This window comes from Schistocerca serialis, chromosome 2 (genome assembly GCF_023864345.2).
Source record: "Schistocerca serialis cubense isolate TAMUIC-IGC-003099 chromosome 2, iqSchSeri2.2, whole genome shotgun sequence".
Lineage (NCBI taxonomy): Eukaryota > Metazoa > Arthropoda > Insecta > Orthoptera > Acrididae > Schistocerca > Schistocerca serialis.
The window spans coordinates 153,628,806-153,700,894 of NC_064639.1; the positions used below are offsets into that span (position 1 = coordinate 153,628,806).

The 72,089-nt window shown below is 42.3% G+C and overlaps 2 protein-coding genes across 2 annotated transcripts in view; both read left to right on the forward strand.

The window, feature by feature from the left end:
* Positions 1–11,486: 11,486 nt before the first annotated feature.
* Positions 11,487–28,041, forward strand: LOC126455476 (keratin, type II cytoskeletal 3-like). The gene is made up of 2 exons (XM_050091230.1): positions 11,487–11,562; positions 27,222–28,041. Exons 1-2 carry the CDS (start codon positions 11,551–11,553, stop codon positions 27,855–27,857), a joined length of 648 nt encoding a protein of 215 aa, XP_049947187.1. The 5' UTR covers positions 11,487–11,550; the 3' UTR covers positions 27,858–28,041.
* Positions 28,042–66,951: 38,910 nt separating this feature from the next.
* LOC126455815 (uncharacterized) overlaps positions 66,952–72,089 on the forward strand; it is a 9,543-nt gene continuing 4,405 nt past the window's right edge. The window contains exon 1 of the mRNA XM_050091576.1: positions 66,952–66,967. Coding sequence (XP_049947533.1) covers positions 66,956–66,967 — 12 coding nt within the window. The 5' untranslated portion in view covers positions 66,952–66,955. The remainder of the gene's footprint in view (positions 66,968–72,089) is intronic.

Below are 72,089 nucleotides of genomic sequence, written 5' to 3' on the forward strand. Positions count from 1 at the left end.
GATTAGGGAAACAAAATAAAATGGCTCTGAGCACTATGGGACTTAACATCTATGGTCATCAGTCCCCTAGAACTTAGAACTACTTAAACCAAACTAACCTAAGGACATCACACAACACCCAGTCATCACGAGGCAGAGAAAGTTAGGGAAACATCTGCCAATCATCCCCAGGCCGAGGAAAAGTTCCTATCCCACAGACACTGGAAAACGACTCTATCATCTACAATATCGGAGAAGATCAACACAAAAGCTCGGTCGGGATATGATATATCACGCTATATTGGTGCTTCAGGGAGTAAAACTGCTGAGACTACGAGCACCCAAATCAAAAGAGTTTCTTGAAGTTAGTTGCCACATAGGAGACCAAACGACATTTGCTAGAGGGTAGAACTAAGAAAAGTAACGACATTGAGCCTGGAACGCTAGTTGAATAGCTCAACTATATTGGAAATATTAAATGAAATTTTACCACAACCCTCCCATTTTAATGGGCGGTTCCTTAATAGTTGCTAGGACAACCCGTGACCCCAGAAGGAAATAAAATTACCTTCGACATATTAGTACGACGAGTGAAGAGTAAAATTCGTTCTGTTTAAACATCGGACAATTCAGATCACGAAAACGCATTAAAGCGCAAGGTGTTAAAAAGTGACTACGCGTTCGAAAGTGGCACACAGCCAATGGTTTGTACGCCCTAGCATTACCAAGATAATTTTTGTTACATGTTATACCAAATGGGGCGCTTCAGCGGCTCAGAAAGAGAGTGGAAATTCAATTTGTCTTAATGCAAGTTTATTTACTTCTGATACCGCTGAAAACACTTAGAACTGCTTAGACAGTATTCTTGTACACTGGGTAATAATAAATTAAATTATAATAGAAACAAAATCAACAAATTCATTTTGTATAACTTTTGTCCCAGTAACGTTAATAACTGTGTTCTCTTATACAAAAAACATCTATTTAATTTCAGTCCACTACATGAAACAAACAGAAGCTACTGTCTCATTCTGAAACACATTCTTCACACAACAGTCTTCTTGCTGTGTTTTCCATAGACGTGTTTGCGACACTGACACTGAGAGCAGGTGACGGTTGATTTTTTCCTACTTTTTGCTGTTGATAGTGAAAGTTCCATAGTGCAGCTAAGCTTCCATAGTGTGATGCTTTCCATTGCCATTATTACTGGCTTCTGGAGCCTGCACAAGACCTTATTAACTGAAGACCTAAGGTAGTGAGAAAAACTCTTCTGCGATTTAACAAATTTTTTTTCCGATTTGGAATGTTGAGAAAGAAGAATGAGTATTCATTTATTGCTGCTATGCCAAAGAGTGTGTAGACGTAGGACATAAGCCATCTTCTTCTTTCTCTCTTTGTGCTGTAGTTTCTTGCCATCCTATCTCTGATGTCCACGCCTCCCTTTGTAGAATTACAAAAAAGATTTATGTTAGTCTTTTTCTAAACTTCACTAACAACACCTGTGTGATAAGCCGAAAGCATCAACAGCAGTCGCTTTGTTTCTCATGGACTAGAGTTGATGCGAGAGTAACTGCTGGCCTCTGTGTCTGAGGACCGGTATATGCAAAGATGGATGAGTGTAAGTTGCAGCCAGTTACAGTCTTCAGCTCTTTAGGTATGTGTCGTCCGTTCCAACAGGTGTGTAGTCAAAATCATTCCATAGGGCCTTAGTCAAGTGTAGTATCGATCTGTGCTAACACTGTGGCCTGATTCCTCAGTTGGTTTTATTAGTCTCTTTACAACACGCATTGGTCGGTTTAGGTGTTGTGTATTTCCCGACTTTCCTATATGGACGTCCATGGTGATTGCGTATCTAGTCTCAGAATCAAAGAGCATTCTAATTAGAAAGCCGTAATTTCCACGTTTTTCTTTCAGAAATATCTTGATTGCGCAGTGACGGAACAAAGACAACATTTTCCGTTACTGTCTTATGTACTTGTACAGAAAGCCGATAGTTTCGTGGTGGCTTCGTAACATATATGCGTCCACTTTTGGCAACAAATTTATCAGAGTTGGTGGGTTAGGCCGAACATCATCTTCATTCTCAGAGGTGAATCAGTTCCACTTTCTTCTACATAAGCATTCACTTCATTTTCCTCTTAAACTGATTCGTTGAGACTTCTTCCCACACTCTTTCAATAGAACTATCACGCAAATATTTTCCCTTCATGTTACTTCTCCAACAGTAGTAGAAAGAATGAAAATAAAAATTATAGACTTCATAAAACTGTGTTCGAAGATAACAATGCAAGAGTTTCTTTCGTTTCAAATATTTAGATCCAAAGTCTCAACCGCCTGAAAACTTTCTTGGTATTGCCGACTGGGGAGGGGCGTTTGGAGGGGGAGGGGGGAGCTTCTATGGCCCACGGAGAATAAAATCAAACAAATGTCTTGTAATTAATTTTAATGCAGTAATCAACAATTAGCTTTGATTTCAAGATATAAATATTGAGTCAATGGGCTTACAAACCCCCCCGCCCCCGGCACCAGTTTTGGTAATGCCAGGTGGTGGGATTGTTGCTTAACGTTAAGGGGCTGCTATGTCTGGAAAGACACAATGTTCCTACGTATAGTAATGGCTATATAGTCCGAGGGAACAGAATACATAAAACATCTGGACTGTAGAGACGAAAACTTGGAAGCAGCATCAGCAGCCTCATCATATAACCTGCTGACATGTATAGGAACCCATTCGAGCAATACATGTGTGACAGCATCAACGCGTGTTTGAAAGTATTTCTGAGTCTTTTGTACTGAAGAGTGATACCTGTACTTCCATAGAGGCTCTGGGGAGCACTGAGACTGAGCAGAGATTTAGAGATACTGTGTCAGACGGATTAAAAGATGATCTGACAAAGGGCAAACACCTCTGTAATAAAATCCGAACACTGGTCTACAAGGATGTATCAATAAGATTTTAGCCTAACTCTGTTTACAAGAACGTGCCTTACGTGTCTACGTTTACGCACTACTTAGTCACCGTGATCATCAATATAGAGTACTCTGCATTTCTGTTACTGCTAAAACGTTTCCTGGGAATGTTCTTTTCGAAGTGTGTGAAGCACCTTCAGCGTTTCGCAATGGATCTCCGCAATGGTGGCAAAACGGCGACCTTTGAGTTGGATTTTCAGCTTCGGGAAGATGACGAAGAATTCGTGGTGTATAATGCGCGAATGTCAAAAAAGAGATGGGCTAGCGCTTGGTTGCGCTGCAGGTCCACCTCGTCGTTTACGGTCGTGCAGATGATGGGCTCTTCACCAGTGAAGACTGTCGCTTTGTCTCAGATTCGTACCCGTGGACCCACGTTTCGTCACCTGTAGTGATACTTCGCAGGAAAGACGGACCATTCACGGCATGCTGACGGAACTCTTGACAGATTTCGACGTGGGGTCCCTTCTCGTTGTAAGTAGCCCGTGGACAGACTTTGCAGCCACACGCTGCATGTTGAAATCGTGCTTGAAGATTGCCTGAACAGTTTCGCACGACACGCCAACATGTTGTGGATTGTTCTCCGATTACCCTTAAGCACAAGTTGAATGTGTTGAAGTGTTACAGAGTTAGTCGCTAAGCATTCTGATGCCCACTCGTAAAAGGTAACATCAAAAATCCTCTTCACGGGCAACGAAGGTACATCCTACCCACAGTCTTCCTTAGAGCGATCTGACTAAATGAATGTGCTCTGTCCAAACAGCGTAGTAAGCTTTAGAAAAATAGAAACAGTGCTCGAAGCTGGGCTACTGCTCTTCGGAAAGGAAGTAAGTACACATCAACAGTTACATTCAAACATTTACTTGGCAAACCACATAACGTGCATGGCAGAGGGTTTCTCCTACCACCGCCCATCGTTCCCTCTCCTGTTACACTGATAAAAAAGACCATGGGAAGACCGAGCGAATCCCGTTTTCTCCTAACTTGTCTTCGTAACGAGAGGCATGTTTGTGGCAGTGACATCGTTCTGAATTCTCTGTTAAATTCCGCTTATCTAAGCTTTCTCAGTAGTGATCGCGTAGATCTCAATAGTGTTTTGCAAAAAGGTCTTCTATCCTCCGATGATTCCAGTTCGAGTTTACACAAGAATTCTGTAATAACCGCTTGCTGACAGAACCTATCGTTAACGAATCTAGCAGTAGGCGTCTGAAAAGCTTCGATATTTTTCTGTAATCCGACATGAAGTGGAGATCAAGCACTGGACCATTATTCGATAATAAGTCGCACAGGTGTTCGGTACGCCGTGTACTCTGTAAATGAAATACATATTGCTACAAATTCTCCCTATAAACTGAAGCCGAACATTCACCTTCCCGACAATCGAACTCAAGTGCCCGTTCAATTCATGTTACTATTGGACGTTACTCTAGATAGGTAATCGATGGGACTGTGTCAGGCAGTCCACCACTAGCACCGCACTCGATCATTACAGGATCGTGTCTCCTACACATATACATTATATTTTGCCATAGTTTCGTAACACGAAATAAAAACTTTATCCATGTCATCCCGTACCCTCCTGGATTCGTTGAAAAAGGGCCCTTTTTCATACACTACAGCGTCATCAACGAAGAATCGGACACTGCTGCTTACCTTATCCGTCAGATCGTTTCGGTGTATAGAGAACAAGAGGGCTGCTATAACGGTCCTATCACAATTCCCTGATGGTAGCTTTCTCTCTGATGGACACCCGTTATCCAGGAAAACGTGCTGGTTCCTCATAAGTAAAGAACCTTCGGGCCACTCGTATTTCTCAAAACCTACTGGGTATGCTCGGACTTTTGTAACAGTCTGTAGTTTGACACTTCGCCAAATGCTTTCCTGGAAACTATAGATGTGGAATCTGCCTCTTACCCTTCAGCCACGGCTCGTGGTATATTGTGTGAGAAAAAGAGCAAGCTGTGTTTCTCACGAGTGATACTTCCTCAAACTGTGTTGGTTTATGAATTGAAGCTTTTCTCTCTCAACGAAATATTTTATATTCGTCAATACACAGTGAATCCTAGATATGTCGTGACACACTTTAAGTGGTTGCAGAGGCTGTCTTGAGGAACGAGTCGAGAATTGGAACCTGTGTGCTGGTGACCTCAAAGATGCTATTGAGCGTCGAAGTTATTAACGATGGCTCCCGTTTCTAGGCTACCCCTCCGGCAGAAAAAGTTACTTTGTACGCTGATTGACCGTAGATGGAACAGCTCGCAGTTTGCTCAGTGGTCGCGATTGATTGCCACGACAAGTGGAGTACTGAGACTGGTTTGATGCTGCTCTCCATGCTACTCCATCCTGTGCAAGCTTCTTCATCTCCCAGTACCTACTGCAGCCTACATCCTTGTGGATCTGCTTAGTGTATTCATCTCTTGGTCTCCCTCTACGATTTTTACCCTCCACGCTGCCTTCCAGAAATAAATTGGTGATCCCCTGATTCCTCAGAACACGTCCTACCAACCGAACCCTACTTCTGGTCAAGTTGTGCCACAAGCTCCTCTTCTCCCCAATTCTATTCATTACCTCCTCATTAGTTATGTGATCTACCCATCTAATTTTCAGCATTCTTCTGTAGACCCACATTTCGAAAGCTTCTATTCTCTTGTTGCCAAATTATTTATCGTCCATGTTTCGCTTCCATACATGGCCACACTTCATACAAACACTTTCAGAAACGACTTCCTGACTCTTAAATCTATACTCGATGCTAACAAATTTCTCTTCCTCAGAAACGCTTTCCTTCCCATTGCCAGTCTGCATTTGATATCCTCTCTACTTCGACCATCATCAGTTATTTTGTTCCCAAAATAGCAAAACTCCTTTACTACTTTAAGTGTCTCATTTCCTAATCTAATTCCCTCAGCATCACCCGACTTAATTCGACTACATTCCATTATCCTCGTTTTGCTTTTGTTGATGTTCATCTTACACCCTCCTTTCAAGACACTGTCCATTCCATTCAGCTGCTCTTCCAAGTCCTTTGCTGTCTCTGATAGAATTACAATGTCACCGGCGAACCTCAAAGTCTTTATTTCTTCTCCATTGATTTCAATACCTACTCCGAACTTTTCTTTTATTTCCTTTACTGCTTGCTCAATATACAGATTGGACAGCATCGGGGAGAGGCTACAACCCTGTCTCACTCCCATCCCAACCACGGCTCCCCCTTTCACGTCCCTCGACTCTTATAACTGCCATGTGGTTTCTGTACAAATTGTAAATAGCCTTTCGCTCCCTGTATTTTACCCCTAACACCTTCAGAATTTGAAAGAGAGTATTCCAGTCAACATTGTCAAACGCTTTCTCTAAGTCTACAAATGCTAGAAACGTAGGTTTGCCTTTCCTTAATCTTTCTTCTAAGATAAGTCGTAGGGTCAGTATTGCCTCACGTGTTCCAACATTTCTACGGAACCCAAACTGATTTTCCCCGAGGTCGGCTTCTACCAGTTTTTCCATTCGTCTGTAAGGAATTCGCGTTATTATTTTTGCAGCTGTGACTTATTAAACTGATAGTCCGGTATCTTTCACATCTGTAGATAATTGCTTTCTTTGGGATTGGAATTATTATATTCTTCTTGAAATCTGAGGGAATTTCGCCTGTCTCATACATCTTGCTCTCCAGATGGTAGAGTTTTCCCAGGACTGGCTGTCTCAAGGCCTTCAGTAGTTCTAATGGAATGTTGTCTACTCCCAGGGCCTTGTTTTGACTTAGGTCTTTCAGTGCTCTGTCAAACTCTTCACGCAGTATCATATCCCCAATTTCATCTTCATCTACCTCCTCCTCCATTTCCATAAAATTGTCCCCAAGAACATCGCCCTTGGATGGACCGTCTATATACTCCTTCCACCTTTCTACTTTCCCTTCTTTGCGTAGAACTGGGTTTCCATCTGAGCTCTTGATACTCATGCAAGCCATTACCTTACATGACTGCGATGCTCTATTGCCTCGATGGGGTTTCGGGACTTACCCGTAGTCTAGGGGTAGATTCTTTGATTCATAATCAAAACGTCTTCGGTCCCGGGTTCGATCCCCGCCACTGCCTAAATTTGGATAAATAATCAGCATTGGCGGCCGAAGACTTCCGGCATAAGAAGTCAGCCTCATTCTACCAACGGCCTTGTCAAAGTGGGCGGAGGAGCCTATAGAGGTTCAGGGCACTCTCTTGTCCTAGGGGTGGGAAATTGCCCCTAAAGGCGGAAGAATCTGCAGTGATCAACAACATGAGGATTCAGAAGGCAATGGAAACCATTGCATTAAAGACACGTAACGTGTATCCACAGGACATGTGGCCTGTAATTGAACAATTGTCATGATGATCTCTCCTTTGGCAAAAGATTCCGGAATAGTCCCCCATACGGATCTCCGGGAGGGGACTGCCAAGGGTGAGGTTACCACGAGAAAAATATTGAATAATCAATGAAAGGATAACGTTCTACGAGTCGGGGCGTGGAATGTCAGAAGCTTGAATGTGGTAGTGAAATTAGAATATCTGAAAAGGGAAATGCAGCGGCTCAATCTAGATATAGTAGGGGTCAGTGAAGTGAAGTGCAAGGAAGACAAGGATTTCTGGTCAGATGAGATCGGGTAATATCAACAGCAGCAGAAAATGGTATAACAGGGGTAGGATTCGTTACGAATAGGAAGGTAGGGCAGAGGGTGTGTTACTGTGAACAGTTCAGTGACCGGGTCGTTCTAATCAGAATCGACACCGACAGGTATACATGCTGACGCCGCAAGCTGAAGATGAACAGATAGAGAAAGTGTATGAGGATATTGAAAGGGTAATGCAGTATGTAAAGGGGGACGAAAATGTAGTAGTCATGGGCGACTTGAATGCAGTTGTGGGGGAAGGAGTAGAAGAAAAGGTTTCAGGAGAATATGGGCTTGGGACAAGGAATGAAAGAGGAGAAAGACTAATTGAGTTCTGTAACAAGTTTCAACTAGTAATAGCGAATACCCTGTTCAAGAATCACAAGAGGAGGAGGTATACTTGGAAAAATGGCGGGAGATACGGTAACATTTCAATTAGATTACATCATGGTCAGACAGAGATTCCGAAATCAGACACTGGACTGTAAGGCGTACCCAGGAGCAGATATAGACTTGGATCACAATATAGTAGTGATGAAGAGGAGGCTGAAGTTCAAGACATTAGTCAGGAAGAATCAATACGCAAAGAAGTGGGATACGGAAGTACTAAGGAATGACGAGAAACGTTTGAAGTTCTCTAACGCTATAGATACAGCAGCAAGGAATAGCGCAGTAGGCAGTACAGTTGAAGAGGAATGGACATCTCTAAAAAGGGCCATCACAGAAGTTGGGAAGGAAAACACAGGTACAAAGAAGGTAGCTGCGAAGAAACCATGGGTAACAGAAGAAATACTTCAGTTGATTGATGAAAGGAGGAAGTACAAACATGTTCCGGGAAAATCAGGAATACAGAAATACAAGTCGCTGAGGAATGAAATAAATACGAAGTGCAGGGAAGCTAAGACGAAATGGCTGCAGGAAAAATGTGAAGACATCGAAAAAGGTATGATTGTCGGAAGGACAGACTCAGCATACAGGAAAGTCAAAACAACCTTTGGTGCCATTAAAAGCAACTGTGGTAACATTAAGAGTGCAACGGGAATTCCACTGTTAAATGCAGACGAGAGAGCAGATAGGTGGAAAGAATACATTGAAAGCCTCTATGAGGGTGAAGATTTGTCTGATGTGATAGAAGAAGAAACAGGAGTCGATTTAGAAGAGATAGGGGATCCAGTATTAGAATCGGAATTTAAAAGAGCTTTGGAGGACTTACGGTCAAATAAGGCAGAAGAGATAGATAACATTCCATCAGAATTTCTAAAATTATTGGGGGAAGTGGCAACGAAACGACTATTCACGTTGGTGTGTAGAATATATGAGTCTGGCGACATACCATCTGACTTTCGGAAAAGCATCATCCACACAATCCCGATGACGGCAAGAGCTGGCAAGTGCGAGAATTATCGCACAATCAGCTTACTAGCTCATGCATCGAAGCTGCTTACAAGAATAATACACAGAAAAATTGAAAAGAAAATTGAGGATGCGCTAGGTGACGATCAGTTTGGCTTTAGGAAAAGTAAAGGGACGAGAGAGGCAATTCTGACGTTACGGCTAATAATGGAAGCAACGCTAAGGAAAAATCAAGACACTTTCATAGGATTTGTCGACCTGGAAAAAGCGTTCGACAATATAAAACGGTGCAAGCTGTTCGAGATTCTGAAAAAAGTAAGGGTAAGCTATAGAAAGAGACGGGTCATATACAATATGTACAACAACCAAGAGGGAATAATAAGAGTGGACGATCAAGAACGAAGTGCTCGTATTAAGAAGGGTGTAAGACAAGGCGGTAGCCTTGCGCCCCTACTCTTCAATCTGTACGTCGAGGAAGCAATGATGGAAATAAAAGAAAGGTTCAGGAGTGGAATTAAAATACAAGGTGAAAGGATATCAATGATACGATTCGCTGATGACATTGCGATCCTGATTGAAAGTGAAGAAGAATTAAATGATTTGCTGAAGGGAATGAACAGTCTAATGCGTATACAGTATGGTTTGAGAGTAAATCGGCGAAAGACGAAGGTAATGAGAAGTAGTAGAAATGAGAACAGCGAGAAACTTAACATCAGGATTGAGGGTCACGAAGTCAATGAAGTTAAGGAATTCTGCTACATAGGCAGTAAAAAACCAATGACGGACGGAGCAAGGAGGACATCAAAAGCATACTCGCTATGGCAAAAAAGGCATTTCTGGCCAAGAGAAGTCTACTAATATCAAATACCGGCCTTAATTTGAGGAAGAAATTTGTGATGATGTACGTCTGGAGTACAGCATTGTATGGTAGTGAAACATGGACTATGGGAAAACCGGAACATAAGAGAATCGAAGCATTTGAGATGTGGTGCTATAGACGAATGTTGAAAATTAGGTGGACTGATAAGGTAAGGAATGAGGAGGTTCTATGCAGAATCGGAGAGGAAATGAATATGTGGAAAACACTGATAAGGAAAAGGGACAGGATGATAGGACATCTGCTAAGACATGAGGGAATGACTTCCATGGTACTAGAGATAGCTGTAGAGGGCAAAAACTGTAGAGGAAGACAGAGATTGGAATACGTCTAGCAAATAATTGAGGACGTAGGTTGCAAGTGCTACTCTGAGATGAAGAGGTTGGCGCGGGAAAGGATTTCGTTTCGGGCCGCATCAAACCAGTCAGTAGACTGATGACCAAAAAAAAAAAAAAAAGGGGAGGGGTTTCGGACAACGGCAGGTTATTTTTCATTTCAAACCCTCTAAAATCTGCAACGTTTTTCGGTATCCTGGAGGAAAAGACTGCAGATGTGTCCAGACTGTCATCCACCAAGGCGACAGTGCGTTGCAGTCATAGCAGATAAGGCCTGTTTACACACCACCTAACGCCATCTTTTCCAATGGTGATCTTGGCAGACAGTCGCGATCACTGAATAATGACTCTAAGGACTGCAGCTGGTCATGTACCGACAAGAAACTCCTCGAAACTTCCTGACAGATTAAAACTGTGTGCCGGACCGAGACTCGAACTCGGGACCTTGCCTTTCGCGGGCAAGTGCTCTACCAACTGAGCTACCCAAGCACGACTCACGCCCCGTCCTAAAAGCTTTACTTCTGCCAGTACCTCGTCTCCTACCCTCTAAACTTAACAGAAGCTCTCCTCCTAACCTAGCAGAATTAGCACTCCTGAATAATGCGGAGACATGGCTTAGCCACAGCCTGGGGGATGTTTCCAGAATGAGATTTTCACTCTGTAGCGGAGTTTGCGCTGATATGAAACTTCCAGGCAGATTAATACTGTGTGCCGGACCGAGACTCGAACTCGGGACCTTTGCCTTTCGCGGGCAAGTGCTGTGCCAACTGAGGTACCCAAGCACGACTCACGCCCCGTCCTTTACTGGTAGAAGTAAAGCTGTGAGGACGGGGCGTGAGTCGTGCTTGGGTAGGTCAATCGGTAGAGCACTTTCCCGCAAAAGGTAATGGTCCCGAGTTCGAGTCTCGGTCCGGCACACAGTTTTAATCCGCCAGGAAGTTTCATAACAGCGCACACTCCGCTGCAGAGTGAAAATCTCATTCTGAAGAAACTCCTCGATCGAAAACGCAAACGTAGGTCGTGTGTCTAAGGGGTTTGAGAATACGTGAGCTGCAGTACGGGACTCTGAGGTCCGTAAGCAATTGTAGCGAGCCGCAGCGGCCGCGGCAGAAAAGACGGAAGAGCTCGGTGGGCAGCTCCCGGCGCCGCGGCCGGCCGCCCGTGCGGGACTAATGACGGGAGGGCGGGCTGCTAATTGGGGCGGCTCGGCGGCTCGTCTCGCCCCCAGCTGAGCCGCGCGTGTGCGCGCGTGTGTGCGTGACTCGCGTGTCCCGACGGCTCCTCGGCGGCGGAAAGGAGAAAGCACGGGAAGCGCCTCCGCCAGCGCCCGCTATATAAGCCGGCGCCGCCCAGGGTCTGCTATCAGTCATTCGTTGCCCACCAGCAGCCCAGGCAGAGCAACAATGAGGATCACGGTGAGTTGCGGCTTCCACGATACCTACCTGCCGCCCCTGTTGTCTTTCCCAACGCAGGGCCGCGTTACATATTCCATCATCGCGACTATGGTTCTCTGCTTCCCCTCACTCTACTCATTTTAGTCGTAACATTTCCTCTCTCAGCTCTCTAGTGGGTACTTACGTTTCCCAGCGCAGATTTGAAATACGTAAGCCGCTTTGTCCGTGGTCTTAACCCTTTGACTACCAGGTTCATTTCAAAAACATTAATTTTTGTAAGTAATGCCTTAGTCAGAAGTAGCAATATGAAAAAAATATTTCCCGCCGTTTCGTTTCCCGAGGGGACTGGGTTGTGCTGTGGTAGCACATACACGGTAGCACACACAGGGCTATTTATAAATACCTCAAAAATGGCTCTGAGCACTATGGGACTTAGATGCTGAGGTCATCAGTCCCCTAGAACTTAGAACTACTTAAACCTCACTAACCTAAGGACATCACACACACATGCCCGAGGCAGGATTCGAAACTGTAGCGCCTAGAACTGCTCGGCCACTCCGGCCGGCTATAAATATCTCCTGGGTTTCAGAAGAAGACTGTGCGAGAACTACAAGACATACTAGAAACAGGCACAGTGGACAGAGCGTCTCTCCAGATTAATTGTAACTCACACTACAGGTGCTCAATATGGGCTTCGCTTTCGATGTGGCAAGGGTCAATTTGTGAATACAAGTCGTTGACACCATGTGTCGGGGAGGAGGCGGAGGAAGCCCGTTTGGCGAATCTGGTAATTGGGCTGCCTATCTGCAGGTGTGAAGTAACTGGATGTGACAATGCGGAGACGCGGGTTAACTTGAGAACAATGCTATCTACAGGATAAACCTGTAATTATGATAATTCTACTATTAGTAGCCTTCCCTTTACTAGTTGGACACATATAAAGCAATAACTTACAACAGTCTTCTGATAACCTGTCGGGGACAAATACGTCACGATCGTAGACAGAGTGTTAAACAGTAAAATGAAACTGTATTTAGAAGTATCGTCGCAAACCGAGTAAAGGACAAGCATCCGCTAGTTCCAGTCTAGCGTTTCTGCATCTACATTTACACTCCGCAAACTGCTGAACAGTGTGTGGCGGAGAGTATTTTGTGGACCACAGTCGCTAGCGCTTTTTCACAGCGCGCAGTATTGGTGGTAAGCCTGAGTGTGTGTTCGAATATCTCTGATTTTACCATTTGTGGTCATTCCGTGAGTTATGCGTAAGAGGCACCAACGTATTGGTTGACTCTTCTAGGGGTTCACTATCTCGCAACTCTAACAGTAAACCACAACGCGATGCAGAATGCCTCTCTTGAACACCTGCAGGTAGAATTATCTGAGCATCACCGTGACGCGTTCGAGCTAACTGAACTATGCTCTAACTAAAGACTCTGAGCTTCTTTGGCCTTTTCTATTTCCTGTATCACTCTTGTATGATGCGGACATTGGACTGACGAGGAATAATGAAGTTCTGGTCTAATGAGTTTTTTGTAAGCTTTGTCCTTCGTGAAGTAGAATCAAATGAGCCAGTTCTTAATTGCAAAAACTGGAAAAGTTTGGTGTAAGGAGAGTAAACATTCGATGATTTAACAGTGGAAAAACGTTGTTATAGTGACAAACCACGCTACACAATGTGCGATCCGTTGGTAGGATGTGAGTATGGAGAATGCCCGGTGAACGTCGTCTGCCTGCGTATGTAGTGCCAACAGTAAAATTCTGAGGCGGTGGTGTTAAGGGATGGTCGTGTTTTTCATGGAGGAGGCTTGCAGCCCTTGGTATTTTGTGTGGCACTATCACAGCACAGGCCTACATTGGTGTTTTAAGCACCTTCTTGCTTTCCACTGTTGAAGAGCAATTCGTGGATGGCGATTGTATCTTTCAACACGATCGAGCACCTGTTCATAATGCACGGTCTGTGGCGGAGTGGTTACACGACAATAAAATCCCTGTAGTGAACTGGCTTGGAAAGAGTCCTGGGCTGAATCCTACAGAACACCTTTGGGATTTTTTGGAACGCCGACTTTGTGCCAGGCTTCACCGACCGACATCAATACACCTCCTCAGTGCACTACTCCGTGAAGAATGGGCTGCCATTCCCCAAGAAATCTTCCAGAACCTGACTGAACGTTTGCCTGCGAGAGTGGAAGCTGTCATCAAGGCTAAGGATGTCCAACACCGTATTGAATTCCAGCGTTACCGATGGAGGGCGCCACGAACTTTGAAGTCATTCTCAGCCAAGTGTCCGGATACTTTTGATCACATGGTGTCGTTTGGTTTCATGTGACCTTTGCTTTCGGACTGGTTTCTACACATAAAATTTTCAGTCTCCAGAAATGTAATACGCGAGCATAAAATACGATCCAAAATTCTGCAACACATCGACGTCAGAAATATTGGCCTATAGTTTCCGTAGTTTGAACAATATCAGATTAGGCCTCGGAAGGCCCAACTGTAGCGACCGACCGCCGTGTGGTCCTCAGTCTACAGGTATCACTGGATGCGGATATGGAGGGACATTTTGTCAGCATACCGCTCTCTCTACTGTTTTCAGTTTTCATGATCGTAGATCCTCAAGAAACCTCACAAGGGCTGAGTGCAGCCCGCTTGCCAACATCCCTCGGCAGCCCAGGAGGTCACTCACCCAAGTGCTGGGCAAATCCGACAGCGCTTAACTTCGTTGATCTGGCGGGAACCGGTGTTACCACTTTGGCAATGCCGTTGACCACGGTCTCAGCTTAATAATATAAAAGTTTGTAAAAACCATCACAGCTGTATTTCAGGTTCGTTCGAAATGAACATGTTCAGGTGACCGAAAGTTCATAAACAATGTTTGTAATTAATTCTTAGAGAGTAACAGAAATGTGCAGGTGTCATCACTCAAAAATATCTACTCGCCATACATAACGTTAAAAGATGCGTTATGGAACACGACGAGCATAGTTATCACTTCGTCCACCATCTGGCGTAAGCACAGTCATCAGTACATGCAGAATAGGTGACAACATGCTGCGCCATGCCAACTTTGGCAATACATTAAGCGAACACCACATCCGTTAAAGAAGGCACGCAAATTCACCTCATACATGGGCTGCTCTGTACCGTTACGGCACAGCAAGCTGTCATGTTTCGTGGGTGTAGTAATAGCTGCGCTTGTTCCAGTGCGTTCGTCGTGTTGTATCGTTTAACGTTAGTATGACGATTAGACATCTTTTATTTATGACAGTGACGTATTTCCAGTAATTTTTGAGAATTACTTATGATGATGTTGATGAACTTTCGATCAGCTAAAGATGTACATTTCAAATGAAACGTCTTGTGACGTAATAAACGAACCTGAAATACAACTTTGGCCGTTACCTGTAAGCATTTAAAGAAAATTTTTTACATTGTATCTGTAACACTCACTTCGAAATTCTGAAGGTAGTAGGGATAAAATGCAGGGAGCGAAAAGTTATATACAACTTGTATGGAAACAGACTGGAATTATAAGTGTAGAATGACATGAAATGGAAATCGAAATTGAGAATGGAGTAAGACAGCCTCTGTAGCTTACATCCATTCAGTATACTGAGCCTGTGGTAGGGGAAGCCAAGGAGAAATTTCGAAAGATAATTGAAGTTCAGGGAGAAAAAAATAAAACCTTAAGGATTACTGATAATATCGCAATTTCTGGCAGACACTACGAAGGACTTGTCAGAACAGCTGAAAACTGTATGCAAGAATATCATTAAAAATAAAACAAGCCAGTGCTGAGGCATTAAGGGATGGGACATTAAAATTAGTAGAAGAATTTTGCCATCTGAGCAGCAAAATAACTGACAGTGTGGCAGATAGAGAGTTACAATAACGAGAAAGGTGTTTAAAATTGTTGGTGTCTAATATTAATTTAGGTATTAGGAAGAATTCTAGGAGATATTTTGAAGAAATGTTTCAGAAGAATTCAACACAATAAACAGGTGGTTGAACAACTAATGAAAAGGTGGGGAATCGAAATGGGGAGAAAATAAATTGATGGCACAACGTGATTAAAAAAGTCATCAACTTGCAGGACATAACCTGAGGCATCAACTAACAATTAATTTCTTAATGCAGCGAAATGTGACAGGCAAAAGTTGCAGATGGATACCGAGGCCCGACTACATAAGCACGTTAATACAGATGTAGATTATAATAGTTATGAAAAAATGGGGATGCTTACACAGAGTAGACTAGCCGGGAGAGCTGTATGTTGTAATCTTGGGACTGAGGACCTCAGCAACAACAATAAATCGTATCAAACGAATTCTGGGATACTTCCTCCAAAGCACGCCATCTGCGTCATACTTTGCCGCTGCTTTCATAATCCAGTTTCTTTACACTTTACATTTTCGATAATACAAAGAACCCTTCGGGCCTTCGAAAAAAAAAAATGGTTCAAATGGCTCTGAGCACTATGGGACTTAACTTCTGAGGCCACCAGTCCCATAGAACTTAGAACTACGTAAACCTAAATAACCTAAGGACATCACAAACATCCATGCCCGAGGTAGGATTCGAACCTGCCACCGTAGCGGTCACACGGTTCCAGACTGTAGCGCCTAGAACCGCTGGGCCATCCCGGCCGGCGGGCCTTCGAAGAAATCTTTCATGAGCGTTCTTTTAAGGCAGACTTATACCTTACGTTGGATACCCATTTGCTGTGCAACAGTATTTGGACAACAAGTTTTATCTTTTTATTAAAAATGAAACTCCTCCAGCTGGTGTCCCACCATCATCCAATTGAAATATGGATGTACGAAGAGTTTTATCTTTGTACACCGTGGGTCGCAATCTTTTTTATTCTCTCTCTGTACCCAAAATAATAACCGATTCGTCTCTAAAATTAGTGTCTATGGGGCGTCCAACAACCAGTCTTTGGTCCATCCATTAGCTAAAACATATTTCTTACTTTCAGCAACACATCTGTCGAACTGGTATAAGGAACGTTCATGTGGAAAGCAGATTAGGGACTTCCCGTAGGCGACGAGATCGTCAGAGATGGAGCATAAACTCGGGCAGGACAAGAACAGGGAAGTAAACACGCTGGATCACTTTCAGAGAAGTCGCTACATTTTGTCGTAGAAAACCAAAACCTTGTTTACGGACGGGGTACAGATCCCGCTCCTGCCAAATGGAAGTCCAGTGCCCATAGCTACTGCGTGACTTCTCTCGGCTATTCAAGCTATATCGTTTTAGAGAAACGGGTCGAGTAAAATAATGTCCAAGAAAGATTTTAAGTGTTATTATTATTATCGTTACTGTTGTTATTAATAACATTATTATTATTAAATCTGAACGTTAAAGAGCATGAAATTAGCTTTGGTTGCTCTTATTCACTTGCCCAAATTTCTTAATACAGTAAGTATGGAAGGGCTGCTTTCTAGTCTCCATACTTCTTTTAGTTTCAGACATTGTTCTGTTAGATGGATGGGACGTGTTATTATGAGCCTCGAGCTTCTGTCTGTATGGCGTTCGGATGTGGCGACCAGATCGCCAAGTGGGGAAAACCATACCTTTTTGGGTTAGGAGGAAATGCCTACCCGTGGCCATAAAACTCCTCGAGGCTCTTCACTTGCTATCAGTACAACAAACTGCCAGCTGTAGTTATGGACTAACAACCCATGCGATGAGTGGCCTCGACGGATACTGATTTCGTTCGCCACTGGTTCAAGTCCACCAACTAAAATCAACCATGAACGCCGCGTGACAAAAATAGAACCGAACCTTTCAAAACTGTAGCGAATTATGGATTCATAATTCGCTGCCCTGCAGAGCCAGATTTCGTTCCTCATTCCTAATTGGATGGAACCTATTTTAAATGTCTTGCGCCGAAAGGAAAAGTCCATTGATCATAGATTTCTAAGAACTTAGCTGAGACCAATCTCTGAAACAAAATTTGTAGTTCAGACATATTCCTTTAAATGACAAGAGATGCAAATAAAATTGTTTTCGTTGAAAATGAACCACTCCTATGGAAAAGTACACTTTAGTAAAAATTCCTGGAAAAGTTTTTGGAAGCTGTTGCCCAAACTAGGAATATATAATCATTTTTTCAAGAATCCATTTTCAGGGAAAACTAAAAGACTTACACGTGTAGTCGACTTCGAGGTCTTTAGATATGGAGCACTATTTTGGGAACGGAGAAGTTTTTATCTCTTAGAAGAACCATCCCAGAATTTGCTTGGTGTAATCTAATCGTAGAATAAGTATTATTTGGATGACAGGGAAGAATTAGAAAACCGTTCATGAAAGATAATAAACCTGATCTCTTAACCTCTGGACACCTCGCTTGATGGAGGAGTTGTACGACCAACGCTTTTATGTAATTGTCTGCTACATTTCATGACGAAAAAACAAATAGTCATAGTACAAAAAAAATGTAAATAGAAAATGGAATCGGTGGCCGGGAGGCACCAGACGCGGATTTTCCGTCGTCAAGTAGAAGTGTTATTTCAGGCGACGCCACATTGGGCGACTTGCAGGCCAGTGATAAGAATGATGATTAGGACGACACAACACTCAGTCTTCGAGCGGAGAAAATCTCCAACACGGCCGGGAAGCAAGCCCAGGCCAGCTTGCATGTGACACGAGCACTTTAATACCCAGAGAAGCAGGTGGACAGTTGTAGTACAGTATTACGGAAACACTGGAGATCCTCTTGACGAAAATATTCAAGAGGTAAAATGGTGCCCCATTCGCATGTTCCGGCAGGGAATATTGAGGAGGATGTCTTCAGGAAAAACAAAATTCGCATTCCACGGATCGAAGCTTGGTATGTTAAGATCTCTTAATGGGGAACCTAGGTTAGAGATTTTAGAAAGGGAAACTGATTGGATAAAGTTAAACATAAACGGAGGGAGTGAAGTGCGGTGGCAGGATGAAAAGGAGTTCTCATCGGGATGGTATAGGATTATCAACACAAAACCGAATAGAGCTAATGTAGGAGTATTCCTACTAAAGAATAAAGAGATAGGAATGTGGGGTATGCTACTATGAACAAAGCAGCGGACACATTATCATAGACAAAACAGACAGAAAGCCAACACTCACACTGTAATACAAGTTTATTTACAGACGATTAAGAGACTGTAATAATGTATGCTCACATAAAGGAAATTATTCTGGTAGTTAAGGGTGTCGAAAATTTAAGTATTGTGAACGATGGATTCGATGGTAGCGATAGGAAGAAAAGGAAGAACAGGAGCAAACGAACTAAGGGAAAGGAATGACGGAGGATGCAACCTAGTAGAATTTTTTATCGAACATAATTTAATGATCGTACTGAATACGAACTGCAGATTAAAACTGAAGAAATTGCGGAAAGATAGGAAATCAAGAAGATGGGACCTGGATAAATTATATTATTACTGAGGGTTACAGCCGGTCGGTGTGGCCCAGTGGTTCTAGGGGCTTTAGTCTGGAACCGCGCGACCGCTACCGTCGCAGGTTCGAATCCTGCCTCGGCCATGGATTTGTGTGATGTCCTTAGGTTAGTTCGGTTTAAGTAGTTCTAAGTTCTAGGGGACTGATGACCTCCGATGTTAAGTCCCATAGTGCTCAGAGCCATTTGAACCACTGGGAGATTCATAAGTAGCAGTAAGCAGCTTTGGGCAGAAACAAGGGAATGGAATAAAACCGAAGACGATTGAGTTGTTTTAAGAGATAGGACAGGCAGCAGAGAGTCACATACGTAAAGAGAAGAGGCCTGGTAGAAATCCTTTGACATCACACGAGATGCTGAATTTAACTGACCAGGGGAAGTAATGCAAGAAATGAAGCTGACGAAAAGAAATGCAGAAATTTAGAAAACGAGATTAGCAGAAAATGAAAGAAGAAAATGCTTAAGCAGGAATAGTTAGAGGACAAAAAAGAATTAAAGAGATTTTTGGAGAAAGAGATACAGCTGTTGAGTATGGAGGCTCAGCTGACAAGCCAGTACTATGCTGAAAGCTGAAATATGTACAGAACATACAGAGGGCCTATGTAAGGGAAACAAACTTTATAATAATAATAAAGAGACAGAAGAGGAATTAGCTGAAGATCATAAGGGAGATATAATTCTGCGAAAAACATTGACAGGGAGGCGATAGGCCTAAATTGAAACAAGGCCCTGGTATAATCTGTCCATCAGAAGAATAAACCCGATGTAAACATTGCACTATGTATTCTTCCGCGTTTGCTGGAACCTCATTGGATTTCAGTTTCTCGTGGTACTGCAGCCACACTGTCTCGAGTACTGTCGAGCACGATAATAAGGGTACGTTTTGTGCTGTGGGTTACGCGGACATCGATTTGGCGACAACAGGGGACATCAGCTTTACCGGCGCATTTTAACTTGAACAGCTGTACTTGGTACAGCTCGCCTGCAATGACGTGGCCAGCTGCTGTTCACACGTCAAAAGAGACGAGCAGAGGAGCAATACAGCTTCGAATGTCATACACTGCAAATCTCCCACAATACGCTTCTTAGACGTCTAGACGAAAACCGCAACACATTATCGTTTTTAGCTAACGTACTCTGGTAATTAAAAACAAAAATTATGAAACCTGACTAAACCACAGGGCAATTTTTCTGCATAAGCTATGAGTAACATAAGAGAGTATTGAAGGATTTCACCGTATGGTTAAATATTGAAGCCACTGAAGGTATTACTTGCAGTCAGTCGTCTGGTAATCTCTTAGCTCCTTCCGTACCTGAATACGAGAACTAAATTTCAGTTCTGGAAGTGTCACCTGCGACGTTGATAACGAACCTGCCAACAACAGAATCAACAAAACCCCCAGGAGTAGCATTTTCTCTTCTTCTTTTATGACAAGCCTTTCTATACCCCGCCAGCGTTCGGCAGTGACGTGTGAAAAACTGCGTGCGTTAGTTCCAGTACGTCTGGCAGCTTCATAGTATTCTTACTTCTCGGGCCGAATCCAGCTGCTTGGCTCTAGATCAATTCTGTAGGGTTCATATTGTAATGGTACAGTAGCAAATGTAAAAATGCGGCATTTACATGATGTGCTCGATGCTGTGAAAAAGATTGTTTTTCATGTTTCTACGATACTTGTCTACCTGTGTGGTATGAAATAATGGACATAGTCCGAATAAAGAGGATTTGATTTTTCATTTTTGCCTTAAATAATTAAATTTTCTTCTTTTCTTCATTTAAACAACTTTTATGAATAGTCTTTCATCAAACATCGATAATTAAGAAATCGTATTTGAAATTGAAACAGAAATTTCGCGTCCAGTATAAAAATTAGAAACAAGACGACGTGCGTTATTCTTAAAAAATGATGAGTTTTATAATTACGAGGTGTAGGTATTTCAAACTGAACAAGGAAAAAAAAAAATACCGCTGGGGAGATTTGAACCAGTGCACGAATATCGGCATGTGGTTCTTTCTCAATTACATTACCGACTATCAATTGCAGTGCATACAACGCTGGGAAAACTCAAAGCCGATTATCTCCGTAAATTTATGAAAAATATTAAGAACAGCATATTTCCCGGCACTTTTTAACCGTGCTCCACGCGCGTGTTTCACTACGGAACAGGAAGCAGCCTCAGCCATTTTCATACTGCTTACTGCAATCAGAGTACAACGCTGCAGAGGCTGTAACTATACAGGATTTTTGAAATGAAAACTACGTAGCTAGAGCGTGCTTAAGGAAAACGTTGATGTCTCTTAATAAATTTGGGTATGTAAGTTTTATTTAACGTAGCTTAGTAATAATATATCTAGTACATAAGTAGGACCTACTTCCAAGAGCGTAACAATACCAGTATACGTGTGCTACGGCTTCTGACCAATCATCGCGTTTGTGTTTGTTTACATCAGGTTTATTCTTACGATGAACCGATTATAGAAGACGACAATTCGTCACAACTACTGATAGCCTTAGGAAAGACAGCCATGACAAAAAATTCCACATGGTGTGCAATATACCTATATGAGACAGGGGATATACCGTAAGGTTTCAAAAAGGATGTAATAATTCCAGTTCCAAAGAAGCAAAGAGCCGACAGGAATGAATACTATAGATCCTTGCGAATAATACATCACGGCTGCAAAATACGGACACAAATTATTACCAGAAGAATGAAAATACTGTAGAATCCGATCTCGTGGAAATTTGACAACACGCGAGACAGTACTGACCATACGTTTCATGTTTGAAGACAGGTGGAAGAAAGACATACCCATATTTATAACTTTTATAGATATTAAAAGTTCTGCACCTGGAGAACTACACCTTCTTCGGAAACGACTATTCTGAATGAATGAAAAATAATGAAACAGGGAAGAAGTCTTCGTCTATTTGCTTTCTGTTTGTCGACATATTCAATTAACGACCGGCAAATCTATCATTAAATCGCAAAGTAAAATTATTTAGTGGTCCACGTTCCTGATCCTCTTACCACACATTATATACACTGATTTTTCGGGGCACTTGTGTTTTGCTACAGAGTATAGAGCCGCAAAATAGTTTAGTAAGATTAAAAGTCACTGTCACTTCCTAAGGGAAGCAAGACTAAACGACTAAAAGGAAAATACTAAAATTTTACAACATTAATTAATTTTGCTTGAAGCATAGGAAAGATCAGAACTGGTAAAAATGTTTTAAATCCGACCGAGCTATAGAGAATTAAACAGTTAAGTATCAAATGGTATAAATCTATGAAATTAAAATTAATTTTACGTTATAACTCAAAACCATAGGACCTCAGACGTATTTTGCCAACGGAAGTGAAATGAGAGTGTGCGAAATAATAGACATAAAAATAAAATTATCTAATAACGGGTGTTTGTTTCTACTTTCTAGTGCTATGTAAATTACGAAGAATGCCTAGAAAGTACTCATTAAAAAGAAGTAGGTACATGAATATTCCAGTAACTGAAGTTTTACGTGCAATTAGACGTTGTTTCGCATTATTTAGCGAAAGGAACTTCAGGGTGCCTGAAAGAAATGTGACAGACACGAATAGAAATCGATCGATAGTTTGGCGACCCTTGGTCGGGTAGGATGTCTATTTCAAACGATCTGCAACTTCCGTTACGCAACGTCGGGCTACTATACCTTTAAGACACTTTACAAAAATTAACGCGTAACAAGGATGTGGACATTACTCGCGGAAAGATCCATACGAAATTCCTGAACTTAGAAAAATATTGTATTGTGCAGTTATCCAGAATATTATTTCTTCTAGCCACTCAGGTTATTGAAAGACAGCAGTAATTAGGAGAGGTATGCTCGTTTGGCGACGAAACTCCTTTTTGGTCGATGCACATACAACACTGTTTTTCGCAGATTTTGGTGCAACCACTCTTTTATTAGCTGTTTCATTTCTTTAATGACGGGGTGAGTCATCCTGTCATTCGTAATTCCTAATACCAACTGTGAAGAGCTTCTAATAAATTTGTGTTTGCATTTGGTTTTATTCAACGCACCCATACTGAGCGAATATTTTTCTTAGTTAAGACTTCATATCAAAATACGCACAGTGATTTGAGCTAAACTGTCCTTTTTATAGGTATGGTGCCAAACAATTTCTAATTTTGGAAATGTCGAATGATAAATACCATAGTGAGTACTTTCCTCCATGTTTTGTAGCAGTGACTACAACTTTGGGATAATTTTAAAAAGAACTAGATTCACGTGTTAAATAAATTACACCTTTCGTAACTGATTCCTCGTAAGCACTAATCTTTTTTTGATATATATATTCGTTGGAGGTTAACCACACAAGCCAGTTTTATCGTGGCATGTTAACTTATTCCCTTGAAATAAACACACAGAATAATGCTTTTAAAAACTCGTATTGACAAAAATACTTCGCTGCTAGATTGATGACACACGCGACTGGGCAACATTTGACATCTCCGTACAAGGTCAATAAGTTTTCAGTTCTAAATAACAAGTCTTCATTTATCACAGTCATTGATGACATACAATGACCATGATCTCTTTGATTCTTTCTATATATGTACTTTCAATGTTGGATAATGGCAAACTTCACGATGGTAATTTCGATACGTGTAACACAAACAGCACCACAACGCTTCTGCTCTGTGACGCACTGAGATCGACGTCAGATTATAGTAATGTCTATGATACTTCTTAGAATGAGAGGTGGAGTACCGTTTGACGCCCTCTCTATGCAACGCCGCAGAAAGGTGAAATAAAAAATGGCCAGCAGCGATTCGGGAAGTACATTTCCAATCATTCACCTGAAAGCGATTTCTGGGGGATACATTGGAACACACAAATCAGGATAGAAGCTTAAATTGGCCTCGTTATCTTTACATATGCAATGGCGCCATACCGAGCCTCTTTCCTCGGCGAGGAAGCTATGTTAGATTTTTAGCGATATCTAATCTATTAAAGATGATGCACTGTTTCATTTGGAGGAAGCTGCAATGTTGTCAAAATTACCTAGCCATTGAACTGGAGGGCAACAGCAGAATAAGATAAGAAATAGCTATAATGTTATATCGTTTGACTAAAAAATCTGTGTCACAACTGAAATCAGTCAGCTCATACAAATACATGGCTGTAACAATTTGTAGACATATTAAATTGAACTACCACATAGGCTTACTCGTCGGTAAAGCAAGTCAGAGACTGACTTATCAGCAGGGTAGTGGCAACATTATAACCAGCCTATAAAGGATACCGCTTACAAAACCCTCGTGCAGCCTATCTTAAAACCAATGCACAAATAAGACTAAGAGGGACATGAAGTGTACAGAAAGAGAGGTTGCCCAAATGGGCACAGGTTTGTTTGACTCGTGAGTGGGTGTGACGAAAATTCTCAAGAGCCGAAACCAGGAAACACTTGACGTCTGTTATTGAGCGAAAGCTTAATTACAATATTTCAGGAATCAACATTAAGCGTAGAGTCTAGAGATACACTTCAGCGCTCTACGTACCTCTTAAAACCAAATACAGCGGGTACGGCGACATTTAAATTGCAATTTTTTACCGTGCTCCATATTGGACTGGAATGGAAAAACCCTCAGCCGTAGTTTGTAGTGTATGTTTGTAGATAAAGCCGTTCACCTGCTATTTTCAGTGTAGACGACACTGTTAATAATGGAAAAGAGAAGTTAAGAAAAGTTAAGTAGACACCAGAATGCATAAATTTTTAAATTTTCTGCTCTTTCTTGAAGAAGAAACAGTTATTCACAAGGCATAAAATGACCCGCAGTTTGTAATACATCGCCTAAATCAACCATGTAAAATAGTCTAAAGAAAGAATACTGGTTTCGAAATGGAAATTATAGGTCATTCCAAAATAGTACTATATGAACAATCAATAGAACAAGTGCCATATATTCAGCTGTCAGCAATATTCATTAAACGTCTTTAACACATAAAATAAGATTTATATGATATGTGAACAACGCCAAAAACCCTGGGTGACAAGACAAGGAAAAATACAGTTTCACAACTTAAGAAAGAAATACCTACTGTCATTCTAATATTTGCAGACGAATTTTCCACATTAACTAAGAAAGGCAAACAAATAACGAAGTCTGCTGAAATGAAATTTTTAAGGACAGTTGAAGGATGTATCGCCTGGGATCAAACACAAACACACGTTACAAGAGAAAAACTTAAGATACACTCAATAAAAAAGAGACGGAGCGAGGAGACTAACATGGAAACAAAATGTCAAAATAATGGGGGAAAACATTACTTAAACAAGTAATCAGTTATAAAGCTATATAATGGTCCAAATGGCTCTGAGCACTATGGGACTTAACATCTGAGGTCATCCGCCCCATAGTCTCAGAACTACTTAAACCTAACTAACCCAAGGACGGCACACACATCCATGTCCGAGGCAGGGTTCGAACCTGTGACCGTAGCAGCAGCGCGAATCCGGACTGAAGCTCCTAGAACCGCTCGGCCACAACGGCCGGCTATAAAGATATAGGAAAAAGAGAGTTGGGCGACAGAGGAAAAGACGAATTCAACGAAGGCGGAAACGGATACAAACTTACTCCATGAAGTGAGGAAGGAGGAAATACATATGTAAAACAACTAAGGACTTGGCATGAAGGCTGAGCATATGGTAGGAAGCCGTAGCAGGCCGTATTCAACCAGTCACAAGCCTTCTTCCCACTCCCCAACCCCCCTTGCCGCCCCCCCCCCCCCCCCCCCGGAAATTCTTGATACTGCCCCTTTCTTCATCTACATCTACAGCCATAGTCCGCAAGCAACCTGACGGTGTGTGGCCGAGGGTACCTTGAGCACCTCTATCGGTTCTCCTTGTTATTCCAGTCTCGTATTGTTCGTGGAAAGAAAAGACTGGCGGTGTGCCTCTGTGTGGGCTCTAATCTCTCTGACTTTATCCTCATGGTCTCTTCGCGAGATATGCGTAGGAGTGAGCAATATACTGCTTGACTCCTCGGTGAAGGTAAACTGGAGTTTATCTATCATCTCCGTAACGCTTTCGCGATTACTAAATGATCCTGTAATGAAGCGCGCTGCTCTCCGTTGCATCTTCTGTATCTCTTCCATCAACCCTATCTGGTATGGATCCCGCACTGCTGAGGAGTATTCAAGCAGTGGGCGAACAAGTGTGCTGTAGCCTACCTCCTTTGTTTTAGGATTGGATTTCCTTAGGATTCTTCCAATGAATCTCAGTCTGGCATCTGTTTTACTGACGATCAACTTTATATGATCATTCCATTTTAAATCACTCCAAATGCGTACTCCGAGATAATTTATGGAATTAACTGCTTCCAGTTGCTGACCTGCTATATTGTAGCTAAATGATAAGGGATCTTTCTTTCTATGTATTTGGAGCACGTTACACTTGTCTACATTGAGATTCAATTTCCATTCCCTGCACCATGCGTCAATTCGCTGCAGATCGTCCTGCATTTCGGTACAATTTTCCGTTGTTACAACTTCTCGATATACCACAGCATCATCCGCAAAAAGCCTCAGTGGACTTCCGATGTCATCCACAAGGTCATTTATGTATATTGTGAATAGCAACGGTCCTACGTCACTCCACTGCGATACAACCGAAATCACTCTTACTTCGGAAGACTTCTCTCCATTTAGAATGACATGCTGCGTTCTGTTATCTAGGAACTCTTCAATCCAATCACACTATTGGTCTGTTAGTCCATATGCTCTTACTTTGTTTATTAAACGAATGTGGGGAACTGTATCGAACGCCTTGCGGAAGTCAAGAAACACGGCATCTACCTGGGAACCCCTGTCTATGGCCCTCTGAGTCTCGTGGACGAATAGCGCGAGCTGGGTTTCACACGACCGTCTTTTTTGAAACCCATGCTGATTCCTACAGAGTAGATTTCTAGTTTCCAGAAAAGTCATTATACTCGAACATAATACGTGTTCCAAAATTCTACAACTGATCGACGTTAGAGATACAGGTCTACAGTTCTGCACATCTGTTCGACGTCCCTTCTTGAAAACGGGGATGACCTGTGCCCTTTTCCAGTTCTTTGGAACGCTAATTGTAAGTTAAAATTTTCGTTGTCAGCTTATTGCCCTTCCTCATTCGTATGTTGTATTACCTTCTTATTTTGCACCTACTCCATTCCTTTAATAAATTTGTCTGTTAATGGTACTATTTCCGCCCGCAGGTGTGCGTAGTTTTCCTAGCGGCGTGTTACTTGTCGTCCGCCGAAGAGCCCGCTAAAGCGGAGGAGAAGAAGACCAGCAAGACTGAGAAGCGCGGCCTCTACGGCCTGGGCATCGGCGGGTACGGAGGCGGCTTCGGCGGCGGCTACGGGGGCGGCTACGGCGGCGGCTACGGCGGCGGCTACGGCGGCGGCTTCGGGGGCGGGCTCGGCGGCGGCTACGGCGGCGGCATCGGCTACGGCGGAGGAGAGGTGAAGGCCATCACCATCACGAAGGAGGTGCCGGTGCCCGTGCCGCAGCCCTACCCCGTCACGGTGGAGAGGAAGGTGCCCTTCCCCGTCAGGGTCCCGGTCAAGGTGCCGGTGGACAGGCCGTACCCGGTGAGCGTGCCGCAGCCGTACCCCGTCCCCGTGGAGAAGCCCGTGCCGTACCCCGTGAGCGTGCCCAAGCCCGTCGCCGTGCCGGTACCTCAGCCCGTGGTCGTCAAGCAGCCGGTGCCCGTCGTCCTCAAGGGCGGCTACGGCGGCGGCCTGGGCGGCTACGGGGGCGGCTTTGGCGGCTTCGGTGGCGGCTACGGAGGCCACGGAGGCTTCGGAGGCGGGTTCGGAGGCTTCGGAGGCTACGGACATCCCCACTGAGCCTGCTCTTCGTCTTCGCCCTCATCTTACCATAGTCGACGCTCACGGGAAAGCTACGCCACCACAGCTCACGACAGGATAACTCGCTCTTTAGCAACTATTTCTTTGTCTTCGAAAACATAATCAAAACAAAATCACCAATGATTCATTTGTTTGATACCTAGAAATAAAATTTTATACCTTACTTTACAGTTTCATTATTTTACTGTTTTATGACTTTCACCTCTTACTCTTATTTGCAGACGAGGCCAGCCTATCAACCTCCTCTTCGTAATGTACAAAGATACTCACCACAATTATCACCAACTGCTTGGAGACAGAAATTGTGACTGTCAAAACGTACACTTTATTTCGCCTATACACAACAATCAGCAGATTAATCAGGACAAGACGATTAAACTTTAACTGTGAACATATAAATGATCTAGTGGACAGTGTCGGACGTTCCACGCGGCTTTTCGCGGATGATGCTGTTGTATGCAGAGAAGTTGCAGAATTAGAGAATTGTAGTGAAATTCAGGAAGATCTGCAGCGGATAGGCACTTGGTGAAGGGAGTGGCAACTGACTCTTAACACAGACAAATGTAATGTATTGCGAATACATAGAAAGAAGGATCCTTTATTGTATGATTATGTGAAAGCGGAACAAACACTGGTCGCAGTTACTTCTGTAAAATATCTGGGAGTATGCGTACGGAAAGATTTGAAGTGGAATGATCATATAAAATTAATTGTTGGTAAGGCGGGTGCCAGGTTGAGATTCAGTGGGAGAGTCCTCACAAAATGTAGTCCGTCAACAAAGGAGGTGGCTTACAAAACGCTCGTTCGACCTATACTTGCTCATCAGTGTGGGATCCGTACCAGGTCTGGTTGACGGAGGAGATAGAGAAGATCCAAAGAAGAGCGGCGCGTTTCGTCACAGGGTTATTTTGTAAGCGTGATAGCGTTACGGAGAGGTTTAGCAAACTCAACTGGCAGACTTTGCAAGAGAGGCGGTCTGCATCGCGGTGTAGCTTGCTGTCCAGGTTTCGAGAGGGTGCGTTTCTGGATGAGGTATCGAATATATTGCTTCCCCCTACTTATACCTCCCGAGGAGTTCACGAATGTAAAATTAGAGAGATTCGAGCGCGTACGGAGGCTTTCCGGCAGTCGTTCTTCACGCAAACCATACGCGACTGGAACAGAAAAGGGAGGTAACGACAGTGGCACGTAAAGTGCCCTCCGCCACACACCGCTAGGTGGCTTGCGGAGTATAAATGTAGATGTAGATGTTTACTATATATGCACGAGGGGCATTCCGTAAGTCATGGCAGCTATGGTATATCTTGCGCTAATGTGACAACACACGAATTCCACGATGCGCCACTGAACCGGTACAGCAATGTGCATCTAATTATCAGCATACAACAGAGTCCCAGTAGAGGTGGTCGTGGTATGGCTTGAAATGAAACACACGCATTGGAACTCTGAGTAAATTTATTGAGGCCGAGTACAAACGGAACACAAATGAATAAAAATTTGGTACTATGCCTTAAAGTAGTCTCGCAGTGCATACACAGAGCATTGCTAACGATGGGAAGCGCAATGAATCCCATTGGCATTGTCATGAATGAGTGCCACCTGTCACCGAAATTCCATGAGGACATTCGGCCTTTTGCAAAGCGCTTCCCACGCAATGTTTTCCTCAGTTGTGGAATGAGATTTAAATCGCGTGGATTGAGTTCTGTTGAGTTGGGTGGGTGGGGATCAATCCAGTAGCATGGCCAACCTCACCCCAAATGTTCCACGCGCTGGTACTGAGCCAACCTAGCATGCGTTCGCAATCTGTCAGTTGATTTCGGCAATGTCTGCCGCGTGCTTTCGAATATATTTACTGCCATTATAGTAATCCCACTCTTTCGCAAGATACACCACAGTTTCCTTGACTCATCGAATAACCCTCGTATAATACCATTAGTAGCTTACTGAATGCTAATAAGTAATATGTCCTCATTTTGCTTTAATGAGCTTCTGAACACGTTGTGGCATTTAGAGCACACACTTTGACCATACATACTAATATGCAGTCTTTTGTTGAACAATCAGTTTACCAAGAGGCCTTTTAACAATAGCCGGCCGGAATGGCCGAGCGGTTCTAGGCGCTACAGTCTGGAAGTGCACGACTGATACGGTCGCAGATTCGAATCCTGCCTCGGTATGGATGTGTGTGATGTCCTTAGGTTAGTTAGGTCTAAGTAGTTCTAAGTTCTAGGGGACTGATAACCACAGCAGTTAAGTCCCATGGTGCTCAGAGCCATTTGAACCAATTTTTAACAATACTCCACAAACTCGCTGCGGAATTCGTGCCTGGTGAACTGCCAACCACCTGAGGCACATTAATACGTCTGGACTACTTTAGAAGTATTACACGGGGCCAGATCGTGTCAAAACGTTCCTCCGGCATTTGCAAAGATCTGTAGGAACGGCTCAACCCTGCGCGTAAGAATTTCCTTGTAAAGTATTTGGTTGAATTTATCATGCAATCATCTGTTCAAGATGCTCAGCTCTCACTGCCTCATGGGTGCTTCGCCTGACAATCCTTGAACAATAAAATGTGACTCATCACTGAAAATTACATGTTTCTAGTCGTTGGAGGTGCTAAATGTAAATACTTTGGCCGTACCTTCTTCATAGAAGGTGTAAACAGCTGTTTCCTCACTGGCTTTTGTGCCTTCCTCCCCCAATCAAGACGCCTACAACAAACCGTTGAATAGGCAGCTTCTGCCCTAGTAACCAATAAATCTCTCTGGAGGTTCTTACTTGTCTTGTGATTACGTACTCTACTGTTTACTTGTCAATTCTAGGATGATTCTTCGTTTTTTTCCACATCTGACTTTTCTCTTTGGGGACAATGAGGCAGTTTCATTGTATGCCCTAATAAGTCTTGAAACACTATATTTTCCCATAGTAACGAGAGAGATAATGTTCCTTGCATTTATATATGTGTGTTCACGAAGAGCACATATTTTTGCCCGATTCTTATGTGAAATTTACATTTTAACATAAACGCGAAGTTTTCCTATCAAGAACAAAGACGTAACACACGGCTGTACATACAAGCACTCAACTGCAGTGGATCTACAGTTACCGTACATAATTAAGGCAACAACAATCCGCCAAGATGCCAACAACTGGTCGAATAAAACCGGTTGTAGCTAAACAACTTCAATTCATTGTAAAATGTGAGCTTGTCCCAATTTACTTACACATTACTATAACTCACACGTATAAGTCCTGTTTACAAGAAATCCTCAGCGGAGCCGTCAACAGTAGGGAATAAAGGCAACTGAACATCAGATTGCACACTAAGCAGAAACGAGGCTTCCTCTTGCAAAATGACATTGTCCTAATCCATGTCCTTAGGCACGTGTAGGTCGATGTTACGTGGATAACAGACATCAAGTGACTTTGAGACAAACTCCCGAAAACAACTGACCTGACGACAGGAGCGGCAGCGCCTATGTGGACAACAGCTTCTGCTTGCCGCTTGCTGTCGGATGCTTGAAAGCACGACCCTCTAGTGACGCCGCTTCCTCCCGGTGTGGTCGAAGCCACCGCGCTCAACCATGCATATACAGTGAATAGCCAAAGAAGCTGGTAGACCTGCCTAATATCGTATAGGGTGCCGCTACACGATGTGGCATGGACTCGACTAATGTCTGAAGTAGTTAGCTCAATTGGCTCTAAGCACTATGGGACTTAACATCTGAGGTCATCAGTCCCCTAGAACTTAGAACTACTTAAACCTAATTAAGGGCATCACACATATCCATGTCCGAGGCAGGAGTCGAACCTGCGACCGTAGCAGCAGTGCGGTTCCGGACTGAATCGCCTAGAAGCGCTCCGCCACCACGGCCGGTTCTGAAGTAGTTCTGAAGGCAACTGACACCATGAGTATGTCCATAAATCCGTAGGATTACGAGCGGGTACGAGCATGGTGCAAGGCATCCCAGATACACTCAATAATGTTCATGTCTAGGGAGTTTGGTGGCCATCGGAAGTGTTTAATCGCAGAAGAGTGTTCCTGGACCATTCTGCTGCAATTCTGGACGTGTGAGGTGTCGCGCTGTCCTGCTGGAATTGCGTAAGTCCGTCGGAATGCACAATGGACATGAATGGTTGCGCGTGATCAGACACAAAACTTCAACTGCACACGCCGCACACCATTACAGAGTCTCCACTGGCTTGACCAGACCGTGCTGACATGTACGGTCCATTGATTCATGAGGTTGCCTCCTTACCTGTTCACATCCATACCATCGACAAAATTTGTTACCCGCCCAGGCAATATGTTTCCTCTCATCAACGGTCTAACGTCGGTATTGACAGGCCCAGGCGAGGCGTAAACTACTGATACGCGAGAGACGCAGCGGGTAACAGCTAACAGGTTTGTAACACTAAGGCAAACAAAACGTTATGTTGCCAAAAATTAACTGGAAAAATAAATATGCTCAGACACGGCGCCCAGAATGTTGCATCGTTAAGAGTTCGTTAATGCAATCGTATAGTCCTATCGTCGGACAGCTGTCACTCAAAAAACTACCCAGTTTATTTAGATTTTCTACCACTGAGAAACAACCTACTTTATTCTGATTAATCGTAGCCAGTAACCTAATCGCGGACCCTACAAATCGCCCACATGTTACTTATTGCTACATGTAAACAAGTAGAATTCCCAGCAACATCAATGAAGAAACACATTCCGGCGCACATCCCCCGAAAGACATATAAAGATGCAAATATTGACAAAAAAGCAAAATGATGTGAAATTGGCAAACGGTAAGAGTACGGAACTTACATGGCTAACAATGTAATATGGATATTTGAAACTACATTTGTTAAAAACACGTATTTGATTAAGTACGCCAAAATGAAATTTCATAATACGTTATTTGATCTGCTTTCAGAGTCTCCACGGAGGGAGTGTTTCTATGAGGATACGAAACTATATCGCCGTTTAACCTTGAGTGGCGGTTGATATCGTCCTATGAGGGATATTCGAATAGCAAGTTCCGATCGGTTAAGAAATGGAAACCATTGTGAAAATCTAATAAAGCTTTGCACATATGTGTTCGACAGTGTCTCTAGTAAGACTGTCGGTTGTATCACTTCGCTCTTTTCAGCTCTGAGCACAAGGTGAGCACATAAAGATGCATAGAAAATAGTGTCTCCCGCCAAGAATGAGGTCATGGTGAGATATTTCCCCTGATTTTATACAGCCCACATTACAGAACTGTCATACGGTTCCTACTTCGTGATGATTCTCGGTCGCAATCTGAAGGGGCAATGAAAATGCTCCTGTAGCCCCTAATTGGCTCATCTCTGTTCACATTAACTACTGGCTATGAAGACAACATTTTCGCCCAGACAACGGGCTATAAACGAGCGTAGGGAATTGGCGGGAAGCACAGGCGACTGCCTTTTATGACTAGGGTATTGGAAAGTTGGTTCAAACGCTACGACAAATGTCTAAGTCGGAGTGGTGACTATGTAGAGCAGTGGCTGAAAGCTGTAGGTAAAATATTTCTGATTATCACAGTGGTTTCCATTTCGCGATCAATCGGAACTTACTTTCCGAATAGCCCTAGTATATCGTCAGTGGGCAGATAGTGTTGAGACCAAATTTTAGCACGTTCGTTAAACTACATCCATTACATCCTCTTTACTTGTGCCCAATCCATTTGGCGAGGATAATACTCCTCCGTCGACTCCTGCTGACGTTCGTGTATGAATAACGATAACATTTTTTGCCACATGATACACAGGATGCAATTCTTACTTTGACGTTCACAGTTCTTAATGTGTGCAGAATCAATTCAGCTCGCGAAATATGAAAATTCAGTTCGCCCGTTTACCATCCCTGTGTTACACCCGCGAACTCGGGCATAAAATACCGGATTTTGTAACTCACGTCACTTCCAAGAAACAATCGTGGCTTAACAGCGTCTACATAGTCAGTGTATTCAAAAGAATTATTTGAGTCTGTCCGATAGGTACTTCCTTCAAACAAAGTTGCTGGAGAGAAGGGGACCCGTGCGATAGCTTGCTGGGGGATGAGGCGGAGAAGGGTCGAGGGGGGAAGGAGACACCTGGGGGTATGGAATTTGGTGGTAAGTTTTCACGGGATCAAACTGTTGAGGTCATCCGTCCCTCGGCTTACACACTACTTAATCTAACTTAAACTAACTTACGCTAGAGAAAACACACGTGCCCATGCCCGAGGAAGGACTCGAACCTCCGGCGGGCGGAGCCGCGCGAACCGTGGCAACTCGCCCAAGACCACGCGGCGGGTATGGAATATTTTAATATTTTGGAAGACAAATGACGACTTGTAGGTTCCAGCACTGCCCCTGTCAGATACCCTACATAACCCTCAAACCATTTTCTTGATAGAAAATTGCCAGACATAAAAATATTTTTCCTTGCTTTGAGAAATTGGGGGTGGCGAGGGAGGGCATGGGCGTACTTGCCTGAAGACACTAAGTCCATGCACTATGGAGAATTTCAGAATATAAAAAGTCTTGGTTGCGAAATTATTTGATATCAGTGGCACGTTTGATCCTTTTGGAGCATCGTCAGATTGTGTAAAACTCGGTTTATGCATAACCCATCCGTCATATAGGCATATAAAATGGAAAATGGACGCAACAGTAACTGAAAATCCTTGCACTCATTTTCCATTTTATGGGTCACATATCCAACTACATTCACAGAGCCTCTATGATGTTCCAAAAAGAGTGAAGTGCGTCAGTGATATTAAATAATTTCGCTACCTAGATTGGTTTTGTTCTGAAATAATTCGTAATTAATTTCTGTAGCACTCTGCCGCAGTGGAAACGAATTATTTTTACATATTGAGGATGTAAATATTCTGCAGTATGTGGATTACATTTAGCTCCGATGACATTCGTCCGCTACTGTCTGTGTGTTCGCATGAACTCTTCTACGCACACTCTCAGTTCGACTCTGCGACTATCGATGTATCACTTGCTCGTACAGCCAGCCGGTGTGGCCGAGCAGTTCTAGGCACTTCAGTCTGGAACCACACGACCGCTACGGTCGTAGGTTCGAATCCTGCCTCTGGCATGGATGTGTGTGTGATGTCCTTCGGTTGATTAGGTTTTAGCAGTTCTAAGTTCTAGGGGACTGATGACCTTAGATGTTAAGTGGCTCTGAGCACTATGCGACTTAACTTCTGAGGTCATCAGTCGCCTAGAACTTAGAACTAATTAAACCTGACTAACCTAAGGACATCACACACATCCATGCCCGAGGAAAGATTCGAACCTGCGACCGTAGCGGTCGCTCGGCTCCAGACTGTAGCGCCTAGAACCGCACGGCCACTCCGGCTGGCTTAGATGTTAAGTCCCATAGCGCTCAGAGACATTTTGGAACCTGCTCGTACAGCCAATCAATATAGTAATTACAAAGACGTACACGAAACTGAATTGTTGCACACTCCAAAATACACATGTTCACGATATATTCGTATGTAACGTAACACAGTGACAGTGAGCTCAGTTATACTTTTTATAACAGAATTAACACGTAATTTTACAAAAATATGTTTAGTGTTCACATACTGCTGCGATGAAAAGAAAAGGAAAGAAAAAACGATAACACCACTCAGGAGTCTGTTCAGAGTTTACAATGATTAAATATTGTTGACAATGCAGCGGAAACTCCACATCACTGCTTGCAGATGGTGGCTTTGGTCTGAGTGTGACCAGTGGCTCATTGATAACGAATTTGGCATTGTAACATTCTCATGTGATTGTGTCGTATCAAAAGCAAAACTTAATAGACAAGAAAACTGTAGTAACTGGTATAGAGAAACCAATAATTGATACTCCCATGTAAGAATACTGAATAATACGAGTATGTTTGTCAGTTCTCCACCTTACACTGTAGTACATCAGGATAGTGAGATACTTATAATTTAAACAGGAGTCACTTCATGAAAACTAATAACAACAGTCATGGTGAAAGATTACTGATTCTTAAACTGGAATATCGTAGACAAACATCCATGCCCGAGGCAGGATTCGAACCTGCGACCGTAGCGGTCTTGCGGTTCCAGACTGCAGCGCCTTTAACCGCACGGCCACTTCGGCCGGCTACATGGTTACAGAAGAACCATTCACATGCATTATTACCTAACGTGTTCTGTTGTTTGCTTATATGGGTACAGTTCTGTGTGTTAGAACTATTGTCTGTCATCGTGTACTTTATTTGTAAGTCACAAAATATACAGATGTGTTTTTGATATACCTGAAAACTGTATCAAGACTTTTATCGATGACACTACATTCTATAACATAAAGAGTGCAGAGGTCACTTTTGTGGCAGTTGCCCTCTTATTACTAACAATCGTTTTTAATTGGCTCCTTTGTCTAAGACCAACTCACCAGAATGACAGACACCGCGATAATCTAAGGTGTACTGTCGAAACAGGTCACTTTCGCAGACGTTATATCACGAGGTCAATCGAAAGACGAAATCGTTGTGTTAAAACACAATGATTAGGAAAGATTCTGAATTCATATTTTTTCTTTGGGTTCCCTGGGACCATAAGCGGCAAAGCTATTTGTCCATGGAACAAGTCGCTGTATAATGCAAAAATTGCTCCAGACATAAAAAAGAAATTAAAAGGTAAGAGAAGTAAACGAAAAGGCTGAAAGGTGTATATATCATGTGAAATCGCAATTTTTTTTAAATATATGCGACTATGAGCGTGTCTGGATGCCTGAAAATTGGGTGATAGCTATTCTTTTACTACCAGAAGTTGAATTATTAGTAGAGTACGAGTGATTGAGTGAGCGTGCCAGCTGCAGAGAGAGAGAGAAAGAGAGAGAGAGAGACAGAGAGAGAGAGAGAGTGTTGAGTCGGCGCTGAGTGAGAAGCTTTGATGGTGGACGTGCCGCACAGAGAATGAGTTTTATTTAAGATGCTCAGTCACTGAAAATAGAGGAGAATTTTGAGAAGACATTTTCGGACACCGGTAATATGCATTGAGTTTTGTTTGTAGCAAGCGCTAGCTAAGCAGTTATTGTAGAGTATAGATGTTATTGTGTTTAACACTGGTCAGTCAACAATTATCAGTCAACGATTATCAGTCATGTGTTCAGAATCGTAATACCTGTTTTTCACTATCTACCTTCGGGTAAAATTATTTCATTAGGAAGGCAAAGAGTAAATTTTACGTATTTAAAATATTATTTCTATGAGATAATTTTTTTGGTATAGGGCAATGCTAGGAAAATAGTCATAGTTCACGTTAGAAGAAGACACTTTTGTGTTATTAAAAGGACTTGAATACAGTTTCGAAACACCCTTTTATCACTCTGAAAATATTTCAGTGAAACTTACGGGAAGTATAGTTTAATTGAACTGTCATGCCTTGCACTACTGCGTTTAAATCTAGCCGCATTTTTAGGAAAATAACAAAATTCTCATCTGCTAAGGCAGCGTAAAATAAGATCATGTAAACAACCGCTTAGTGATCTACTTCAGGGTAGTTCAGCCCTTCAGATTCTTGCAGTTTGCACACACAGCAGCGCTGAGTTAACTGTTGCATAGCGGGAAAAAAACTTTAGGGCCTAAAGAAATCTTCTGCTGTGAAATTAGTAACTGTTTCCATTTGAAAAATTTTCACATATTTCTGTAGATGCATTTTCTAGCAGGGGATAGTTTCAACAGTATTTAGTCATTGAGTGAGACCTTTTCACGAGGAAGCTATTCTGCGCTGTATTGATAACCATTCTTTGAATTTAATTTCATTTACAAATAGCCAGATTCAGTTTAGGTTTATTGGCATCAAACACATTAAAAATAATTTTCACAGCTATTGTTCGTATTCAAAATTAGGGCAGCTAAGGCTTTTCTAGATCAGATACACTTAAAAGGGATTGAAAGGTAGTACAGTGTTGAATCACAGGTCTTTTAAATAACAAATTTTAGCACGTAACGTTCAAGGCATTTGCGATAGTTGAATAAATAAGTAACACGTTACAGTGAAAGACTCTAAATAAGTGCAAGGAACAGAACCAAAAGAGAGTCTGAGAGGTAAGTTTCATCCAAGATTTTCACACATTTTAACATTCACAGCATTAAAAATTTTAAATTCTTCGTAATTATATCTACGTAGGTGAATCTGATAAAAATGAGAGACAGTGACTGTCATTTGAAGGTAAATTATATTTCATGTGTTTTTATTTTTACTGTTTTAACAACATTCGTTTCGGAATTTTTAGCGCTGATAGCCTCACGATTGAGGGCTGTAAATGCACAGACACACACAGAGACACACATATTGTATTTTTGTAGGTATGAAGTTTATCACTATCATCCTTTATTCCTACCGTAAGTCTGTTGTAAAAGGAAGCTGCAGAGTAGTCTACACTAATCTGCATAATGGATAGTAAATGTTATTCAAACACGAATAGTTTCTAGAATGAGATTTTCACTCTGCAGCGGAGTGTGCCCTGATATGAAACTTCCTGGCAGATTAAAACTGTGTGCCCGACCGAGACTAGAACTCGGGACCTTTGCCTTTCGCGGGCAAGTGCTCTACCCATAGTTTCTGTGCCTACATTTCAATGAGAGAATTCTGCAGATACATGTTACCAACAACTAATTCAGTGAGAGAGTACAGGGTAAAAAAAGTAATTTCTCCAACTAAAGTGAGATTGCTTCTTTCAGAAGAAGGAAAAATGTCTAGAAATAAATGAATTTAGCTTATTTTTTGCAACATTCATGCCGATTCCAGTTTCCGTCATTTGACGTAAGACAAAAATGTTGAGGAATATGAGACGTAGCTTAGCGCGTCCTACAGATCGAAATAGTTTATGTATAAGAACTTCCATTGCAACTGTACGACTGCAGTTTGGAAATAGGAAAGCGGCAGAATCCTATTACTTTGTGTTGATATCTGATTACACATTCACGAACAGTATGTTACGTTTATAATCTTATCTTTACATCAGACAGACTTAAATTATAGAAAGTGTCAGTGTAGCTTTGTTATCAGAATAATTAACCTCTGAGAAAATCGACTATCAAAGTATTTTTGAACTCCCGATATCGTTCTATATCGTCAGCGGTCAGATTATCGTGGCAACTGGATTTTAGCATGTCCGTTACACTGCATCCTTTACATCCTCTTGACGTGTGCCCAACCCATTTGGCGAGGATAGTATTCCTCCGTCGACTCCTGCTATATGTCGGTTGGTCGGATTCAACTGACGTTCGTGTATGAATAATGGTAACCTTTTTTTGCCGCATGATACACATGATACAATTCTTACTGTGACGTTCACAGTTCTTAATGTGCGCAGAATCAATTCAGCTGTCGAAATACGAAATACGATTCATTATAGTTTTTCCTGAACTCCTACTGTAAGATTACTTACAGCGCATTGGTATCGATAATTTACTCGTCCGACCCTCAAACATTTGTGTTCATGCTGGTGTTTCATTCTTGTTTGCCCGCAACAGATTCTGTTGTTGGCATCCACATCTGACATGTCCAGTTATTTGCAGGCAGTATTTCGCTTTGCATTCCCCTGCATTTAATTCGGTTGTGATAATTACTTTGGTGAATTACAGTGTTTGCAAACATTTGCAGTTCTGCTATATGCTGACACTTTTCTCAAATAAAATATAAGGAGAGACTGTGAACTGTGTTAACATACGAAAAAGAGACAACAGTCGAGTGTCCGTGGATGGTAGTGCGCTCATTGAGATGTAATATCAACAATAAACTGCGCAGGGAATCACCGAGTGAGTTTTTCAAACTTTCGAATCTGGTAGTGGAAGACGCCTTGAACGTCTTTCACAGAGGAGCCCATAATCAAGAATAAGAAATCGAGTATTTGCAGCACTATGAAGTGTTGGGTTTAACAACCCTTCTATAGCTCGTGCTGCATGCACTGATGCTATGTTATTACTGCAGAGGAAAGGACGTAAACTCAAGGAAGAATGTAATCAAACAGTTAATTAATGTAAGTCAGCGTACACTTGTCTGTCGTGATTTAGTTGGACTATGTACTATGATGTAGTCTTCAGCTGCTTTGAAGAAGAGAAAGAAGTCTTAGTGGAGGCTACCTCCAGATGTACAGAATTTTCTTAAATTCATTTGTGTTGTGAAGAAGCTCAAGACATTAGTCATTCCTGATAATACACCAAAACAGACTGCTTTCTTTACCAATGATGCTCGTGAACTGAAGGAAACAGGAATTGCAAGTGGAAAGGACCTGGATCCCCAAATTGTAACAATACGTGTTGAAACATGTAATTATCAATCCACTGCATCACATGGAAGAAGACTTTTGTAACACGTAGCTCCCCGCCCATGAACAATTGTCCGTTCAGTTCATGTCGATCACGTGATAGTTTTGCGGGTCTTATATGGCGAGGAATTACAATACATTCATTCTCTGACCAACTTATTAAAGCTTTGTGATTTCGATTTTGAGGCAGTATAGTTCTCACAGTGATTCCTTTGTCACTGTTGTGGTGTCACTAATTTTCCAGGCCTCGTGATGTTTTCCGATGAATGTAATACGACGGAAGGTCTTCTTCTCTCCTGCAATGTGAACACAGCTCCAAGTCCACACACTAAGGCACCAAGTGTAGATGTATGTAGACAGCAGATGTGATTCTCACTAAACATCTGGGCCGCTGCAGTTGTAGTGCACCTTATAGGACACACATCTTACGAGATTATTTGAAAGGTGCACGGCATTAGAACATGATGGAGATGGTCTTATACGAAACTTTGGAGGTAGTTCCTATGCAATTTTCCGCAAGGTCGTTGTACGAGCATGACTGTGGTTCAGCGTAGAACAGTCGCCTACCCCAAGTATATTTCAGACGCGAAGAGAAACTGGAAAGTCGTAGCAAGTCGCTTTCGTCTATCTGCTCCTCTATCTCACTCTTCCCAACTTTTCCCTACACGTTTATATGAAGGTAATTGTATATGCGTAAGAGGAGTATGTTAGCTTATTGAGTGCACTTTTACAGCGTTTGGTATCATAAGGGAATGGACTCTTGTTCTTGTGAACTTAAGTCTGAAGACTTAATGCAGATCTCCAGGCTAGACTATCCAATGCAAACCTCTTCATCTCTGCATAATTGCTTGATAGTAAATCTGTTTACTGCTCTCACGCCTGTCAGCTGTCCTCTTTCATTGAATTACAAAAAAAAAAAAAAAAAAAGTCCACATTGTGCTGCTATTAGTACCACTAGCTACTACTACTACTGCTACTACTAGTACTATCACTACTACTTCGAAATGAAATTCGTGTTTTACTCACTAATAACTCGTTATTATCCTAGAATTCCTACTGCAAAATATGAGAGGTTTGGGAGACAGCAGAAGCACAATATGCCCAAAAAAAAACTGTCAGCACTGCAGAAGCGAGTGATACAAACGATCTCGGGCGGAAGACACTTCAATACAAAAGCTGTAGCAGCATTCCTGTTTTACTTGAAGAACTGCAATATATATCTGCGATTAAGATTCCAGCTACTTGTGGTAGAGATCTTGACTTTCTCAACAGTGGCGCCATGTGCCTATCCTTTTGTGGTAGAGTTAATTTCGAAAATAATCGTATGGACTACCACCCAATTACTTCTTTATATGTGCCTAGTAATATCTGTGTATAGAAAATATCGATTTCTATTCAGAAGATATCCCATATTGAGGTAATAACAGAAACGAATGTTCTGAAGGTTGACTGTTGTGGTTCTGTGTTTTATTCACAACAAAGTGAAGTTTTCACATACAGTATTATTGGTTTTGACTAAAATCCAAACGCCTTTTGGTAGTAAATATGGAAATAATACTGTCGCTGAAGAAAGAGTTCTTTACAGAATCTGGACACCGTTGTATTTGAAGTGCATGCAAATTCTGAAAGTACAGGGTATTAATACTGAACTATATGAAATAAAACCGTCATAACTTCTGAACGGTTAGCGTTAGGACGTGCAAACTGCACGCCTGGTCTCGTGGCATGGTGTGAATTAGTATGCTCATTACGGTTTGATTAAGCAACGAAGCCCACTTTCATTTGGAACGGGTTAGTCACTAAGCAAAACTGGCGCATTTGGGTGACTGAGAGTCTGCATTTCATGATCGAAAAGTCTCTTCGACCTCAACAGGTGACTGTGTGATCTGCAATGTCCAGCCAGGGAATAATCGGTGCGCTATTCCCTGATGGCAAGTTGACTATCGAACGGTACGTGAGGGTTTTGTGAGATGATTTCATTCCCATTATCCAAAGTGACCCTGATCTCGACAAGATGTGGCTCTTTCGAGACGGAGCTCGACCCCTTCGAAGAAGGAGGAGAGTGTTTCATGTCCTGGAGGAGTACTTTGGGGACCGCGGTCTTGGTCTGGGGTACCCAGAGGCCACTGGCATGAGCCTCGATTGGCCCCCACATTCTCCGGCTCCGAACACTTGCGACATCTTTTTGTCGGGCTGTAAGAAAGACAAGATGTACATCAATAATCCCAAAATCGTTTCTGAGCTGAAAACAGCCATTCAGGAGGTCATCGAGAGCATTGATTCTACGACAATGCAGCCAGTCATGCATAGTTTCGCTATACGTCTGCGCCACATCATCGCCAATGATGGCAGGCATATCGAACATATCATAACTTAGATCCAAATACCTATAGTGAGGTTTACATGTTGAATAAATTGTGTACACGTCGCAGTTTGTAACTAATTTATGTTTTTCTCATATAATTCGATAATTCTGTTTCTGACACAGTAAAATAAACTGGCTGTCTCTTACAATAAGGAAATATGGTTTTCACTTTATACTGTTGACCTAAAAAACGCAGCTCAGTGACAGTGTGTTTTTATTAAGGGAGACAGAGCTGTTAAAACTCGAATAGGCGCTGGGGATGTTTTACACATTGACTTAATGTATTGTTTACAGTACATGATGCTCTAAAAAGTGTTAAAGATAATTATATGTTTAATTGTGTGATGAACAATGAAAGTAATGTAAGGCTTTGTGTAATAAAATTAGTAATGTGGTTTGCTTCATTTGACTTTTCCATCTTATTATTGTTATTGGCATGCAACTATGTAACTGATGTGCACTCCAAACAAGCGCGAGCTACTGCTCTAGACCAAAACTAGTACTGATATTGCAGATGAATTTAAAGTGATATAGAGTAGTAGTAATAAGATTCTCAGACAGTTACAAATAGACTTACGTTACGATCATCTCAAAAAGCTACTGTAAAATCACTATTCATCATTGAAGTATAAAACAGTGTGAAATGAAATTTACTGACAAAGCGGTACAGTATTTGGATAAACATTTTTACTGGTGTATAGAATAGATTGATGAACTTTACTGTTAAGCAGTACAGATTTTGACATGAACAGCTTTTGATAAAGTATAAGACCGAACGAGATGAAATTTAGCGATGAGACAGCACAGTATTTTACACTGATGCTTTTTCTTAGTGAAGTGCCAAAAGAGAGAGAGAGTGAAAAGCAGAGAAACGGATAGATAGATAGATAGGTAGATAGATAAACTAAATAATGTGGAACATAATGAAAATATGTGTGTGTCTGTGTTTGGATGCTTCCATAATTTTTGAGAAAGAATCATATACTTCAACAAGGCATCAGTCTACACAATTCAGTTTTAGCTTACACGATTTTTCATGCAGACATACTGGAAAATTGTAATGTTGAATTGAATACTTTCGATGTGACAGTTACATTGTCGATAGGTGTTTCATATTAATTTATGGTAAAATAGTGCATTGTAATCCATTATTTCATTTTAATGGACGTTGTAAATTAATTTTTAAATTTCCCTCGTGTTCCACCTTGCTTTTCTTAAATTTCCTTGCCACCGACATCTTGCATTATTTTAAGTTTTCTTGCCACAACTATCTTGATGACATAATGCATTCAAGGTCATTGAACCTCACATGTAGGCGACCCATGACAACTCATGCACTTCTCGAGATCATTTACTTGCAAAGTATTCCAGAAGCTGCATAGATTTACTACAAATCACTATGCGTCCTACCGGTCGAGTCCATATTTTAGTAAAGTTATCTTATAGAACATAAAACAAAATATGTTTATACAGTGCACAATTTGTACGAAAGGTTATGATTGCCATTTTTTATCTTTACTGCGATATTTGATTTTTCTTCTCCAAGCAGTGTAGACACATATTCGAAGCTTTTTAAAAATTGTGAGTGTCGGTGAAGTCCCCAAAATAAATCAGGTGTTTTACTTAGCATGCTGAAGGTGTGAAACGTTTAAAAAGGGATTGAGAAGAAAAATTAATCTGATACTGCTGTCGAAAATTAATTAATTCCGCGTTCCCAGTCATATATTTGTCGTTGATAAATTTTATATGCTCTTCTGTACCACAAATTTTCAAAGCCTCATACGAGAATAGCGTCTATTATCGAATTAATCTTTATTGTATGTGTTTCAAGTAATAAAGTAAGTGGACTGAGTATCTAATTTTACAGATAATTGTTATGTGTGATTTACTACAGAGTAAGCCCGATTGTATCTGACGCCATGCAGCTGAACGATGCTACGAGTGCTTTATGTAAAATAATAAATGTTGCAACAAGTTGGATACCAGGCTGTCATGAGTGTCGTGTTGATCTGCACTGAAGGTATCCGATAGCCGTTGAAGGACAGCACTGACATCTCACGCTCATTCAAGATATAGTTGGTGTAATTTTGTCCGAAAGGAATAGCGTTTTGAAGTACCACCTAAGGCTGATTCACATACAAAGAAGTATCAGTGAAAGTTCTAATAGTTGTTTTGAAAGTAAGCTTGACAATCTAATCATTCTTGGCTCAATTATCTGTGCTACTGGACCACCCAATTCTTGACTTCCGCCTAACTTGAAAATTCACGATACATGAACTAACATTATTTTCTAAGTGAGATTGCCTTTTCAAATTTGATACAAGGACACAGTAAATATTGAATTGGGATTTCACTCTAGGAACATGAAAAGCTTATATTAATATTAGCCGCATTTTTCACGTTGCAGTACATCCAATTTATGAAATTTAATACAATCTAAAAGCCTATTTACGAAATTGATTAACTACTGTGAAAAACTGTAAGTATGCTGAACATAGGATTAGTCTTCCTCCGGAGATATCAGCACAACCTCTACACCTGATGTCTCAGTTTGTTAAGGAAGAGTCTCCCGAAGTTTATTCATATAGGGCATACCCAGCTAACTGGGTAGATTAGAATACAATAAGTTATCAATTATGAGGATGTTAAGTGCTATGGTTTAATCACTGTTGCAAATGGAGCCAGACCTTTTCTTTATGATTACAACTGGGTGATTTAGTGAGATGTCGATGTGCAGTTGAGTGCGTCTAACTGCCTGAGTATTCCTCAAACCAGAAACCTATGCATGCAACCCTGCAAACACGAGAGCATCCACAGCGCACTCATCATCATGTATAAGTAAGAGCAGGAATTAGTCACCAAGAGCATTTTCGATTCATAGTGTGGTGTCATCTGGGAATGGCATATCGGGCTGAAATGTCGATCATAGATTAATACATATAACAACAGTCTTCAGGAAACTCTTCCCATTACCATAATAAATGGTAAGATCCTATTACGCGTTCCTGGTTTCATGAAAGATAAAAAGAAACCCCCCTCAAAATATAACAAGTCAACCTCCGTCCCAAAATCCACCTTTCAGACACTTGGGATTAAACATTACGTTGGTTAATTGGTGCAATAGACGAATAGCGGTATTTGAGAAGTGGCAATATTTTGGTGCATCACATGACGCCCATTTTCTATCCTCCTCGTAGTACATTGTTTATTTCACACACACTGGCAGTGATGCAGTGCAATGTGCAGAAAAGAGGCAATTATGATTGTAGGACGGAAAATGTTCAGTGATGTCGATCGTAATGCCACTGTAGGTGGAAATGGTGGAGGGTTCACCTGACTCTGATGGATACAGAAGATAGTGCCAGTATACCCATCAGGAGTCGTCGGCAATAGCCAGTGGCCCCTACCACGAGTGCGCGGTGATGGGTGTGACACATATGACCAAGGCTTGAACTGGTTTTGGTGGTGGCACTCGAGACTCTTTTGGATTTGGAAAGATGTTAATCATCACCCTTGTGTCTCTAGTACCGTCACCAGCATCCAAGGCTGCAGATAAGAGCATGCCCACAAACCCACACCAGGTGCATACCCCTGGGAAGGCAGGGAGCAGAGTGCTCAAGGGAGTGCTGTCAGAAGATGGGGCAGGAACCCCAGTTGCCACTCATGGAACACCTTGACAGTCTTACGACAGTCAATCAGCAAGGTGTGAGAGGTGCTCGAAAACTAGTTGAGAGCCAATGTAGAGGAAGGGTATTCGGCAGCTTTCTTCATTTTCTGCTTATAGGTCAGAATGAGACTTTCTACTTCACAAGTGGAGGAAGATGGAATGGAGGGCTGATAATATGTTTTATGCCATTGGTCACACAAAACACTTTGAAGGTAGACACCATGAACTGGAGCCCATTATCAGAGACCGAAGTTCGAAGTAACCCTTCGATGACGAAAACCTGGGTCAAGGCGGTGAGGATGACGTCGGTTGTGGTGGACAGCATTTGTGTCTTAGGGGTACTCGATGAGCAGTCAGCCTTAAGGTTGCTGCACCGGAATTATTGGGGCATGTCCCACTTGAAGGTGTTGGCTTGCCAACATATGTACTGGCTGGGTGTCAATAGCAACATCTAGTGAATAGTCCATGAGTTCATGGTGTGCATCCAGCACATCCTCATTAGTTTTCATCTTGGCCTACATCCCACTGTCCCTGGGAAGGCATCCACCATGACGCAGCAGACCTGTTTTCCCCAAAACAGGTCTGCTGCGTCATGGTGGATGCCTTCCCAGGGACAGTGGGATGTAGGCCAAGATGAAAACTAATGAGGATGTGCTGGATGCACACCATGAACTCATGGACTATTCACTAGATGTTGCTATTGACACCCAGCCAGTACATATGTTGGCAAGCCAACACCTTCAAGTGGGACATGCCCCAATAATTCCGGTGCAGCAACCTTAAGGCTCATTGCTGCAATTCACCTCGAATAACTGCCCAATGTGTGTAAGTCTTTGCATCCTAAAGAAGAACGTCATTGGCACTAAGAGACTGTCAGGAATGTTTTTGAAGGGGTTCAGCTCGGTCATCAACTGGTGAGTGAAGTTTGTGGCTCAACCATGGATCACGTATTGAAGGACCTGCGGCTGGGTGAGGTCATGGCATGTGGCAGGGACTACACATGTGGACATAACGAGGAAAATGCCCAAGGATGCTTGTTGTACAATTTTGAAGCAGACGCCTTTTGGTCAAAACCAGGGCCTGTTCCAGTGGGATGATATAAAAAGGCGTCGGCTTTGGGATGTTGTTTCATGGGCTTAAACCAGATGGTATAGTTAGCTGTACGCACTCAGGAATAATGCCCAGCGCTGGATGCATAGACCTTTTTGGGGCCTGAATAATGTAACAAAGGGTTTGTGATTTGTAATTGGAGAGAACTGTGTGGCAAAAAGTAGACATGAAATCTCTTAAAAGTAAACACCATCGCCAGTGCCTCGTTTTCCATCTGTGAGTAGTTGTGCTGTGCAGGGGACAATGGCTTGAAAGTATACGCAACTGGCTATCCTCTTTTCTATGTGCTAGAGCTGCCCGATACCGTAGGCAGTTGCGTTGGCCGCTACGATCACTGGACGTAACGGAGAGAAGCGCGTGAGACAAGTGGCAGATGCAGATTTCAGCGTGGTTTGTGACTGGGGAGAAACCTGGTCACAAGCATGGTTCCAGTTATAGGGCGCCCCTTGTTACGCAAGTGATTGAATGGTTGTGCAATGTGGGATGCTTGTGGTAAGAATTTGCCCAAAAGCACCTGCAGTTCAGGTAAGTGTCTTGGATGGAGAAGGGAATCGATGAGAGCAAACATTGTTCAGTGCCTACAGAGGAAAAGACCTTGACATTGCCAGAGATAGAACACCCAGATGGTAAAAGACCACAGACACCAAAAACGTTAGTAGCGAGAGAGCGGTCAACACCAAATAATGTAATGAGCTGCGTAACGTTTATGTAGGCTGCCATGATCAAGAACTACCTACGAAGGAGAATAAAATGGCCCCCATAGGCCACCAAACGCCGTTAAGTGTGGAGACGATTCGGGCAAGCCTAGTCGTGCATACTTTTCCACACTGATCACAATGACAGTGACCCACATGTCTGCCTCAAAACGGAGGTACTCACTATAAACGCGGAATGTGAGAAGTAACTTCCATATGTCCAGTGGGACTATGACTGCAGCACACATACAGCGTCTTGGGGCCCTCAAGGGGCGGTATAGTAGAGGGTTGTAAGGCTGCCACACAATGATCACAAAGATGCCCCTCTTTCCATGAAGTGTGGAGGACCCCCAGCCTCTTGACAGTCCACTCAGGAGTGGGCACGAAAGGAGTTTCCCCCATTATGTGTGATGAGGAACAAGCATAGACTCACGAGCCATAGAGGAGTCAGTCAATCACGAACCACGGCAGTGTTGCAAACTGGGACTGCCTTATGCCTACGGTATGAGAGTGGATCTGGTGGAGGCGCGCTAACCGCCACAACTTCTGGTCTCCTCATGAGTCGTTCGGTAGACACTGTGCAATTTGCGATGCCTAAAATGTCCTTCAACTAGGGGTTATCTAGTTTCAGCACCGCAGTGCGGCAGTGGAGACTTTCTGATCTGGTACAGGCTGGACCACATGTCACAAGTCAAGGAGCCCACGTATGAAGCCTTGCAAACCTGGTTGATGCAAGTGAAATTGTACTTACGGCTGAGGCACTGCAAGTCAGTCACCCAAGTGTGGTATGATTTTCTTGGCTGTTTGTGGTGTTGATCGAACACGAGCCCGGAGGCCACCACATGGTATCTCTGGGAATAGTAATTAGTCAACAGTACGCACATCTCTTGAAAGGAGAGTGCGACTGGGATGACAGCAGGGCCCGCTTTCGGAGCAGAAAGAACTTGTCGAGTGAAGCCCTGGACAAAAATAACGACATCTGCAATGAATAAAGCGAAACTTGACACGCCGTGTAAAGCTGTTTCCGAGGATGCAAATGTGTGTTCCAGTCCTCCTTGGCATCACTGAGAGGTGAAACGACAGATAACGTTTGGAGGACTTTCGCAACAGACCCTCGTGTGACCTGAATTTGTCCACCTGAAGCTGGCGTTATTTTTGCAATATTTTACCCCGTTCATAGCGGGTTTCGCGTAGCTACCAGCATGTACGATCTGAAGAAACAAGTAGTCTTGGCTGCAGTTTCACCTTTTTTTAGGCACTTTCGGATTGGCTGATATTTGACAGCACTGGGTACACAGAATACAGTGAGTAAAATATACCAGGAAGTGCGTGCCCTACTCAAAATTTTAAGAACACTGTGCAGTGTGCTTATTACGACATTTGCACAGTCCAATGCAAACCAAACGGGATCAGGCTTAACGTAAAGCCTTACATCAGAAATGTGCCACAGGTGTAGTGCATATTCTGGTTGCACAAATCACACCTTTGCAGCAAGTTTCACTTGTGCTGCTCCTGCTGTCGCTTCGTTAACTGCTGCTGTTGCGCTAGCAGGCAAACCAGTTTAGCGTCCATGCTATTACAAAACTTCATTTTTTCTCTTTATCAATGCTACATCCGGTTGTCGGCTCGCATGTCGGAGATCCGGAAGAATTGAAGAAATGGTGGAAGCTGTCTGGTGGGAGAGCCTACTGCGGAACAGTAACTCAAAGCAAAGGTAGGCGAACGAGATGCGACAGAGATACTGCAGACAAGGCAACAGACCAGGGCAAGGACAAACAACCTAGATAGCAGAATGAGATTTTCACTCTGCAGCGAAGTGTGCGCTGATATGAAACTTCCTGGCAGACTAAAACTGTGTGCCGGGCCGAGACTCGAACTCCGGACCTTTGCCTTTTGCGGGCAAGTGCTGTACCATCTGAGCTAGCCAAGCACGACTCACGACCCGTCCTCGCAGCTTAAATTCCGCCAGTATCTCGTCTCCTACCTTTCAAACTTCACAGAAGCTCTTCTGCGAGCCTTTAAGAACTAGCACTCCTGGAAGAAAGGATAAACTACACTCCTGGAAATGGAAAAAAGAACACATTGACACCGGTGTGTCAGACCCACCATACTTGCTCCGGACACTGCGAGAGGGCTGTACAAGCAATGATCACACGCACGGCACAGCGGACACACCAGGAACCGCGGTGTTGGCCGTCGAATGGCGCTAGCTGCGCAGCATTTGTGCACCGCCGCCGTCAGTGTCAGCCAGTTTGCCGTGGCATACGGAGCTCCATCGCAGTCTTTAACACTGGTAGCATGCCGCGACAGCGTGGACGTGAACCGTATGTGCAGTTGACGGACTTTGAGCGAGGTCGTATAGTGGGCATGCGGGAGGCCGGTTGGACGTACCGCCGAATTGCTCAACACGTGGGGCGTGAGGTCTCCACAGTACATCGATGTTGTCGCCAGTGGTTGGCGGAAGGTGGACGCGCCCGTCGACCTGGGACCGGACCGCAGCGACGCACGGATGCACGCCAAGACCGTAGGATCCTACGCAGTGCCGTAGGGGACCGCACCGCCACTTCCCAGCAAATTAGGGACACTGTTGCTCCTGGGGTATCGGTGAGGACCATTCGCAACCGTCTCCATGAAGCTGGGCTACGGTCCCGCACACCGTTAGGCCGTCTTCCGCTCACGCCCCAACATCGTGCAGCCCGCCTCCAGTGGTGTCGCGACAGGCGTGAATGGAGGGACGAATGGAGGCGTGTCATCTTCAGTGATGAGAGTCGCTTCTGCCTTGGTGCCAATGATGGTCGTATGCGTGTTTGGCGCCGTGCAGGTGAGCGCCACAATCAGGACTGCATACGACCGAGGCACACAGGGCCAACACCCGTCATCATGGTGTGGGGAGCGATCTCCTACACTGGCCGTACACCACTGGTGATCGTCGAGGGGACACTGAATAGTGCACGGTACATCCAAACCGTCATCGAACCCATCGTTCTACCATTCCTAGACCGGCAAGGGAACTTGCTGTTCCAACAGGACAATGCACGTCCGCATGTACCCCGTGCCACCCAACGTGCTCTAGAAGGCGTACGTCAACTACCTTGGCCAGCAAGATCTCCGGATCTGTCCCCCATTGAGCATGTTTGGGACTGGATGAAGCGTCGTCTCACGCGGTCTGCACGTCCAGCACGAACGCTGGTCCAGCTGAGGCGCCAGGTGGAAATGGCATGGCAAGCCGTTCCACAGGACTACATCCAGCATCTCTACGATCGTCTCCATGGGAGAATAGCAGCCTGCATTGCTGCGAAAGGTGGATATACACTGTACTAGTGCCGACATTGTGCATGCTCTGTTACCTGTGTCTATGTGCCTGTGGTTCTGTCAGTGTGATCATGTGATGTATCTGACCCCAGGAATGTGTCAATAAAGTTTCCCCTTCCTGGGACAATGAATTCACGGTGTTCTTATTTCAATTTCCAGGAGTGTAGATAACAATTAGGCGCCACGCTAAGCCACCGCCACAACGACGACAGCAAGGCGACGAGTAGTGGAAAGACAAATCCCAAAACACCACCAAAAACAGTAACTCGGTGACAAGGTAAGTATGAAGCAGTCCCAGTACAGCGAAGTCAGATCCGACAGCATCAAGCGCGAGCGCTGAACTGACCAATTGCGCACTGCGCGGCCGCCTATATAGCCGCTTGGGGGAACGCTATTGGCTTTCCGTGCCCGCGTGGCGAGACCTTGGCGCTCTCACCTTGCGAGCACAGCGCTGCACAGTCGCGGTGTCGCTTAACGGCCACCTAATTCCATCTTCTCTGGCGCGCATTCTGCCTCCGCGGCGCGCGATACCAGACCATGCAACCCAAGGTTACTTGGTCAGGAAACGAAGCAGAGGGGAAGGAAGATTAGAGTTCAACCTCCCGTCGTCATGAAACGAGTCAATACACAGTTTACACAACTACAATTAGATAATTGACAAAAAAGAATCAATAAATCATAAAACATTGTGACAGATAGTAAATGAATAAATGACACAATGCAGAGAAAAGCTCTCAACCATTGCGAGGAATTCTTCCCTTGAGTAGAAGAAGTGTGACACAACGAAACCTTTCAACCCATATTTCAATACTTGGGGTTCATTGTTAAGATATTGTTTTCAGTTCTGATGGAAGCCAATTGAAAATGGAACTCACTGAATAGTGAACACCTTTGTTATAATGGTTGGGGAAATGTTATCCAAGTGCAGTTCGTTTTTCAATCTAGAGTTCACTGAATGAGCACGAGTGGATCGAAAATCTTCTCAGAAGGTGTCAGTGCGGGTTTCACAAACACCAACCACGGGAATCTCATGTTTCTCTTTTCCTTCAAGACAAGCATGGAACTCTTGTTCGAGGGACCAAATTTGTTGCTGTAGTTCTTGACTTTTATTACGTCGTCTCTTACACAAAATTCTTGCTTAATGAAGAATAAACAAATTATGCGACTCTATCACCGTCTTCCTTCCGTAACACGTTAAAGAGTTATGACACGAAAGATACTGTTCATGATGCGTATAAACAGCACTGCTTCGAGACAACGTAATTCTATGCAAGGTGATCACGACATTAGAAAATTGTTGACAAAAGCTGGAAAATTTAAAGACAATTATCGACTACTGAAAATATTTGTAGGTGACACTCAATTTATTTATTTTAACATGCCGAAATAGACGAAAAGATGTCATCTTCCTGCACGGTCAGTGATAGGCCATAGGAGACGGTCCTAACAGTCAAATATCTGAGTATTCGTTTTAAGTGATTTCAAAAATGGTTCAAATGGCTCTGAGCACTATGGGACTCAACTGCTGAGGTCATGAGTCCCCTAGAACTTAGAACTAGTTAAACCTAACTAACCTAAGGACATCACAAACATCCATGCCCGAGGCAGGATTCGAACCTGCGACCGTAGCGGTCTTGCGGTTCCAGACTGCAGCGCCTTTAACCGCACGGCCACTTCGGCCGGCTTAAGTGATTTGATACTGAATTAGTATATTAATCACATCATCTAAATGACCTACGAAATCCTAGTTGGAGTAGCTCTTGAGTGTTGTACGTAATTCTCGGAGCATTAGAAGTTGGATTAAAAACTGATCACTATAGAAAATTCAATGGGAAGCTATGTGAGAAGTGACGGATTTAGAGGAAAACTATTGAAATTATTCAGTTTCTTCAAGTACGATCCGCGAAGTATCTTTTGCTAACTTCTGAAAACTGCTGAAGAGATGCTGATGACGATGATAGTTAAAAGGGAAACGAGACAAAAAATTTCAGTTCTTAATTAGCGGTACAGTACTTACAAAGACACGAAGAATGAAACATGAATCACATTGTACGCTCTTATGTGCAGGTTTCAGTACGAGCAAAATCCCTTAAGCCGTCCTCACAAGGGATAAGACAGCTAACATTAATGTGGACGCGATCGGGACATTGTACCTCACGAGACACAGCACCATAAGCACAGGGGGACGATATGGTTATCGTAATTTTCGCTCTTAGCGTTCCCTAGCGGCCGATGACGACTTCATTTGGCTGGCAAACCACACAGTTTGTTTACGAAATTGGTTTCGCGTAAAATAGTTGCGGTAACTCTGTTGCGATGGTCGAAGAAGGTTCTGAACTCATCGATAGCTTGAACAGCATATTGCTGGTGGAGGAACGCTACAAGAAGCTACACAACGGCCTGAGATAAACAGGTATACTAGTAGAAATCATTGGTTAACTCAACTGAATTTTCATTCCAGTTTCGGTTTTAAATTAAATGTAATTTATGTTAGTGTCCAGTGTCGGTTTTCGCATTATCATATTCGTATTCTCGAAGTATCATTGATTAACAACACTCTGGCATAAAGCACTTCACAACACAGGTTTCATATCGAGATTAGCTTCGTCAGTACATTCGAATGGAAAAGGAGATTTTTTTCAAAGCTACTCACCATCACCGAAGAAGATATTTACTTCAAAATACTAACGCGAAGCAGTCCTTAAACCCACAGATCAAAATGCGTATTTATTTTACAGAAAGTTTCATAACATCAAAATTTTCTAGTGTGTAACTTGTGTTTACTTTCAGAGATAGGCTGCTAGTTGCGTATAGGATTTCTAGCCACTCGGGAAATGTTCCAGTCGTTGGCCTTTGCTACAAGATTTGAAGCAAATACATTATTAATAATAAATAACATCGACTTTTGACAGAATATATCTATTAAATAAATAAGGAAACACCTATAATCCTTTAGAAAACAAAAGATAAAAATGTTTTCGAAGAAGGTGGAGGCGAAAGCACTACTGTGGTTTTCACTTATCAGAGTTCACGACGCTATACACTGCCCTGAGATTCGACACTGCAACATTGTTCCCATGTATATGGCATTCGCTCTCCAAAGACAGTACCTATAAAATTTGCTATTTAATATTTATTATGCAAATTGTACCAAAAAGACGCGCTTCTGATAGTTCATCACTCTGCGTAGCAATGAAGAGGTATACTTTCGTAGCACACAAGTAATAACACTAAAAACAACTAGAGCAATCTTTTATCTACCAATAAGTAGTCTTCTGTAATTTTGTTACAAACAATCCTAACCGAAACGACACGTTTTCGTGAGATTCTCAATTTGTTGATACACTGGAAGAGTTCATATCCATACGGCGTGCTCTGTGAGAAGCAAAATCTACAAATACGATGTTTAACCCCATACAGCATGGCGGATACTGATGTTCTGCTTGTACCGCAAAACGATGTCGCATCCCACTGGTCATGTTCCTCTCCGTGGGGCAAAAATACGGCATTCCAGATTCTTCATTTCACGCTCCGAAATGGAGTAGAATGTGGAATTCCACGCTGTGACGTCATCAGTACCTCGTCCACACATCCTCTTACGTTTTCACGTCCCTGTGAGACGATGGTTTTAGAGTGGCACGTCAAAGAGTCTTGGAATGAAAAATGAGTTGACAAAGAAAAGGTCCTTTCGAAAGCTGACTAAGAAATGCTCCATACGCTGCATTCCACATCTTCTTTTGATGAACCGAAAACAGCACATATCTTTGTAGGTGGGGGGAAGATTACTTTCCTTATGATTCCGTCCAATTTCGACGAAATATTGTCGACGTACGGCAGGAACGACCTGGACTTGAACCGAGGCCTCTCTTCTTGATCTTTTGAGTGAACGAGTGCTGATATGACGTGGAGAGTAAATGTTATCTTTGGACACAGGCCGTAGGTGTTCCAGCTCGCCTGCAAGGCTGTCTCCAAGAGACACAACATGTTTCCGATGCATCAACGTGCGAAGGACACGTATAGGTAGTGATGGGTGGTGCTACCTAGACGCCTACAAACACAAGGTTGTATGTGTGGGCTTACGGTAAACGGAATGGCCTAATGATCCATCTACTCTCCGATTGACCACGACGTTAAGAAATGGCAGACAGCCGCTCTTCCCCATTTCCAACGTAAATGTGATATTCTCGTAGATAGAAGTCAGATGCTGCAAAAAGAGAGACAGTTCTTCAGCGTGCACCCACGCTATAGAAGTATCGTCCACATATCACCAGACGACCTTTGGTTTAAGTTCCCCCAAATTAAATGCGCTGTCCCCAAACTCTGTCATACTCGAAGAGGGCGCGAAACCAGACGTAAGTCGCTCATATAGCAGCTGCTTTTGCGCATGCGTCTTCGCGCTATCTTTTTTATATAAAGTTAGCGACGTGAACTAGAAATCTCCAGTGCAAAATGCACTCCTGAGGATAACTGAATGGTTGTCAGCTCAAATATCGTGGCCAAACGTCGACCGAATACGGCTGCGCGAAACTTCATGGGATACTCTTTAAGATGGGAAATCCGTAAGAATAACAAGATCAAGTGGGTTATGATAGAATTATCATACGTATGATGAAGACAACATTAAATAAAACTCGGAATATATGTTTCACCACTGAGGAACGGAGCCGGGAAGTAGTTCAAGCGCTAGCACTATTCTGTACAAAAAACTTAATAACTATATTGCCCATATAGAAGGGAACCCGAACAAAATAGTAAAACTAGCTTCAGAAATATAGAGAAGATACCAGGCAAGAATGGATACCACGCAAGTCCATCCATCAATGAGCTGATGGGGTGATGATGATGAAGTTTGGTTTGTAGAGCGCTCAACTGCGCGGTCATCAGCGCCCGTACAAAGCCCGACGTTTGACACAGTCCAGCCTAGCCACTGCCACTGTCACGAAGCTGATGAGGTGGAAGGCCTGTAGAATGCGTAACAGAAACTGATAAATTCCAGCAGATGATGGCTGAAAGGTATATCACAGAGTACATTGAACAGAGATGCTCAAATGTAGTTTCGGTTGTGTTGTAGTGTCGCTAGTCAGCAGTAATCGCTGGTACAATGTGTGATGGGTAATGTGTTTGAGTAAATTTAAACGGAGACATGTAGAGAGTAACTTTAGGTGGAGAGATGTATGGAGGACTTTCAAGTTAAAGACGTGTTGTATCTGATGTGTGTTGGATACATAATTATCTGCTACGGGAATTAATGATTTTTTTATGTGCAAGTTACCACACTGGAAATAATTAAGGTAAAGAAAGTTGTTTTGTTACCAATGCAATACGCGTATTCATAAGTGACGATTGAGACAATGTATAGCCCTCACATCCAACGACTTTATATAAAGGTCATTGTAACTGTATAATCAGTTTATTGTGTGTTAATTGTGACAATTATTAATTTTCAAAGAGACAAAATACATGTTTTACAGTTGTATTGTGTTGTATTGAACTGGGTACCTTGGAAACGACGGAGAGGCTTCGTCCCCGCGGTAACCCTCAGTGGTACAAAACCCCACTGCCGCCGCACACCGAACCCAGGGTTATTGTGCGGTTCAGTAAATCAAGTTTTGTGCACCATGGGATAGATAGGCGTCGGGATCCATGGCGTGAAACGTCTGAAAGCAAACACCCCTCAATAATTGTCGGCAGAGTCTAGGCTCGAGGACGGAGTGTTATGTTCTGGGATGTTTTCGTGGCATTTCCTGGTGATCTCGCCATTTCGGAAGGCACAATGGATCAGTACACGCTTGAATCTATCCTTGGGGTCATGTCCATCTCCAAGTGCAGTTTGTATTTCTTCATAACGATGGCACCTGCCGGCAGCGCAATGCAATGTGCCACATTGCGCGCAGTGTGCATGCGAGGATCGAACTGCACCAGGATGAGTTTACTGTACTTCCCTGGCCACTTAACTCCCTTGATTTAAACTCAATCGAGAGTCTGTGAGTGCACATCGATCGGGTTGTTCGCGCCGTGGATCCTCAACCGAGGAACCTACCGCAGCTGGCGACGGCACTTGAGTCAGCATGGCTCCAAATCCTTGTCGGTGCCTTCCAGAATCTCACTGACTCAGTTCCTGCACGTCTCGTATCGGTCCACGATTCGTGAAGGGTTTTTAAGTCTTTTGACGGGTGGTCACATTATTGTTACTGTTGGGTTATGCAGCATATCAAATTATGTATTTAGATGGGCATCGTACTTACCAATAAAACAAGCAATAATTTACCAACGACATGTCTGCAACCGGGAAATATGGTGATTCTAGAAAGAAATCAATCTAAAATTAAATATCTTTTCTTGCAAGGCAAAATGAAAGAAACGTGATAAGCAAGTAAACAATAGTAAGATCATGATAGAGTATTACAAATTCAGCAAAGTAGTTCAGAAATGTCTTACAGAAGATGAAAGAATATACTAACGAAAAATGGTAATACAGAAAATTGAAAAGATATGGACTTTGGGGAAAATAAATCGGAGTCGTATTCAGACAAACGTCAAATGGCGTAATTAAACTTGACAGATGCCACATTAACAAAACACAAAGTGAAAAATTGTACAAGAATCTCAAGATTTCTTTAAATATTTGTGTAGCTACTACAGATAAAAATGAAAATAATGGCATTCTGCTCGTAATGCCAGACGATGTTTTTGAAGCCTGTGAGGGAAGTAAAAGAACGTGGGAACCATAGTGTTTCTAGCGGCAGGAAAAAGACACGTAAAACTGTTTACAGAATGTTGTGCAGGAAGATAATTTCCCAAAAAGGAAAAAGAAAATGCTGTAGTAATTGTACTTCACAAGAAGGGAGAAACTCGACTTAGTTGCTGTGATGTGAAAAGTAAAGATATTTTGATTTTCAATCATATAACGAAAAAGGGATACGCACTATCGATACGCAACAAGGCCAGAGACATATTTAAGCTAACGTTAGCGCTATCCATAATTTAGCCAAAACCAGCTTTCGGACATTGAGAGTCTTAGTTGAGCTCAGATGTTTTGTTAACCGGTTCAGTTCTTACTTACAGCTGAATTTAATGTAAGTGTTGTCTTTTGTTGCTTTTGTGCTATGTGCTATTTGATTGTTGCTAATTATCGATAATTTTGTAGCAAGACAGAAGAGGAAAACCGATTTTGATACGTGCACTAGCGTTATGTTAAATAAAAAATAAGTTCACGCTACTAAAATAGCGTAATTATCGATCAATAGCAGTTTAATGTTAGCACTGGTGTCGTTATCTGGAGACTGGTAGAGTTTTGGGATTGCAATCTCTATATGTAAAAGAAAATGTCCCGAATGACTGTCTCATCATCATCCAACCCAAACAGCTAGGGATAGAAGCTTTAAATTTAGAAAAGACGTGCATCTTATACTGTAGACGTCGTTCATGAAGCGATTATTCGAAATTACATCCCTAATGGGTTGAAATAGTGAAAGAAGTGTGTTTTTGAAAAATGTCGCTGTTAAGGCCATATTTAAAGCTAGACCAAATTGTCATTTTTTCTCACTCAGAAATAAGAAATTACATATTTCATCATTTTTGCATTTTTAAATCTGTGGGGGTGAAATAGTGGGTGAAGGCTGTTTTTGAACATATATCATTATTAAAGAATTACTAAAGTATTTTCAATGCTACATCTATGAACATTGGCATTTGAATTCTCTGTTACAAATTTTAAAAAAATGTTTAATGGTTTTCGAAATTGAACCCCTAAGGGGGTGAAGTAAGGGAAGAGATTTTTTATGAAAATATATTATTATGAAAGCACTTTTAAAACTAAATCTACGAAAATTTAAATTTTGGCTTCTCAGAGATAAGAAATATGTGAGAGCAAGTTTGTTTGCGTGGCCATCCTCCGCAACAAACATAGGAATACTGGTTCTGTAAAAAAAACACCGACTCTTTCTGCTGCACTTAATTTAGTTTTCCCAGACGCGGTTATCCTTTTTCTTTTCTAAGTCATCGTCAGTCGGATCTATAACGATAGTTTTGTAAAAGTTCGAAACTAAAAACCGTGTTTATATGTCAGAAGTAAGGTGGTAGAGCGACCTCCAGTCTAGATGACGGGAAACGCAGATCGCAGCAAATCGGAAATAATTACTTCGCTACATAAAAAATCGCGTTGTGAACTGTTTGACAATCTAAAAGTAACAAAACTGTATCGTTATAGATCCCACTGATGGTGCCTTAGAACAAGCAAAAGGCGAAACATGTCAGGGAAAAATAAATTAAGTGGCAGAAGGAAAAGGCGATTTTATTTACAAACAAGTACAAAAGAATATGTGTTCCACTGTTTTTGGAAATCGAAGCCCTATATGGGTGTAACAGGGAATGAAAGTGTTTAAGGGAATATTTCGTTGTGCAAGCGTTTCTGAAGCTAAACCTACCAAAATTTGTATTTGGTTTCTCTGTTAGAAATAAAACATACGCATATCACTGCTTTTGGAAATTCAACCCCTAAGGAGGTGAAATAGGGGTGAAAATATGTCATTGGTGAACCAATTTTAGAGCTAAATCTTTGAAAGTTGTTGTTAGGCTTCTCGATTAGAGAAGAAAAAATACGTTTCATTGTTTTTGGGAATTCAACCACTAAGGTGGTAAAATAGTGGGTGAAAGCTTTTTCGAAAATAAAGAATTACTAAAGAACTACTAAGGTATTTTAAAGCCTACGTCTATGACAATTGGTATTTGATTCTTGGTTAGAAATTAAAAAAAAAAAAAAAAACGTGATTCGGTGTTTCTAAAAATTCGAGCCTAAGGGACTGCAACAGGGGATGAAAATTTTTAATAAAATATTTCGTAGCATAAAAAAAATTAAAGCTAAATTTATGAAAATTTGTACTTTGCTTCTTGGTTGGGTATAAAGAAATATTTGTTAGGGGATGGAAGTTGCTGTGGAAATATCTCAACAAGAACACAAAAGGTATGATTAACAAACTTTGGACTGCAGTTACCAGAATCGCTTTTTGTTCGGAAGTACGTTCGGAAAACACCAAGCTTATATGGCCTTGATCGGCATGGAAAGCTTAGAAAGTGTAGCAGTTTGTGAGCAACATAAAAATTCAATGAAATAAAAACAAAGAAAATCTCTGCAGACCATACAGTCCATGAGAGTGAAGCAGCCGACGCTAAGCAAGAATTTCATTATTTCAGAAGGCAGCGGAGCTCTAAACATCACTACAAATAATATTAAAAATCAGTTCATAAAAATGCTCTTGGAGTTGTCTGTGTCGCTCCAAAATCGCGTGGATCAACAAAAATATCGCCCAAATGGAAACAGTTGCATTTCTTCAAAAAAATTACTCAAAACCTGCCATTAGTACCACAAATGGCAAAATATAGCCCGATCTAGTCATCTGGATGGTACTCAGTTATGAAAAACTGATCAGATAAGGAACATGAGAAGAGGTTTGTGGAGAATGGAATGGGTATGTGATGACAGCACATTTTATAGTTGTTTGAACTCGTTCGAACCGATGGCGCTCTCTGCCTGCCCCCCCCCCCCCCCCCCCCCCCCCCCCCACCACGCCTTCCTCCAGAATCTATTTACGATCTTGTAATATTATGATTACTGAAACTTTTTCAGATATTCTACGACTATCATCAAACGGCAAGGAAATGTTCAAATGTGTGTGTATTCCTAAGGGACCAAACTGCTGAGTCATCGGGAAATTGGAAATTTGTGGTAAGTTCTATGGGACCAAATTTCTGACGTCATCGGTCCCTAGACTTACACTCTGCTTAAACTAACTAATGCTAAGGGCAACACACACACACACGCCAGAGGGAGACCTTGAACCTCCGCCGGGAGTGACCGCGCAATCCGTGACATGGTGCCTCAAACCATGCTGTCAAACGGCAATATTTTTGAGTTGTAAAACCAACGACTACTCATTTATCGGGGAAACAGTACCTATTGTTACTGTTGGTTTGCATAAGATTGCGACAATATAGGTAGTTTAGCAAACTCTGAGTGGAACCCAGGATTTTGGTCTTGGGCTGACCACATAGAAATTTTGTATCATTGTGCCGTTTCCAAATTCTCAGTAGTAAGCAATAGCGTTTTCTTACTACGTCGTATTAACAACTTTAAAAACTACAGTAGCGAAAAAATTTTCCAAGGTGATGGAGAACTGCATTCCCACATCCCTCTTCCCAGCCGGCCGGGTTGGCCGAACGGTTGTAGGCGCTGCAGTTTGGAACTGCGCGACCGCTATGCTCGCAGGTCCGAATTCTGCCTCGGGCATGGATGTGTGTGATGTCCTCAGGTTAGTTAGGTTTAAGTACTTCTAAGTTCTATGGCACTTATGACCTCAGAAGTTAAGTCCCATAGTGCTCAGAGCCATTTTGAACCTCTTCCCAGATTCACCACTTTCAACGATATTTGCATTGGAAGGTGGCTGGTGTCGGCCATTTTGTACTGTGTATCTATCCATAAAGATGGCTCACTTTCCGAACAGCGATCTGTCATGTCTTCAACTATTACTACAAGATCTATGTTCTACTATAAAATGTCTAATTCGTAATATCCTTGGAACACTGAGTCCAACCGTCACAACTCTAACGCATTTGTTAATAAACATTATATAATCGATAACGTGTGTTGTACGTCGTAGATCAGATTATTAGCATCAAAGACTGTATAACCATATTACAATGAGGCTGCGTACATTAGAAGTTTAGGTGAGGTCTCCGCAGGAAAAGAAAAAAAATGGCTCTGAGCACTATGGGACTTAAATTCTGAGGTCATCAGTCCCCTAGAACTTAGAACTAATTAAACCTAACTAGCCTAAGGACATCACACACATCCATGCCCGGGGCAGGTTTCGAACCTACGACCGTAGCGGTCGCGCGGTTCCATACTGTAGCGCCTACAACCGCTCGGCCACCCTGGCTGGCCAGGAACCAGTGTTCAGATCCCCAAACTGTAGCTCATAACATTTGCGTATTCCGTTTGGTTAATAAATAAATAAATGATGTTGCTATAATTTCAAGTTGACTGTTGAAATAATAATTTAAAAGAAGTTTTCATCATTTAAGAAAACTGAAGCAATCTTGTCATCATTGGTTCTTATGCTTTAATATATTGTACTACGTAAGTGTGCATAAAGTCGCTCAATTATGGAACGGCAATCATCATGTCTTCAAGTTTTATCACAAGGACGATGTTCTAATGTAAAATGTATTGTTGGTAATATCCTTGGAACAGTGACTATACCTATATCTCTTTTTGAGTGATTTGATGTGACACCTTTTTATCGGAAGTTCTTTGTGCACTGTTGTAAATACATTATGATCCGTTAAAAAAAAAATCAAACAGTGTAAAGCAAGGGGTATACGATTCGAAAGGAATCATGTTTGAACTTCAGATGCCTTCTTCGCAGACATTCAAATTACACATTTTTTCATTGATGTCTCTGCAAATGATTACATGGGACAGGTAGGCAAAACAATTTTTCTTGCTACATTCTAATGCTTTGAGATATTATAACATATTTTCCATCAACGTTGCAAAATTTTTAAAGCATAAGATCGTATGTTATGACAGCACAGCTCTGTCGAAACCGGTCACACAATAAAACGCTTTTTTAGGGACCTTGCCTTTTGAAATTTTCTTCAGTTACCATACACTGCTGATCGCCCCCATAATGACAATGTGAGGAACCTATAATGAACCAAAATCTTCATTTGCATATTAACGCCTGTTACTTCAGAGGTACCTTTCAATAGGCAACCCAGAGCCGTGCAAGTCCTTCGTCTCTAACGACCGTACCAGCAATGGGACATTAACTTCTGCCCTTTCCTTTTTCGTTACACGAGCACAGCCCTTAGGATACGCCATTAACACGACTTACTAATGCCGAAGTCGAACAGATGTGGTCCAGAAATAGGATTATCTCAACGTTACCCGTAAACGACGACATATACTTCGATTTCCTCTCATTCTCCTGATTATGCTGTTTTACTCTACTAACAGATTGTTGTAGTGCTTCCTTTAAAATATGTTTCGATCGACCTTCTGATCCTTAGCTCTGCAACTGAGCTAGTACATCAGCTGTATTGTCCTTTACATCTGTTATTAAAATCTTTCTGCTGTACCAGTTACTCATCGCTTTTCCTAGGATAAGGGTACCCGGTACAATACGAAATCAAAGATCATAGTGATGTAAACGTGCGTCTTATTTCTGCACTCATTCAGCCTACAGTTTATAATTTCCTCCTGTAGAAACCTGGTTCATTTTTTATGTACGATTCTTGGGAGATATTACGGACAAATTCTCGTTATGATGACTTTTTATAAGAATGGCAATACAGATGAACTATTCTGTAATGCTCTTGAATGGTTACATTGAGTATGGGTAACATATAAAATTTCGGAGCCTGGCTCGAGTACGTTCAACTTTCATAGAGTCACGCCTATTCCACTGCCTCTCACAGCCGGAGAAAGCTGCATGGCGGAGGACTCACGCGCCGATAATCAGGTCCGAGTCGATCTTTAAGACCTTCCCCAACTTCTGCAAGTAACTGTACTACCTCTCTACGCTAACACCTTTCACTTCATCCGTTGCATGAAACAGAAAATATATTCATATGTATAAGGTACCGTCACTAAAAACGAGCAGTGCACTGCCGATAGTTTTGAAAAAATTCACGATTTTGGCGTCGATGTGGCATGCGTAATACATGCACTATCTTGTACGAGGGACAACAGCAGCCATAAGTAAACATCACGAATAATAATCACTTGAATACTCTTGTAAATTATTTATTTAACGACCGTTTTTGTAGCGTAGAAGCCACATAATCAGATTAAATCTGTTAAATTGCAAAAAGCATTCGCTACGGTTGTGGTCGAATTACAGTTATACTCAGTAGCATTGCTAGGAGTTTTACCGCCATAGGTGAGAACAGAAATGTAATGCTCTCTTTTATTTACTACGTTCGGTCTCCCAGATATACCATCCCCTCCCTCCACGACCACCATCATGCATTGACACAACAATGCTAATCACCTACAGTACTTTTAATGATTAAACTAAGCTGATAAGATTCCCCCTTTCCTGGGGACAGACGCAAATTTTCATTCCTACTTCTCAATTCCTTTAACCCCTGATTGAGGACAACAAATGTACTTGGTTTCTTATTTTTTATTTTCGGCATTTCAGTTTTTCTTCTTTTTTCATTTTTTAGCCTCATTCGTGCATGTCTTTCGCTGTTTGGATTGATATAATTTTTTTCCGCCCTTTCTCTTCCATAAATTTTTCCGTCCAAGGGGGTCGCCTAGTCTTGTCTAATGGCAGTAACGACCCTGGTTACGCTCAGTAGTGAGAAATAGACCAAATTACTTACGTGGTGAATCATGACTGAAATTCCGGCGCTGGCAGGACCGAACATTCTTTTTCTATGACTAAATGACGCAGTTAGCGAGTTGTCAGATAAGTGTGAAGTGTGAGTCTATCCATATTTCCTCTTATCTGACATTCCGCTAACTGCGTCATTTTTTCATAGACAAGGAATGCTCGGTTCTATCAGCGCTGGAACTTCAATATCGTGATACGCCAAGTATGCAATTTGGTAAATTTCTTACAACTGAATGTTACCAATATTCGACCACAATTGTAGCGAACTCTTTTTGTAACTTAACGTATTTAACGTGATGATGTGGCTTATACGTCACGTAACCGGTCATTAAATTGATTATTTAAAATGACAGCCAAGCAGTTGTTATTGAATATGTTCGTATACTAACTATACTACTAAACTAACGTATAGTTGCTTGCACTACCTGTCTACCCTGAGGTCCCGGTGAGAACATCTACGATATTGCTATAGACATGATTTTCATTGCTCCCTGTAAAACTTCACTTGTGACCTAAACTGGCACAAAGAGTTTTTTTAGTAAGTATTCTCACTGAGAACAAGATTGTGATTTCGTTGAGCTACGGACGATCAAGTTGACATCGATGTTAACTGTTTCATTGTAGACCTATCTTAGCGATTTTCAGTTTGTAGTAGTATTGCGCAGGTACAGTGTAGTAATAAATTATGCCTATGTCTCGTTCTCATGCAATGAGACGTCTCATTACGACGTTGTTGACTGTGCCAACACTGTTGTACGGACATAATTATCCCTGAAAAATCAGTAAACAATTCAAAGGAAACGCTCTAACGAAACGAATCACGTTTGAACCTACTGTCTCTACCGTTCAAATATTGAAATCATAAATTTTTTGACAACGTAACTGCGAATGAGTACATTGGCATGTGGGGAACATTATTTTTCTTGCTAAGAAGGAAGGCAAAAACAAGTAAAATTGACCTACCATATTATAAAAAGAGCTCAGGATGTTATAAGCCCCGAAGTATCATGTTTACAATGAAGTTTACGTTATACTTGGTGGTTAAAATGTAAGTGAAGCCACTCACGGAGGTGCAGTGTGGGATGCAATTATCACATGACAGTGAAACTTGTTAGGTATGCTGATGAATTAATACCGATTTACGCTGGAAAAAAAATAGTTCCAATTTTGGCCACCAGGTGCAAATCTGGCGCTGTACAGCACTTCGTCGACGTATCCGGTGGACGTATTGAACAAACTGTGTAAGCGGAGGTTAATAATAAAATCAGCATTATACGCTTCTCGCTTGTTTGACGTTTTCTGCCCACGTCCTGTTCTTAATCCTTTACGCAGGGAAACGTTTGTAAACGTCTTTCTTGCATCCATAGTGGCAGATCTACACCTGGTGGCCAAACTTGGAACTAATTTTTTGCGACGTAAATCGGTTCCGTATTAAAGCATTAGCATGTCCACCAACTTTCGCTACCATACGATAGTTAATTCCATTCTGGACTTCAGTAAGAAGCTGCATTTTAATTGTAGCCGCCTGGTACTTGTATTGGTGAGCACAATGTTTCACGACAATTTTGCCATAAACACTCGTGATTAGATAAGGTGATAGGAGATACATCCAGCTGCACATTTTAATTTTACATTATGTGCGTGATCAAATTGATGTGATTCAACAACTTCTTCTTGTTTCTTTTTATGGACTAAACAATATTGCTCGTAAAGAGCAAGTATGTCGGTCTCATTTCATACTGGAACGTAATGTCACCATCAGAACATTACACTAACCTACTCAAACTGTAAACGTTATTTTTTTAAGCAGTCGTTTCTGTACCTGTATTTTAATTTCGTAACGTAAGTGCTAAGAATGAAACGTGTTGCGGCAGTGCAGACAAAGTCAGTCTGCTGGCACAAATGGAGTGAAAGAGGCTTTAACACTGGAAAGGTATTTTGTAACAATGTCCTTGCTGGTCACAGGATACGACGTTAACCTAAACTGGCACTTTGAGACTAATAAGAAAGTAATATTTCCGCATAAAAGATTCAGTTATAGCGCCGTTCCCGTGTGAAGTGAGGCACTTAGAGCAGCAGGCGAGGCGGAGAAAGCGGGGTAGTCGACATTCGTGAGGTCCTTTCCCACATTCCACATACAGTGAGCTCGTATAAAAGCTGGCCCCAGTGGCCAGAGAGGTGTCAGTCATTCGTTGCCTCCAGCCAATCCAGCACGCAACAATGAGGATCCAGGTACGTACTGTAACACCGACGTTTTGAACTCCAATCTTCATTGTGTCCACAGTGGACGCGAACTGACTTCTTTGCATAAGCTCTCTCCGATCGTTTAGTATCTAGCGTGTTAGATGGTGGTCTCCTATTACCGATGACCCCTTTCGAAATCGTTAGCTTTGCAACATCTAAGTGTACTTTCCAGTTTTGCGAGAAGAGAATTACAGTTTCCTTTTCTTTTCTATGGACTGCATGTAATAAGAAAAGCTGTCTTGTTTCCACAAACGACATAAAAAATCGTAGATTTTGGTTTTTATGCATTTAAGGACGTATTAGACTACTTTACTAGATACACCTCTCATGCCGTATTTTTAAAACTTGCGGAAAATTCGTGGAATAATTTTATTTAGGTACCACTTTCGATGCCTCATTTGCACAATCTTTAGGTTCCTGTACAAATCGACAAAATTATGAAGATTACAGTAGAGTACAAGTCTGTTAGGCCACATCAGTTGCTATTAAAACAAATTTACAGTACATATGCATTAGTAAACAGGACAAAAAGTGACATGTAAAACACAAAGACGTTAAAATAAAATGTGTGAGATACAAACAAATGTTGATGTTGCAGAACAGATTTCTATTCTACTGTATTCTTGTTCATTTTGTCGATTTGTATAGCAGTCTGAAGATGGCGCAAATAACCCACCGACACTGGTATCGTAACAAAATTATTCCATACATTTTCCGGTGTTGGATATTTGTTTTCTTTAAGTCATCGACCAGCCACAGTCCCTTGCTTCCTTCTATACAAGATAGAATTACAGAATTCGTCTTGACGCTGTCCATGTGATTTCGTTTTTATTATCTTATCTTCTGAAGACTATGTTCAGCTGTGCCGTCTGTCGACCAGACTGATAATGCTGTGGCACTGCAGGCATCATCAGTTGATGCAGTAGTGTCCTACGCTGAAGTACCAGTCAACTGTGTAAACGAAATACGACTCTGGTATGAAGACGGCATCCCTGAAACTAGTTACTAGAAAACTAGATAATAAAAAAGCGACTTGGTCTTTGTCGAGATTACTGACTCAAGATAAGTCGCCAAAATTTCCAAGACTGTATGTCTAAAATTAAGTCCTACCACACCGTTATTGCACTTGAGATTTGATGTGTCTTTCGACTCTAATCAAAGTGTGGGCTGTGCGATGAATGTTGTATATGCATACATTTGAAATTGGCTTCAGAACAAAAGATGTGATTTAAAGGACACAAGATGAAGGGGAATTTTTCTGAATCCAGTCACAACTACTGCAGTAATGTATGATCGTTCACATAATTTTTATTGAGGAAGTCAAGTGTATGTAACATGTTATCCACACATCAAAAAAGTTTTGCATCACCCGGTTCCCAGAACTTCTGAAGATAGACGTTGACTGTGGATATTGCATCACAGACACAGTCCCTTTGACTGTTCAGTGCTGTCACTAAACCCGCCCAAAAATGTAAACCGCCATGCATGAGCAGCACCTATTAGACGCAAGGGGTTCGACACCCGATCAGTTCCAGTTATTCCACCAGGTAGTCAAACAGTGCCTAGACGGGCAATACCGCGTTTCGGTCGCGTCCACATTGTTACTTTGTGCCAGGAAGGGTATTCAACAAAGGCAGTGACCAGACGTCTTGGAATGAACCAAAACGATGTTGTTCGGACACGGAGGAGATAACAGAGAGACAGGAACTGTTGATGAAATGCCTCGCTCAGACCACCCAAGGGCTATTTCTGCAGTGGAAGACCGCTACCTACGGATTATGATTCGGAGGAACCCCGGCGGCAACGCCACCATGTTCAGTAATCCTTTTCGTGCAGCCACAGGATGTCGTTTTACGACTCAAACGGTGCGCAATAGGGTGCATGATGCGCAACTTCACTCATCCATGGCGAGGTCCATCTTTGCAATCATGACACCGCTTAGCGCGGTACAGATGGGCCCAACAGCATGCCGAATAGACTGCTCAGGATTGGCATCACGTTTCCTTCATCGATGAGAGTCGCATATACCTTCAACCAGACAATCGTCGGACATGTGTTTGGAGGCAACCAGATCGGGGTGAATACTTTGTCCAGCGTGTGCAGCAAGGTAGAGGTTCCCTGCTGTTTTGGGGTGGCATTATGTGGGGTGGACGTACGCCGCTGGTGGTCATGGAAGGCGTCGTAACGGCAGTACGATACGTGAATGCCATCCTCCGACCGTTAGTGCAACCATATCGGCAGCATATTGGCGAGGCATTCATCTTCATGTACGACAATTCGCGCCATCATCGTGCACGTCTTGTGAATGACTTCCCTCAGGATAACGACATCGCTCGACTAGAGCAGCCAGCACGTTCTCCAGATATGAACCTTATCGAACATGCCTGGGATAGATTGAAAATGGCCGTTTATGAATGGCGTGATCCACCAATCACTCTGAGGGATCTACGCCGAATCGCCGTTGAGGTGTGGGACAATCTGGAGCAACAGTGCCTTGATGAACTTGTGGATAGTATGCCACGACGAATACAGGCATGCATCAATGCAAGAGGACGTGCCACTGGGTATCAGAGGTACCGGTGTGTACGGTAATCTGAACCACGACCTCTGAAGGTCTCGCTGTATTGCGGTAAAACATGCAGTGTGTGGTTTTCATGAGCAATAAAAAGGGCGGTAATGATGTTTATATTGATCTCTATTCCAGTTTTCTGTACTGGTTTTAAGTCTTTTGCTTTGTTACAATACGTAACATAAACACTGCATATTTAAGAATTTCACCAAATAACTTTTAGAATTCAGGATATCGTGTTTTGCTAAATGACGTATCCATTAAAAAATCCTGTGGGTATGAGATTTACGTTTGCGTTCCAGATTTTCCGAACAAAATTTGTGCTCTCATAACGTTTTGGTACTTTCATATTCGAATATAATTACGGCACGTGTTCAAAGAGTTTGCTCGAATGCGTGATTACTTCGCACCAAAGATCGTTCAGTCAGTCGAGCGAATCAGGATTCCGTGTCGTGACGAAAAACGAGTAATTGATTCGGGCTCTGATGGTAACTGAAGTAATCCTTAATGGTATTTCATTAAACTCTTACGAGAAAAACGAAGCGCTGTAGTATCTGGTAAGCATTCTGGTCATTCAACAGGTATCACTCCACCCTCCTACCTTACAACACCAAATCCTTGAAATTTGCTGGGAGATTAAGACTGTAGCCCCGTACCGCCTCTCGAACCCAGAACCCTTACCTACCTTCTGAGTTGGCCAGGCACAACTCACGACCGACCACTACAGCTCCACTCCCGGCAATCTCTATGTCCTGCCTTGCAAACGTGAGAGTCCCAGTCCTGCACACAGTATTCACCTGCCAGGAAGCAGCATCCCACGGCAGACTGAAAATTCATTCTCTACGGTTCCTTGTTTTTCTAACTGGGCTAATAACCAGAACAACTAACGACGAGTGGACTCCGGTGCTACTGTTAGCTAATTAAATGTACGAAGGTAATGCAAATTACTGGCATGCCATAGAACATTCTGTTTCACATGTTTGACTGCAAGTATTTTTAGATTCTAGTTTATTTGCTAAAGTTATCTACTACTTTATGGAGTTCCATCCTATTGTATGGACGAGGGACTTCAGCTGATGATATACGTGACACAAAGTACCACGACAGCTGTATCTTGAGAATGTTTGCATTGTCTCACACGACTAGTTTCGGCAGCACGTTACCGCCATCCTCAGGCCCCAACACGGCCACAAGAGTACTACAATTCCTTGGCGCGTTTATTGTAGAGTTCTTGTTACTAGTACATGTGGGCTAGCTTTCCTCAAGTCTCTCCTCGACCCACTCATTCTGGTAACAAGGACGCCACAATAAATGCGCCAAGGAATTGTAATACTCTTGTGGCCGTGTGGGGCCTGACGTTGGCGGTAACGTGCCCCTGCAACTGGTCGTGTGAGACAATAAAGATATTCTCAAGACACAGGTGTGTAGGAACTTTTTCTCACATGTATCTACTACTATTTTTAGTATTGTGCTAAACATCATGCTGTTAATAGTGCCTGTACCGTATGTAAAATTGTCAGTACAAACAATGGAACTATTCTTCAAGTTCCGGCGCTCGTCAATTTATCTTCTTTAACCACCGTTTACAACAACCTTACAATAAGAATGATCCATTTGGAACCATATTCTATCAAGCAATGAGAAGAAATCAAGCGAACTCTAGCAACAATTTATTTAGCAAAATTACAAAAAACTCAGACTGATGCAGCCACAGCGAACCTACTCTCTTTTATGTATAACTTGAATCGTTTATGGATGCAGGAGCTAACTATACCGAAAGAGGAGAAATAAAGATAGGAATCTGTCTTCTGGGTAAGTGTAAATGAATGTAGGCATGCATGTTATTTTGCGAACACAATCGTGACTGCGATCGCGAAGTTAAACATCTCCATACTTGAAAGCAGAAGTTCTACAAAGTTTTTCATTTACTTATTTGTTTATTATGTGGCGTAGATGCATCAAAAAAACTCGAGGACACAATGGTAATGAGACCCTCCTCACTGCTTTACTTACACAGTTAGCCACTTCTTCCCTGACAAATTTGTTTCTCATCACGTCTTAGGCCTTCCTAAATAATTTCTCCCTGCCTCTTTGGGTTTTGCGTTTCTCCTCCATGAAGAAATTATGGAAATAATTGTATAAAAACTTGGTTGCAAAACTATTTTTCCCAAAGCATTTAAGTTCGGACTGAATTTTTTGCCTAAAATTTGTCTATAATCTTTTATAATTTCAACATGGAACGTCTGACATTGTTGATTCAACGTGTGTAGGACTCCATATATGTCATATTTTCTCCCAGCGTTAAGCAATCGTCTACAGAAACTAAAATAAAGATATCTAGGCTTCGTGTTCAAGTTGCTTGAAATTTTGGGTTATTTTACTGATGTAGATACTGAAATCAGTATGCTATGTTGTACACCCCTTGATATTCTGTTCTTGGACTCGATTCCTTTTTATCAATAGGAGAAAACGGAAAAAGAAAATTAAAGTGAGTAAACACTTTTTTTTTCGGGGAAAAATTTATTTTGTTAGTAATTTGCT